Genomic DNA, 72089 nt, shown 5'->3' with positions numbered 1-72089 from the left:
ATAGCTTCATAGGATATGCATGATAGAAGGATGTGTGAACTTCCTCAAGGATATGCACCCAACATAGCTTTAGCTTCTGATCTTCTTGAGAGTTACATATTTTTCATCATGAGTTGGTAAGCATATCAAAAGGAGGTGTTGCAACCAATTTAAAATCATTGCCAATGCCGATCAGAAAAATATAGTCCATGGACCTTTATGGATTATGCATGGATGTTATAAATCATATTTGGATGCATTCAATGCCCCTACCACTCGTGCTGATAAGAAAATATTGATCTTGGACCCTATATTTAAAATATTGGGGTAAGACTTATAGTACATCAAGTCAGTGAAAGATTAAAGACAAGACATTCATTGAAAGGGTTCAAAGTCTTAGAAGGATATAATCAAATTCATGTCTTATCTCTAGCCCGAGGACATGGAGAGAAATGGCAGTTGTGAACTAAATGAGGTATGGGAGTTGTTCAAACTATTTGACATGATATTTTAACAAAGGAAAATGCAACTGGTAGATGTAAGACCCAAGCCATCAAGGGTGAGCAACAAAAGAAAATAGAAGGTGTAGGGTTCAAGTGATAATGGTTTTGTCAAACATAGGAAAGCACATGAATTGTTTGATGTAATGCCTTCCACGTTCTGAAATCCTCAAGCTAAGTTATGTTGACTTAAAAGTGTGCATCGAGATAAGAACATTGAAAAGCATGAAGGAAATTTTTGACATGATAGTTTAGGTGAATTTGTGTGCTTAGAAGCCAATAGTCTGAAAATACTAAGTCGAATGAACATTGATTAAGGAATTTGGTATGCAATACTATGAGGTAAAAATTCCAAGGCAAGGGGCCTCCTATTATATTAAGAAGCATGCTTCCTAAGATATCAGATACAAAGACAAGACATATGAAAATTGTGGACTTTTGGCAGATGATGAGCAGAGAAGGTAGATCACCTCTAGCACAATGAACATTGGAAAGTGGTCTAGCCCATGTAGGAGGAAATCTACTTGTATTTTAGTCTGTGGAACTAGTTTTGGAATATCTCAAGGTGTATGATTGGAATTCCAAGGACATCAAGACCTTAGGAGGTAATATCATGGTGAGGCTAGATCCAATTTCTATCTCCATCACATTCAGGTTGCCAGTAAGAGAAGAATTCACATAAATCTCTAAAGAAGGTGCTAAAGGATACTTCCATTAGAATAATAAAACATGTTTGAATACTATTGCTAAGAGTTGGCTGGATCAACCTAGAAGAGGAAAATCATAGTTACCAAGAGTTCTGCATAGAAATATCTTTAATGAAGACATTTATGATATGATAATTATCCTCAATAGGATAGTGGGAAATTAGATTGCTAAAGACTTTCATGATTGGATGTTTTTGAACATTAGTACCATCACAACTAGAAAAAAAATTATAGATTGGGGAGAAAAGATTAGTGATGTCCTTCATCATCAATTAACCAAATATAATGGGAATCAAGGGTTTTACATATCCTCGTACCTAATGTACTTCATTTCTAGTGTGAAGGTATCACTTAGTCTTAATCCTTATGGGGAGTATAACCTAACCACACAAATTTGTAATTATTACCCCCAATTGAAACTAAAACAAAGCAACACACACTTTTGTAGGGTGAATGATGCTTTTTCTATGCTCACAACTAGAGAACTATAGGGAGATATAAGACTCTAAATGTATCTTTAAGAAGCCGATCTCACCAATACTTATGGTAGCTTTTTCATACAATACCCCCTATTCACTTACATCTACATTGGAGGTTTTCAAGATTGTCTTCTTATGTTGCTTGTCTTCGTAGATGACAGGTTGCTTCTTTCATAAGTTTGCAAGCAAATTAGTCAAGTAAACAAAAAGTGAAGGAACAAAGGATCAATTCCTTTCCCAATCAATATTGGGCACTAGAATTGTCTTTCTTCTTTAGATTCTCAAAATATCAAGAGATCTATGGTGAACATGACTTTATACTCTTTCTGCAGCTGTTTCCCATTTGATGGAAGTAGGTATGTTAAAAAAAACTTTGGACTAAGACCTAGCTATCTTCATTTCCCTATGATGGAAGACTATTGGGCGAATTGTGAAAATAAATTTGAAGTGATAAGAAGGGATTGAATGATATTCATGGTACAAAAAATAATTGATTGAAAAATGGGATGGGATGTGATAGACATAAAAGAGGATGGATATAACTTAATTGATCTTTTCTTCTTTGAGTGAATACAGCTATTAGAATTTCCCTATATTAATTGGTCTTTGTTAGAATTGAAAGACCTCAACAAAAGAACCTTCTTTGTGATCAACAAGTCAAAGAATTGGTTAAAGAATAAAGAAAAAGAAGATACAACTACTAGATCAACAAGAGGAGATAGTGCAAAGAAAAGTAATAATCCCTAGGGAGGTACATCAGTTTTAGCCATTCCATATTCTATCCCTACTTCTTTTGGTTCTTTACATAGCATACAAGGTGGAGATGATGTTGAAGATCTAGATAAAGGAGTTGATCTAGCTTTAGCATGTGAGCTCAATGGATTCAATAGGAAGAGGAGATCAAAACCCAAGGAGATGAATTTAAAACCAATTAAAAAAATTATAGATGAAGCTCCTAAAATGAACACTTTACCATCATCACATGTAGATGAGATTATTCAATCCATAGCATCCCCTATATGCTCATTGTCTCCTAAAAGTATGGAAGCAACTCAAGAGTTGCTAGTTGTAGAGAATGTGCATAACTTAGATTTATTAGCTATAGTCCTACAAGTCCCTTGAGTAATTGAATCATCTACCCATATCTCGACATCTTGGTTACAACAATGTTTGGAGAGAATAAAGAAAAAGATGATCCAATTGGAAGCACTGTGTTAGGATAAACCACGGACAGAAATAAAAACTACATGCAAATATAACCAATAACAGAAAATAATAGAACACACAGAAATGTACACAAGGCACCAAGATTTAACGTGGTTCACCCAATCCCTGGGCTACGTCCACCAAACAGCAAGTCCGATCTTATTACAATCCAGTGATTACAACCTGATTACAATCCGTAATCCCTTACAGCTCAATACCGCCGCAAGAACCAATTTCGTATCACCACACCCAAAAATACCCAACCCTAAGCCCTTTTTATACAAGTATTAAACCGCTTTAGGGTTATAACATGTCGGCCATATGTCGGCCATAATATGTCGGCTACCATGTCGATGTCACTATTTATGAAGTATGTACAGTACTTTCCTGATCAGTCACCACAATCTAACAATCTCCCACTTGGGGACTGATCAGGCTCCACACTAAACAAAATAAACACAGTAATCTGAATGACACCTATTATATCCATGCTCATGCATAAAACTGTCAAATTTCAGATACCATTGCCGAGGTGCTTGTTTTAGGCCATATAAACTTTTCTTCAATTTGCACACTAAGTTCTCCTTACCTTTGACCTCAAAACCCTGTGGCTGAGCCATATATATTTCTTCATCCAAATCACCATGAAGAAAGGCTGTTTTAACATCCATCTGCTCTAAATGCAAATCTTCAGTAGCCACAAGACTTAAAACAGTACGAATAGAAGTCATTTTAACAACAGGAGAAAATATTTCATCAAAATCAATTCCTTTTTTCTGTGCAAATCCTTTTACAACTAACCTGGCCTTAAATCTTTTCTTACCTCCTTCCTCTTCTTTCAACCTGTAAACCCATTTATTCTGTAAAACCTTTTTACCTGCAGGCAACTTGCACAAATCCCATGTCTTATTTTTCAGCAAAGAGTCCATTTCATCTTTCATTGCAGACTCCCACTGAATCTTAGTATCCACCTGCACAGCTTCATCATAACTTTCAGGTTCACCAGCATCAGTAAGTAAAATAGAATACAAAGAGGGTGAAAACCTTTGTGGAGGTCTAATTGGCCTTGTTGACCGTCTAACATTCACTGGTGTATGTGGTATTTGTTGTTGCGGGTGTTGCACATCATGAGGAATGGCTGGAACATCAGCTTTTGGAGTATCATCCAGCACTACATAATCATCTTCTTTCTTCTCATGTTGCTGCAACAGATCTTTGTACAACACTTTTTCATTGAATATGACATCCCGGCTTCTTATAATTTTATGATTTTCAAAATCCCAAAGCCTATAACCAAATTCATTAATGCCATATCCAACAAAGACACATTTCTTTGATTTAGCTTCTAGCTTGGTTCTATTTTCAGAGTCTATATGAGCAAAAGCTTCACAACCGAAGGTCTTGAGAAAAGAATAACTCACCTTCTTGCCAGTCCATGCTTCCTCTGGAATACCACAGCCCAAAGGAGTAGAGGGACCTCTATTAATCAAATATACTGCAGTATTGACAGCCTCCGCCCACATGTGTAAGGGCAACCCAGCATGCAACCTCATGCTCCTTGCGCGCTCCATTATAGTCCTGTTCATGCGTTCAGCCACTCCATTTTCCTGTGGAGTCCTTGGAACAGTTTTTTGTCTACGAATACCATTAGTGGAGCAATAATCTTCAAATTCATGACTGCAATACTCACCACCATTATCAGATCTGAGACATTTTAATTTCTTACCAGTCTCATTTTCAACCAAGCATTTCCATTTCTTAAAAGTTTGAAATACATCAGATTTCTGTTTAAGGAAATAAACCCATACTTTTCTAGTTGCGTCATCAATAAATGTAACATAATAATGAGAGCCACCAAGGGAAGATACCTGAGCCGGTCCCCATACATCTGTATGCACAAGTTCTAATTTCTCCTTTTTGTTTTCCTTCCCTGTCTTTACAAAACTCACTCTCTTTTGTTTTCCATACACACAACTTTCACAGAAATCCATATTCACACATTTTAGACCTGGTAAAACTTTCCTTGAATGAAGTACTTTCATACCTTTCTCACTCATGTGCCCAAGTCTATTGTGCCACAGCGCTGTATCAAAATCCACAGCAGCTATTTGTTCTCCCTGCTCATCTGCAGTAATTGTTCCTGAATATTCATTTTTCTCTGAAACAATCAAAGTAGAAGGAACAATATGACCTGTACAAAGATATAAGGTGCCTACTTTCACACCTTTTGCTACTACAAGGGAGCCTTTTGAAACCTTCCAATTTTTATCATTAAAAGTAACTACACAACCCTCATCACCGAGTTGCCCTGCTGAAATTAAATTCCTACTCAGCTTTGGAACATGTCTTACCTCATGTAGTAGCCAATGATTCCCATTCTGCAACTTAATCTTAATTTTTCCCTTTCCAACAATCTGACAGGGTTCATTATCCCCCAAATAAACAAGCCCAAAATCCCCTTGGACATAATCAATGAAATAACCTCTATGAGGTGTAGCATGAAAAGAAGCACCAGAATCTAAAACCCATGAATCATCAACACTCTCTAAAGATAGAAGCAAAGCATCCTCTTCGGATTTGTTACTTACCACATTTGCCTCTTTGTCTCCATCTGATTTATCTCCTTCATTTTTCTTTCGAGTCCAGCAATCTTTCTTTTTGTGCCCTGGTTTCCCACAGTACCAGCAATCATTTGGTCCTCTCGATTGAGACCTCCTCCCCTTTGACTTTCCTCTTGATTTTCCACGATTTCCAGAGTTACTTCCTCTTTCAGTCGTTCTGCCCCTGCTTTGTGCATTTAAAGCACTTCCTGATGTAGATCCACCTGAGGATTTTCTACGAGTTTCCTCACTTAAAATAACACCGATCACATCATCATATTTTAGGGTACTAGATCCAGGAACAGAATTACTCACCGCCATTACCAAGCCATTCCAACTTTCAGGCAAAGAACACAAAATCAAGAGAGCCCTAATTTCTTCATCAAAATTGATACCCACAGAAGATAATTGACTAGTAATAGTATTAAACTCATTTAAATGATCTGCAACAGATCCACCTTCTGCCATTTTCATATTAAATAAACGCTTCATGAGAAATACCTTATTTGAAGCGGAGGGCTTTTCATACAGTGTCGCTAGGGTTTTCATCAAATCTTCTGTCGTCTTTGCTTTTGTAATATTAAATGCCACCGATGGTGCCAAGCATAACCGAATGCTTCCAAGTGCCTTTCTGTCCAAAAGATCCCATTCAGCCTCTGACATAGTTCCCTGATTCTTGGCTTTTCCTTCCAACGGCTTCCACAAATCCTTCTGATATAAATAGTCTTCCATTTGCATCTTCCATAACTGGAAGTTCTGCCCATTAAACCTATCAACCCTCAGCTTACCATCATCTGCCATTGCTCCCACTCAACCGTGAGACTCCCACTTAACCGTGAGACTTTCCTGCAGAGGATAACTGAAAAACAACTAGGCTCTGATACCACTTGTTAGGATAAACCACGGACAGAAATAAAAACTACATGCAAATATAACCAATAACAGAAAATAATAGAACACACAGAAATGTACACAAGGCACCAAGATTTAACGTGGTTCACCCAATCCCTGGGCTACGTCCACCAAACAGCAAGTCCGATCTTATTACAATCCAGTGATTACAACCTGATTACAATCCGTAATCCCTTACAGCTCAATACCGCCGCAAGAACCAATTTCGTATCACCACACCCAAAAATACCCAACCCTAAGCCCTTTTTATACAAGTATTAAACCGCTTTAGGGTTATAACATGTCGGCCATATGTCGGCCATAATATGTCGGCTACCATGTCGATGTCACTATTTATGAAGTATGTACAGTACTTTCCTGATCAGTCACCACAATCTAACACACTGAATCTTGATGTCATAGCTGATTTAATGCATAAAGGTATGAAGGTAAAGAAGACTAGAATAGATTCTAGACTAGTAATGAATCCTACCTCAAGAAACCTGTTTGTTGAAATTGCATAACCAATCACAGAGAAGGACATAAATGAGGCATAAAAAGCTGATTCTAACATAACTAAAGTGGATCAAGGTTAGAACACTCACAAAGGAAGAGAGCATAATTTTCAAGTGTCAGTTGTTGTCCTAATGAAAAAATCAAGAAGAGATAAAAAAGATAAGAATCAACTCAAGTGTCAAGTTTAGACCTTTCTTCATGCATCCAATTGATGGTCGGTGATTCCTTTTTGAACCCTAGTTCATCTACATAAATAATAGGAGATACCAAGAAGATGTTTGATGAAGAAACCATTCAAGACATAGGAGAATTCCAAACTTATGGTAAGATGGTGAAAGCATGGATAAAATGCATGAAAGAATGAGCATCAAGCCTATTTCAAAAAGTTAAGGTTACGTATGCTAAGGCATATCACATACAATGAAACATTTAAAAAGAGTTAACAACTCTTAGGGAATAACAAACATTCTAGAAAAAAAATGATGCTATTTTAGTAGAGATTAAAGGAATGAACACTGATACAGTCAAATCATTGAAGTTAGTCACCAATGGAGAAGAAGAGAAAATTGACATACATCAGATGGATGAATGATAGCATAAATCAACAATTAGATGAAGGAAAAAAATTCTTAAACTCTTGCAAGCTACTAAAAAGGAAGGCATAGAGATAAAGATTGACACTAAAATTAGTGGTAAACAAAGTTTATATGTTAACATTATGACAAGATTGACCAGTCTCTTAGTGGCATTAGACTCCTATATTCAAAACTTACCAGGTTATGTCCTAGAGTTGGATGAAGTTAGAAAGAGACATGATCTATGCAAGATGAAAATGTAGAGTTTAATCATCATAAAAAATAAGGCCTTGGCACAGGTCATCAAATTATTTAGATCACACAAGGAAAACTTGACTCAGCTAGTCACAGAACTTACAGATCAAAGAGCAAGCACAAAAAATATCAGTGTCCTAGGTGAAAGTTAGAAGTGGATATGTGTAAAGTTGTCTCATATTTTTGTTTATATATTTTGTAAGGAGTTCAACTTTAAAATCAATTTTGGTTCTAGTCAGTGTCTTAACTTTTTCTAACCATAGTTAAGCATTGAAAGTTAGAGTTGGTTATGAACTATCTTCAAAGTAGTCCAAACTCTAACTTTGTGAGTAGTTATAAACCCGAAAGGTTGGTTATTCTATAATAGCTATAAATTCATCTCTCAATGTAATATGGAACTTTTTGGATTTTGGAATAAGGGAACACTTATGTTAGAGTTTTGGTCATAAGATAATTTTTGGAAAGTGTGTACAAAGGTTGTCTTTGTAATCAAAGTTTTTGTTTTTATTCTTGGTGCAAGGAAATAAAAGAACATGCATTTGGGTTATTTTCCATTCTTCTAGATTGTAAAAGTGTTTTGATTCTCTATAATGAATATTTTCATAGTATCGTGCAAGTATTGATGAATTATTGAATTATCATTGTGTCAATGATAGCTCTCAAGTGTAGTTTTTGTTTGCCTTCATTACCAGTTTACATCAATTTTATGGAAACATTGAAGTCATGTGGTGCATTAATCATCAATAGTTTCCTTTCTATATTATAAATTGTAATTGTCTTTATTTAAAAATTAAAATTTTATCTTATGAGTGAGCTGCCCCTCTAAATGTAGGGGAAAATCAAATATCAAGGCCTAACCAACTAGTGGAGAAATTGATTTTCCATACACTTCATTTGTATAAATCACATATTTTCTAAGTGACAAATCTATTTACCAACAAAGCTAAATTTCAATATTAAAAAGTCATGAAGGATTATTTGTAATGGCCTCATGTTAATGAAAAAAGTCTATTGGTCCAATGACACAAGACAATAAGGATAAGGGCTAAACCCAAAAATTAAAAAAATTCAAGTCTAACAAATAGATTGCAGGGAAGTTAGAAAAGGGAGTTGAAAAATCTAAAAAATTAAAAATCACTAGAAAAATTTCTATCTAAACAACAACAACATGAAATAGGAAAAGAAATGAGAACTTAAATAATGGAAAACTAACAACTTCCTGGTTTTGCTTAAGCTGCTTTATACATCTAGAGAAAAAGTACTCTTAGGAGTATATACTACCACATTAGAAGAGGTACCTCCATTTTCTATGATACTCATCGATAATATTTTCTCCCTTTTCTTTTGATTCTCCCTTTCCTCCCCTAGGTTTACCTATATATTAGTGAAATAGTGGGTAGTGTTCTCCATAATTTTCTTGTTGAATGAAACAAAATGAAGTAATTTTTAATTCAACTAAGAATACTCAACTTTTGGAATTTCTAGAGAATAAATTATCTCACATTTTTCACCCCCTGGTCGAGTACAATATTTGATTTTGTATATCTGACGATTCCTCTATTTCCTAGTTGTCGAACTTTAGCACAAAATCCTCTTCCACTCCCCACATAATTTCAATTTATCGAGATAATAGGTGTCGCACACATTGCATAATATTGTTATATTTTATTATTTTATTTTATTATGTAATGTTGCACCTAGATGGATGTGCAATATGGAAATACTCCCATGGGGTATACTTGATGAGTTGTATTCTAACATTGTTATAATATTTCATATAATTATTTAATATTGGAGAAAAGAATTAAATTTCCAATATTAAATGTGGGGTCAATGGGTTAGGTAGCACATGGTTTATGCAATACCACTTACTAGTTTTTTAAGACTTGCTACTATATAAGCAACCACGAGGGTAGTTGTTGGTGTGTGAGGGAAAAAGAAGAAGAAAAAAAGGGAAAGAGTCAAGCAGGACAAGACTTGATAGGTTAGCCAAGAGAACATTTGTGAAGGTTGGAAGCATGGCATGAGATGTGTGGATTCATGCTTGTTCACATAGATTGCTCAGTGGTGGCTATGGCTTTGAAGGCTTCCATGGTTGTATTGCAATGGTATTTTTGCTAAATAATACATGATGATGGATGCTTTTGGAGGATGAGTTTTCCCTCAATGAGGGTTTCCTAGGGGATATCTTGTGTCACATTTTATTAGGGATATGTTTTCTATACTCTTGCATGTGGATTTCAATTACATGTTTATATCAGATCTATTATGGGTTATATGGAAATGGTTATATTATTTATTGCAAGTTTTCTAAGAAATTGTATCAAAGCTATGGTTTTATTATTGTAACCCTAGATTGAATCCATGGAAATGCATGAGAGGATAAAAGAAAGGGGAAGATATATGAGTTGTTTATTGGAGATTTGAGGGTTTTGAGCTTGCCATCATGATGGGATGTTGGTATATTTTGGGCATGTGAAATTGTTGGACAAAAGGATTTTTTGGATGTTTCATTAAAATGATGGTTTTAGGGGGTAGTTTTCAAAAATGATCTCCTCGGTAAAAATAGACCTCGCTATTAGATCCGAGTTGACATTTTCATAATTTTTGGTATATAATATGCCCTATTTTGGCTATGTTCAGAGAAAATGAAGAGTTTTTTAGTTTCAACCCATGATGGCCATCAAATTTAATACTGTCGAAAGTTTTCGTCACAAAAAAATTGTAGCAAAAATGGTAAAAATACTATCTTAGTAAAATGACCATAACTTTCTCTCAAGATATTGGATTTCAGACATCTTATAGCTGTTGGAAAGCTAATTCAGAGCACTACAAGTTGTTGTAAGTTTGGTTCTAATATTTTGATATTTTTTTAGGTTTTAAGAGCCCGATAGTTAGATGTTGTTTATTTTGAGCACAAACTAGGGAATAACTTGGTTATACAAAGTCATATTTTGGACTTCAAGTAGTCAACAAAAAGCTCCTGCAGAGCACTACACACTGGTTCAAATTTGGTGTAGGTTTGGCATGGTTTATTTGGTGATATATTGATATGAACAATGTATGATATATATTTACTATGGTAACATTGTGAGTTTATGACATTGCATATTTTGGAGATTTGGATTTGATGTCATTATATACTTAGTTCATATTTCAAATTGGTCACATGATGATATGGTTATCAATTTTTTCTTTGGATATGTATGATGACTTGTTGGGTCTACAAGTTGTAGTGTTGTATACATGATTGGGTATACTAGTACATCTTTGATGGTCATTGGTTTGGATTACTGATTTAGTTATGGTGGTATATCTTTTTGGTTCAATATCAAGGTTATTTGATTTCTCTTGAGGAGCTCATGATGTGCACTTTGTGTTCTTTGATGGTTAGATGATGGCTTTTCATTATCATTTCATGGATAGCTTGGATACACGATTTAGTGGGAGCTTGTGATAGTGATGGGGTGATAGTGTAGAATTAATTCCTAGTTTAGTTTATATCTTCTTGTGTTTGGAGATCTTTGTTTCACTTGGTATTGAGACTTTGGTTGTGTGAGTGTACACTCAGAGGTTCTCCACGTAGGAGATGGGTTTTATGATGTCATAGGTGACTTGGTACCATAGTTGGATGGGATTTTTTTGTCATTGATATATTTATTGAGTGTTTGTAGATGTTGGAGGTTTGTCTTAGATCCTATTGTTGCAGAAGCATCTTTGACATTTGCATGGTGCACTTGGTTATCTTGATGGTTTGTGAAGATGTTTAGATCTTGAAAAATCATTCGATTTATGGTTATCTTCATGGTGTGTGGAGATGGTTGCATTTTGAGGACTCACAGGGTTCGTGGTAAAGGTGTGGTTTATGCTTTCATTTGACATGTTATCCTTGGTGTGAGGATGGTTTCATTTTTATGTCATGGTATACTCTTGATACATGTTTAGATTTTTGACATGTTATAGTATGTTCATATGGAGAAAGTTATCTCTTTGTTTGAGATGGTTAGATCATGTTGTCTTTTTTATGTTTTCAAGGCCATGGTTGGAACTTTGATGTTGATCTTGGTTTAGTTTCTTGGTATTGAGTACATTGATCATAAGATGGATACTTCATGATATTGCTATGTTCCATTTGGAGTTGGCATAGATTGATTGGTTATAGGTGCTCATGGATACTTAGAGACTATGGTGATTCTGATTTATCTTGGACTAGAGAAGTATTTGTTGGGACAGTTGATGGTTTCAATAGGAAGTCTTAGGAACAGTCACCTAATGTAGACTTGAGAGCATATTGTTCTTAGATGATTCTTCATTGGAGACTTGGATATCTTGATGAGCATTCTTATTCCCCACTCTTGGTCTACTCAGTAGTTTGCTACTTGAGAGGTATAGCCCATAATTTTTCTCAAGTGCATTATATTTATGCTTCTCTTTCATGGATATGGATCTTGAGCTATGGTACATGAGTTAGTTCTAGAGGGTTAATTTGAGAGATGATTTAGCACTAGTTGTCTTCGCTTGTGGATGTTGTTATGCTTGTTGAGTTTAGAAGATGGTTTTATATTGGGCATATTCCTTGCTTTTGGAATGGTTTATGAGTTTGATCTTCTTGTGAAAGGCTTACATCCATGATTTTATATGGTGAGGTTTGGGTGTTTTTGAGGCTTCTTGTTGGGATTTTATGGAAGAGATCATACTTACATAGTTTACATCTAGAGGTGTGTGTAGAAGGACATGATACAAGTTATGATTTGCATGGTTTTTCTCTAGTCTTGGTTATCTTCATGGATGTTTGGTTTCACTTACATTAGATTTGAGATTGGTTAGAGATTGTGATAACTAGTTTGTGCTCATGTGGGTCATGTGAGAGATGACATGCTTATTCCTGTATCTCTTTCTTTTATTGGTTGTGGAGAACTCAAGAGAGTGTTGGAAACTTGTTATGAGAGTTGTTCTTGCAAGTTATTGGTTTATGTATAGTACTTGTCCTTGAGACTACATGAATTCACTTATTTGAGACGTTGTGAGTGAATTGGTTATATATTTGAAATTATCTTTTCTAATGGGAGCTTCTTGGTATATATGTGGCATATATTTCTCTTGAGGCTTGTGATTACAGGTTATAGATTGGATATTTTGATGATGTGAGATTCAATTGATATATCTTTGGAGGTATGAATAGTTTGATGGGCTCAAAATTTGTTGTGGGTGCTATTTTAATTATGGATATTTTGACAACTATAGATACATGTGATTACCTTTGGATCAGGTTTTTTGTGCTTGGCATTTTAGTTGGTATAGAATTTAATGATCTTCTAATATGATAAGTTTGGTGGCTTTCACTTTGGCTGGCTTCTATGTATGTTCAATGGTAGTGACATAATAGAAGGTGACTTCATTCGTGTTTGAGATGCTAGATACTTTGATTTTGTTGTTAGTACTAGGATGGAGTACATGGTGTACTTTGATCCATAATGGTAGATGTGTTGGGAGGGATTGTTCCCTTGTTCATTTATGTGGCTACAGATTGACCCTATGCAATGTATGCAACAAGCAGGAGATTGTTGAGATAATAGGTGTTGTACAAATTGCATAATATTGTTATATTTTATTATTTTATTTAATTATGTAATGTTGCACCTAGATGGATGTGCAACATGTAAAGATTCCTATGGGATATACTTGATGAATTGTATTCTAACATTGTGATAATATTTCATGTAATTATTTAATATTGGGAAAAAGAATTAAATTTCCAATATTAAATCTGGGGTCAATGGGTTAGGTAGCACGTGGTTTATGTAATATCACTTAGTGCTTTTATGGGACTTGCTACTATATAAGTAGCCATAAGGGTAGTTGTTGGTGTGTGAGAGAAAAAGAAGACAAAAAAAGGGAAAGAGTCAAGCAGGACAAGGGTTGACAGGTTAGCCAAGAGAGCATTTGTGAGGGTTAGAAGCATGGCATGGGATGAGTGGATTCATGTTTGCTCACATAGATTTCTTCATGGTTGCTATGGCTTTGAAGGCTTCCATGGTTGTATTGCAATGGTATTTTTTCTAAATAATACATGGTGATGGATGCTTTTGGAGGCTGGGTTTTTCTATCAATGAGGGTTTCCTAGGGTATATCTTTTGTCACATTTTTTTGTCGGTATGTTGTCTATTATCTTGCATGTGGATTTCAATTACATATTTATTTTAGATCTATTATGGGTTATGTGGAAATGGTTATATTCTTTATTGCAATTTTCCTTACATCATCCACCTTACCAAGGTTTTAGTCCCTTAAATTTTTACCCCTTAAATAGCTTCAATCGTATTGATCTTGATCATCATAGTGTATAGTTGTGGAATGAGCCATTTAGTATAAATATCATCTTGTCCTCTATAGAGGTTATGTATCCCATCTGCCTTGTTCCCAATTTGACCTAAATCCACATCCAATTTGACCTAAATCCACATACTCAATGGAAGGTTTGAGCTTCAAATAGGAAAAAGTAGAAATACTCTAAGAGATGACATGATCATCAAAGGGGATAAAAATAGGTGAAGAAGGGTTATATGATAGACTATGGGATTTAACAATAGTATTTTCTATGGTACAATACAGCTCCATTGGTATCAAGAATGAGTAATCTTATGACAAGTAAGTTATTTTCTCTTTGGGATTCTCAATATAAAGTAGCTTTTTTTAATATTTTATATGGGGGTAAAAGTACAAAGCTATGTCACCTTTTAGGATGACTTATCAGGATGACTGAATTTGTGTATTTCTATCTTAAAATCAATTTTACCCAAACATATGATCTAGATAAATTTACTCTAGCTAAGTTATATATGGTCTCACATTTTTCCAATTGGAAATGTCTATTAAATACATGTTTTATACTAGTTTCTATCCAAGTAATAAAGAAATACAATTATTTCAAAAAAGTGGCATTTCAATAACTCTTACTATTTTTTATGATATTTTTTTAATAACATATAAACACCACTTTATAGAGCTCAGAGTCAAGAATATTCTCATATAGAGTTTATAATGTTTTAATTAGATATAGCATATTGTAATTAAAAAATTCTACAAGCTAAGGGCTTAAATTCCCCTATCAAGAAAAGATTACTAAAACAAAATTGAAAATTATTCAAATATGAAATTATTCTAATATAGGAAACTATGTTAATAAAAGGAAGAGGGTACTAAGTTAGAAAAGAAACGAGGTAGTTGGAATACTATCTTCCATGAATCTAGAGGGGCTTATGGAGGTTTAGGATTCAAATGGAACCCCAAGAAAGTCACTTTAGAAATCTTAAACTCCAACAAAAATTGGTTAGGCTATATTGTCAAAAGTACCAAATCTAACCTTTAGTTTATTCTTGTGAATATATATGGTCCAACCTATAATATGGACAATAAATGCATATGGAAAGAACTCACCTTGTTTACTAATAATCACAAGAATGGTCTAATCCTTCTAGGAGGAGACTTTAATACTATATTAAACATCAACGATAAATTAGGAGGTAATCAGAGAGCCTCTCAAACTTCTAAATACTACAAACATTGGTGTGATACCAATAATCTGATTGATATCACACTCAATAATGTAAATTATACATGGAATAATAGAAGGAATGACTTTATGTATATTGTAGAGAAGCTAGATAGGTTTCTCCTCAAAGGTGAATTAAGTGAAATTAATGCTAACATCCAATGCTCAATCCTGCAAATAGCTAGATCTGATCACTTTCTGGTTAGACTTTTTCTTTTAGAACCTTCCAAACTAGCTAGAAACACATTCAAGTGTGAAAAAATGTAGATTTTAGACTCAAACTTTGAAGAACTCATTAAAGCTTGGTGGAATTTAGGCAACTTTAAAGGGTCTAAAATGTATATCTTTGTCTCTAAAATGAAAATGTTGAAATAATACATTCTTAAATGGAAAAAAGATAATTTCAATAATATTTTTAAATAAAAAATAGAAATTGAGGAAAGACTGAAAGATCTCAATACAAAAGTAATCAAGAAAGATATGAACAATGATAGTTATGTATTGGAAAAAGAATTACTCGCTAAACAAGAAAACATATTAGCTAAGGAGGAAGTTTCCTGGAGACAAAAGTCAAGTGAAATATGGCTAGATGAAGGTGATCAAAACACTAAATTCATCCATAACTCCACTCCCCTTAATAGAGCTAAAAGTAAAATAGTTAAAATTAACGATCATATCGGTAATACTTTTGAGGATTCAACCTAACTATAAAAAATCCTTGTTAGTCATTTCAAGAATATATTAAACAATTATGATTCCTCCAAAATAAAAACCCAATCAAAATTTTTGGAAGGCATTCCTAACATGTTATCTTCTAAGTTTAATAAAATTTTAAACAAACCTATCACCTTGGAAGAAGTCGGATTGGTAGTATTTGATATAAACCTTGACAAATCATTAGGTCCTAATGGTTTCCAGACATTCTTTTATTGGAAATACTAGAATATCTTGGGTGAAGACCTCTGGAAAGCTATTGAAGCCTCTAGAAATGATGGCTTGTTGCTGTCCAAGATGAACCACACCTTTCTTATGCTACTTGCCAACAAGGAGGGCCCCAAAAACCTAGGAGATTTCAAAAAAATGGCCTTATGTAATACTATATATAAAATACTAGCTAAAAATTTAGCAAACAAACTTAAACAATTTCTTTCAAAATTATTATTAAAGAACAAACCAGGTTTTTTCTAGGTAGGTTGATTCTAGATGGTATTCCTATTATACAAGAAAAAATCCATTCAACATACAAGAATAAATGGGCAAGCATGTTTATGAAGTTTGACATCCAAAAGGCATACGACATGGTGGATTGGAGATTCCTATGTAGAACCCTCAAAGCTTTTGGTTTTTCCCACCAATGGATTAATTTTATTTATCAATGTATGTCAACCACTAAGTTTTGTGTACTTGTATATGGCACCCTAGAGGGCTTCTTCGAAGCCCCTAGAGGGATAAGACAGGTAGACCCCCTCTCTCCACTCCTTTTTATCATTATGGTAGAAGCCTTTGGGAGAGTAATCACCAATGCCTACAATAGAGGGGATATTAAGGGAATATCTATAATAGATGACATTCCTAATATTACTCATCAAAAATTTTCATATGACACTATTCTGTAAAGTGAAAGCACTCCAAAGGAGGCTTTGAACATCAGGTCAAAAAGTAAATGCAAGAAAATCTGAAATTTTCTTTGTTAATACAAAACCAATAGTAGAAAAGTACATCTATCACATCGTGGGCTTCAAGAAGGGTGAATTTCCTTGTAAGTATTTGGGAATCAATCTAGAAAAAGAAAGCAAATCCAGTAAGGTATGGCAAAGCATTTTGGTCAAATTAGAGTCTAAGATAGGTGGGTGAAATGATAAATAAGAATATCAATAAGAAGCTAGAAACAATTCTTAGAAGCTTCCTATAGAATAATAGTGAGGATTCTAATAATCTTGTACTTATAAAGTGGGACAACATTTGTAAACCAAAGGAATCTAGAGGTCTAGGTATCAAAAACCTAATTTGGTAGAATGAAGCATTTGGGGCCAAACTAATATGGTGTCTCTTCACGGAAAGTAATAAAAAATGGGCTAAAATTATATACTATAAGTGTCTTAATGCGATGGACCCCTCATCTATTTTCAAGATGAAATCTATGCCCAAAGGATTAGAGAGCTGGAATTTAGACCTCTCATTAGTAAATATCTCATGTGCGATGCTGGTAAAGGAGACAAAGCCTTTTTCTAGGAGGACTCATGGGATGGACTTCCTCCCATAGATAGCTTGGAGATTCCTATAGAGCTTAAAGAGAATCCAACCTCCTTATTCAGTTGCAAGGTCAGTAATTATAAAGCCAAGATCTCAACAAATGGTACTTCTAGATGGGTGTGGAAATCTTTGGATAATATAGGTCTGGAAGCCTAAGTAAAAGAGAAATATGAAAAGATCATGAAAAGCAAAAAAATCAAACAAGTAGAGAGGAATGATAAACTAGTCTAGGCAGCATCTAAAGATTGAAAGTATAGTGTGAAAAATGGATATAAAGCTCTTATTAACTCCCAAAAGTGGGATGAAGTGGATCTCCCACTCAATTTGTGTTGGGACCCATCCTATCTACTGAAGGTTGGGTTCTTCTTATGGTTAGGATATCAAAATAGGATCCTCATGGTAGATAGATTCTGTAAACTTGGGTATGAAGGACCTTTTAAGTGTGTGTTCTATAGACAAAACAATGAAGATACAAACCATATCTTATTTAGTTGCCCTTATACCAAACATTGTTGGGATTGGCTCAGAAATATGCTGGGGTGGTATGCCCCTTTGCCAAATTCACTAGTGGATCTTCTTAAAGGATGGCCTACTAAAATTTGTAGTGGTGTTTACAGTAAAACTTGGAACATTTTACCATCTATCCTCATATAGGAGGTATGGAAAGACAGAAATAGAAGATTGTTTAGGGACTAGGTACTGTAACCAGAAGAGATTGTTAAGAAGATAGAAGCAATCATAGTAGAGACACTAAACTCATATCTCAAAAACTCCTAGATAGAAGAAAGATTATTCTCATGCTCGGATGGCTTCATTAAGAAGAATTGGTTTAATCTAATCAACCTCCCACTCATTTATAAAAAGAAGAACAAGGAAGCTAGGGAAAAGTATAGATGGACTCCCTCTCCTAATGAATGGTCCAAATTAAATTTTGATGGTGCATCCAGAGGTAACCCGGGTTCAACAGTTATCAGCTGCATTATTACTAATGATTTAGGGGAGTGGATAGCTAAAAGGCCAAATCTATTAATCCTACTACAAATAATTTAGCTGATTCGGAAGCTCTGCAAGAAGGGCTACAACTCTTCCAAGAACTAAAACTATCTAATATTATTATTGAAGGAGGCTCCCAGATCCTATTAAATTTCCTAAGAAGGAGAGCTATGCCCAACTAGGTTTTGAACTCAAATATAGAAGAGGTTTTTAATATTCTAGATAGGTTTGAAGACTCTAAGATTCAACACATCTTTTAGCAAGGAAAAAAGAAGGCTAACCTATTTCCAAATGAGGGGGCTAATTGTAATACATACTTGTTAATTAGAGATGTGTAACATTAGTCAAAAAATTCAAGATCATTGTCTCTCAATTTTATTCCCTCTCAACCTCTTTTGATGGTGAAGTTCTATTTTTTCCTTCAGTATTAAGAAGGCTAAGATGTTTGTTTCTTTTAGTATAATGATGGTAATTTGATTAGCTTCAAGTAATTACTAAATGAATCAAAATATCTAAATCTTCATTATTTGTTTTTTATTGAAGTATAACCGATCTCAGTATTATAGATGGAGTAGTAGTTCTATCTATTTCTCTCCTACCATTAAAGAAGGCTATAACACCACTAGATGGGAAAGTGGTGTTTGAGGTTGCAGTTAGGATAATGATTATACTAATTTATCAATTTTTTGGATAAGTTCTTCCCAAATTAAGACTAGTTCTATATTTCTTTCTTTAGGGAGTTTAAATCTTTTCCAATAAGATCTGTGTTCATTGGGCTTTGACCAAGACATTCTACTTGACAATGCCTTAGTTTATCTGCTATGTGGTCTCCATAGTTAAATTAAACTTTTCCTCAGAATGGTTCAGTCTTTCTCGAACTTATCAATGACAGGACTAATGTTTTCTAAATTTTGTCAAGTTTTAATCTAGCATGAATGATTTCTTAGTTTAATTGGGTTGTAAAGCTCTATATTATCTACCAAGAATGTCAATCTTTTTCTTTAGTTCCATTGTAACCATACTAACTATATCTTCTTAGTAATATTTTGATTAAACAAATCAATAAGGCATGTGTGATACAGATAATTTAGGAAAGCAGTGATGCCCATCGATCTAGTACTATGGCTAGAGAGGTTCTTTTGGATCAGGAATTCATTAGAAGTGGTTTAATTAGAATAGATCATAGGTAGAATATGACTGATGTTGGCTATTTTGTAATAAATTTTGATTTTTAAATGGGGGTTTGCCTGTTTTATTTTGTAATAATAAAAGAATTAGATCTTGGGCAAGACTGGAGGTTTTCTTCTTCATTCTTTCCTACTAGTGCCAATTTGAACAGAGATGCTCCTTTTTATTTTTTTATTTAATTAATATAATCAAAGGCTTTGGCTGTTTACTGATCAAAAAAATAATAAATAATAAAATTCTACAAGAACATATTTTAACACTTGAAAAGATATCAATTTTGAAAAAGAAAAAAATAAATGATATCAAAAAAAATTAAAAATAATATGATGTTCTAGAAGAGAGAGTCCTCTTTTAGAACGTATAATTTTTCTCCTGGTTAAAATATATTTGTTTTGCAAAATGTGGTGGGAGATGAAAACTATCAATTTTAGGTGACTTAAAATTTGAATGATTACAAAAGAGAAAATATAGGTCTAAAGCTTATTTTTATTTTTGAATGTTCTAGCTATATATGTTATCTATAACATAGTCTGAGTTCAAAGGGAAATAAGTTTATTTCCATTTATTTTTGTGGTGGGAACTAGAGCCCTAATTTTCAGTGTTTTTCGGGAGCTAAAAATTTATCTATAAAAATTAGGAAAATATATCAATTCTTATTCCAAATAATTATTAAAAGTTACAATCCTAAACTTCATCCATTTCTACACATTTCATTATTTTACTTCATTTTCAAATTCAAAATAATAATACCAATTTTATTTTATTGAAGGTGAACAATTATACATTTGTTATCTTTTTTCTTTACAAAAGGGTGACACAGGTTTGTGCTTTTCCCCATGGGATTCAATGCTAGTTAACCAACCATGTAGGGACATTTTTATAAGTGTCTAGACAAGAGTATTCTTAGGATCTAATCAATATCCTCTATTAGATTACTACTAGAGATACCATGAGTGGTCACTACAATATGCTTATTGTGAAGGTATTGAATAATCCCTTAATGTAGGAGAGAACCCCATTATTTTTCAGTTTTTACATCGATTGAGATATGAATGAAAAATTAAAAGAGGAAAATTAAAATTAATACAATATAAATTAATTAAAATAAAGAAAATGTGAGAATATAGCCAAGTGAACCTTCCCTCAAGGGTGATTAAATTTATCATTAGACCATCAAAACTATTGGAAAAATTGTTGTTTTATCATTCATGTCAAATCAATTGATGAGACATATTGCTACCTAATCTAAGTGTCATATCAATTTGATTGATGAAGAGAATTTGAGAAGTTGCTCATGACAATAGCACCAAAAAGAAAGGTTGAGTTATGAAGAGGAATTTACAATGGACATTTGATTGGATAGACTTTGATAAAGAAAAGTGATTGTTTATATCAAGAAGGCTATGCAAATTTGAGCAGAAGTATAAAATATAGTTGGAGCTGAGTGACAATAGTGTCAACCAACCTATAGTTAGCACCTAGAAAATCTAGTGTTGATTGAGCATCAACATTGACTAAGAAAGAAAGTTGATGCTGAGCTAGAAAACTTTACAACAACTAAGTATTTTAGTGATGATCAAGTGCTAGAATTTAGAGATTTCTGAGTGATAGTATAAGAATGAATACAAGAAAATTGTGAGATCAAGTTGACTCAGTTGATTTATTGGAAGATGTAAACCATGTTGAAGATAAGATTGATGAGTTGGATCATTAGATTCAAGAAAAGGATTAGGTAAATACCTAATAGATGAATTCTAGAGAAGTTTCTAGAAGAAGATCAAGAAGGTGACATATACAGTGAATTGAGTTGAATTTGATCGTAAACCCTAAGATCTATGATGGATGTAGAAAATGGTAAAGAACAAATTCTCTAATTAAATAGATATAGAGCTGAACAATTAGTGCTAGGGGATGAGTGCAAATATGTGTATGTGCAAAGCTTGTATGTAAAGAGTGGCATATAGAGCAAGGTTGATCAAAAACACATGAGTGTGAGTGAATGCAAAGCTAATAAAGAAATATTGCAAATATGTTTTTGTTATTGATAAGTATATTAGAGAAGAAGGCTTAAGTGTTGATGAGAAGAGTGGACTAGTTGCTTGAAGGGTGTCCAAGAAAATTATGATTAGAGATGTTAGTGGAAGGCTTATCAGTAAACCAACATAAGGACCAAACAAAGATTTGAACCTAAAAAAGTGAGTTGTAATTACATAGATCAAAACCTACTATTTTCTTTCTAGTCATTGTAAACAATTTGTATTGAAATATTTTTAATAGAGGTTGACCTAATAGTCATTTGAAGATTCAAAAGTCTATGTAAATTCTTTAACTAGGTGACATTCTAAATGGAATGATCAAAGTCCTCTTACAAGGCCACTCCTAATAGGGTGATTAAATCCTCTAACCAAGTCACATTTAATAGTGTGTTTTATTACCTTTGATGGTGTTGGCTCCTAAGATGGCTCACTTCAAAAGAGTGACATGTTGCTAGTGGGCTTTTTGAAATTAGGTTTCCAAATAAAATCCTAGTGTCAAAATTTTGATGAATGCTTTATGTGTTTACATTTGATAATATTTTCATTATGCAATGCAAGTTATGTTTATGACAATTTTATAGTATAGATCAAGCAACAACAAGATAACCAAAATAGTGAAGTGTTTATTGTTTATTTGTTCAAGTGGTACATATGATACCTTGAGTAATTGATTCAATCCCCCCCAATTATTCTATACATTTCTAACAATTGGTATAAGAGCTCAATACTTACATATAAAATTTTGAAGCTACTTAAAGTTTAGGTTAATGACTAATAAGAGAGATGTACCCAAGATGAAAAAAGAGAACTTTCCTACATGGAAGACCTTGATGAAATTGAAAATATCCAATATCAGTGATGTTATCAATTTTCTACAAAATGAATATGTAAATGTAACAACTACTTCTCTAACTATTGAACAACTGAAACAAAAGCTAGAACACAACCAAGAAATGTTGGAGATTGCCTTAGTTATAAGCCATGCCAAGTTTGATGACCTAAGAGATTGTGACAATGCAAAGAAGATGTGGGATAGATTGAAGACCATGTATGGAGGTGATGGAAATGTTGTAAGAGAAAAATCAAAAAGTGTGAGAGGTAAATTTGATGCCATGAGAATGATGGAAGGTGAGAGTGTAGTAAAATACTACACAAGAGTTAAAGAGGTTGTTAATGTTATTTGAGATACAAATACAAAAATCAAAGATGAAATAGTGATAAGTAAGGTATTGAGGACTCTACTCCCTATTTATGCCATTAGAGTTTCTGCAATCCAAGAATTGAGATGCACACTAGGTTAGAATTTAGCCTTAAAAGGTGTAATTGGTAGAGTTCTTTTGAGATGTCTAACTTTAATAACTATACAGCTGCTACTATTGAATCTTTTTTCAAGTCACAACTAGTTCTTAGCAAGAAGAAAGGAAAACATGTGAAGAGTGAAAGTGATAATTAGATAATGATGAGATTAATGAACTTGAAGCCCTCATTGTACAAAGTTTTAGAAGAGGAAGAGGAAAATAAAAGGTGAATTACCTATCACTTTCTTTTCATGCAGCAAAGTTGGTCATATTACTGCTAGATGTCCTAACATAAATGATATAGATGAAAGGATGGAAAGCAACTACAAAGGAAGAAGAGATGAGAAAGAATAAAAGAGAAGAAAGGATGAAAAAGCTAAGAAATATTGTTATCATTTTTAAGAAAAGACTGATAATTAATTTGAGAGTAATGATGATGAAGTTTTCTAAGTTGTTATGAAATTTTCTTTTGAGGAAGATGAGAAAACTACATTAATTTCTTATCTGAACAAAAGTGATAGATAGATAATTGAAAGGGGATGTTCTAATCATATGAATGGTGATAAAGATAAATTTGAAGATATTGGTCCATAAAATGGTGGACACATTAAATTTGGTAATGATATCTCATGTGTTATAAAAGGTAAAGGTACTATTCAACTAATTGACAAGATAACATGTGATAGTGTTTATTTGGTTGAAGGACTTAACTACAATTTTTTGAGTGTTTTAAAGCTGAACAAATCAGGTTATAGAGTTGAATGTCACAATAGAAAGGACAAGGTACATGATGGTGATGGTAAGATAATTGGAACTAGTGAGTAGACAAGAGGTAACTTATTCTATCTAGACCTATCAAATGTGAAATGTTTTTTTTCACAGCAAGAACATGTTTGGTTATGGCATAAAATATTATGTTGTGTGAACTTTGACAATTTGGTGAATATCAATAAGATGAAGAATGTAAGAGGGTTTCCTAAACTAAAGAAGCCTAATAATACTATGTGTAAACAATGTCATTTGGGAAAGATGAAAAAGTCTAGTTTTAAGAGCAAGACACATACTGCTAATGATATTTTGGAATTGGTCCATACAGATCTATGTGGACCCACTGGTTTTCAAAGTTACTGTGAAGATCAAATTTTCATTCTTTTTGTGGATGAATATTCAAGAAATATGACTGTGATGTTTGTTAAAGCTAAATTTGATGCTTTTTAGTTATTTAAGTGGTATTTAGCTAGAGTTAAAAAGAAAAAGGGAAGATTCTGAAGTGTTTGAGATTTGATAGAGATGGTGAGATCATTTCACATGAGTTCAATATATTTTGCAATGATAGAGGAATCAAAAGATAGATGTTAGCACCAAGGAACCCTCCTCAAAATAGAGATGGAGAAGAATGTATCACATAAATATTGGAGAGAAGCAGTTAGTACTATTGTTTAGACCCTAAATAGAGTACAAGTCAAGAAAGGTACAAATGCTACACCTTTTGAAATATTGTATGGTTATGCTCCCAATGTTAAGTATTACGAAATGTTTGATAATAGATGTTATGTACTGAAAGGTAACAAAAATGGAAAGCTTGATGCAAAAAGTGATGAAGGCATATTTCTAGGTTATTCTACTAAAAGAAAAGCTTATAAGCGTTTAAATTCTCACACTAATGGAGCTGTGGAACATGCAAATGTGAGAGTTGATGAGTTTACTGAAAGGGGTGGCACTTCATGTCATGAAGAACCTAAATACTTGTAGTGCCTACCCCTAGTTTGCATTTTTGCTGTCATTATCGATCTCTTTTATAGCTAGTTTTATGTTGATGGTTAGCAACATTGTTTTGAGACAATCAGATATTGTGCTATGGATTCAGTTGATATGTGATGAGATTACTAAAACTCTACATTTCATACATGCATGCCGATTATTACCTTGCTTTCAATTATTGATGATGATTAGTAAGATGATTTATTATCATATGTATTTTCTTATGGATACTTACCCCGTACTTACATGTGTATGGTGTGTGTGTTTGCTTTTCTTGTTTGCTTTTGTATGGCATGTCTGATGTGGTTTAGGAAGGGAGTCGTAGTCACCTGCTAGTCGGGATCTACACAATGCACCACTTCCTGCTGTTGCCTATTTAGTTTAGTATATATTGTGTTTGTACATGCATAGTTTTTTATGCAGGTTGCAAGTATTAGGTATCGACTTCCCTGAATTCCCAGGATGAGCGTACCCTATAACATTATCTCAATGATAAGAGAGGGGAGATAAATTCTCAAGTCCAAATCCCAACCCTTTAAGCCATTTGTCCTAATTGAAAATTAGGACAAGTATCTGAGTTGAGTACCCTTCGAATATGGCAGATGACATAATTCGTGATATAAACCCTTGGTTTGATTTTGTATGTATTTTGGCTATGATGGATTTTCATTTTTTTACCTTGTGATTCTCTGATGTATTTTCTATTAATTAAGCCTAATTAAAAGATTTAATCAATGGTTTAGTTTAATGAAAAATTAATATGATATTTTAATATCTATCTTGTTTAATTAATTGGGAAATTAATTAAATAAAATAATTAAATGTGAAGATAAAGGTTATAATTTAAAATGTGACAATATTTATTTTAATAATAATATATTTAGAGTTCATTTTTAAATAAATGACTAAATAATATTATTATTAAAGCTAATAAATATTTTAGCAATTAAGTTTTGGAAAATGAAATTTAAAAGTGAAAAATATATTTAAATTATTAAAAGATTCTAGATTTCATGTGATTAAAATATAAATATATTAAGATTCAAAAGTGGAGATATTAAAGTTTGTGCATCATATTTAATAAATAAATAAAATAAATTGGAAAGAGTAAATTAAATATTATATTAATTAATGTGCATTATTTTAATATTTTCTCACATAGGAGTTGGCAAATTCTCGGGAGTTGTCATGTAGATAACAAAGGGGTTTGCACTCTAAGAATGCACTAAGTTGTCTACACTTAGGAGTTAGCATTTTATTTGAGTACATGGTGTCTACAACCTTAAGACTCATCTAGAAGGTTGGAGAAGACCCATGCTTGGTTGTCATGCTTATCTTCTAGTTGTTTCTAGAGACACTCTAGATGCATCTTAGAGGCCTTTAAATAGAGTCTCTCCTACTGTGTTTGGACAAGCTTAATGGAAGCTACAAGCTACAAGCTTCAAGCTAAAATGGAAGCTTCAAAGCTTATATGCATTGGAGAAGCTCATATGCTAATATGTTTCTACATGCTTCTATGCTTCTTCTAGCACTTCTAGTCGCTTGGAGGATTCGATTGGCTTGGCTCTTGGAGGAATTGTGAATGATGGAGAAGGAACGGATTTTATATGGACTTCTGAGGTATGGCGGATTAGCATCAGTGTCTAGGTGCACTCGTGATATTCAGATATTCTCTTTGCACTATTTCTCTTCCTCTCTTCATCATGTCTGTTATATGTGTCTGAATACTCTTGTGATTGAATCTACAATTAAATTGGAATCTAGATATTTTATTGGTTGAGTAGAAAACAATAGAAAAACCTAGATCCAATTAAGAAGAAATTAGGGGTTTGGGTTCGAATTGGAATCAAATTGAGAATGATGATTTCAAATTTATAGTTAAACCTATTGGATGGATTAATTAATATGTTTAGAAAACAATTATTTAAAAAGGAAAATTCTTGTTTAGAAAAGCCCTTTAAATCTAAGTATATATTCTCTTTTGTAAATCTGCATATATATATATATATATATATATATATATATATATATATATATATATATAAATATAATGTAGTGATGATAATTGATAAAAAATTTTGTATATATATACATATACATACATATATGTAAATACATATATATACATATATACATATATGTATATATTTTTGTATATTGAAGTGAGAAACTTATTTATTAAATTCGAATCATATATGGTAAAAGTGTTAAATCGTATTAAGAAGAGGGAAAATGTTTATTTAAAAACATTATATATATTAATACTGGGGGGGATGGACCTACGCCCCGTACTCCCCTCTGTCCCCTTGGCGATAGTAGTCGTAGGGTACCTGTGATAGAACTTTTTCTGCCGCATGGTCCTTTTCAAAAGTGCCCCTAAGTGACTATCGTCACTTAAAACTTTTAAAACATTTTTTTACCTATATCGCAGGTACAGACTATGATCATCATAGTCGATGGTACATGCAAGGGGTGGCCGATTAGTATAAACTTGTAATAAGTGGTATGTGTTATTTTATTGTGTTAAAAAGTTTGAATTTTTGTTTAAGTATGATCGAAGTTATTAAATATAATTATTATATATATATATCTGTGTGTATATATATATATATATGTATGTATATATATATATACATATATATGTATCTATATATATATATGTATATATATACATATATATATATATACATATACATATGTATATATATACATATACATATGTATATATATACATATATATATGTATATATATACATATATATATGTACATGTATAATATTATATTGTAGTTCGGCTTTTTAGATATAATGAAGTATTGAGTATTAATATATATATATATATATAATATTAATAAAATTTTATTTAAGTTCTTAATCAACTTATTGGAAAAGATAAATGATAAATGACTAATAATAATTTGTGAATTATTATTAAGAGATTTTAATATAGTTTTTATAGTGGACTTTTTATATTTATTTAATGTATATTAAATAATATTTAATATATATTAAATAATTTAGAGATGGTAATTTTATATTACGAGATGATTTTAAATTAAGTGACTCAAATTTTTTTGTTATTGGACAATGGGTCATTGTTACATCTTGACCTTGTTATAACATAACTACGACTTGAATTATTGTTATGATTAATACATTATGTATTAATAAATAACTTAATGGTGTTTAGGTTAGTTAAATATCAACTAATGAGATTTATGAAAATAATAGTTTGATGATTTTATTATTTATTAATGTTTGTTGGGTCTAACAAACTATTAATAAATAATGGTTTAAATAGTTATCAATAAATTCGATTAGAGTTCATCTAGTGGAGATTATTTAATGATTAAGTTTTGTAGAGATATTAGTTTTTGGTTTGAAGTATGACTGATTTTTAATCAATTGATAATCATTGGTTTGCCAATATAATTAAGATATGCGATAGAGTTTTTAACTTGAAACAATTATCATTAATATGAAATTGTTAAGAAAATATTAGTATGACGAATGTGGTCATTATGGATAAGATTTCCAAAATAACTTATTATTATTTTCAAAATATTAATATTAAGATGACCTTTTTTCATACAAACTATTGTTAGTCAACTGATATTTATTGGGTTGATGGTATGGATATGCAATTATTAATTAAATCAATCAACTAGAGTTAATTGGATTTAATTAGTAATTATGTTATGTAATAGAGATTTAATTGATATAATTCTTAAACAAGATTGTAAAAATATTGGTATCAAAAGTTGCTAAGTTTTATTACTTGAATAAAGATTTTAGATATTATATGGTTATTAGTTGTAATAATTAAATTAAAAGGCTGAAGACTTAATTGAGAGTTATTAGAATGATAAAAGGTCATGGATTGCGTACCTATGTTAATTGATCAATTTAATTGAACATTCTAATAAAGTTATAATCTTCTTATTCAAAGATTGATAATTGGTTCTTTTATAAATGAATAATGATCCTTTGATTATGTTGAAATGTAGAAATAACATTAAGGAGGAGTTATTCAATTAGTAATATGGATCTTAGCAAATAAAGCAAATGATTTAATGAACAAATATTTATCCTTAAGTTATTCTTAGGATAATGCTTTCGGGGAACAAATGGGTTGACTTGTAGGTCAAATGATGAAATTTAGACACTTGAGACATACTTGCAAATGGAAAAATGAAACTCCACACATTATTCAGCTATGAGATTCTAGTAAACCAAAATATGTGTTTGCATCGTGTATTCTCTATGCTTCTTGTTTTGGGTTTTTGGGTTGACTAGTGTTGACCAGTCTTAGGTTGTTACCAGAGGCTCGGGGGTTATGAGATGTGATGGCATGTTGATCTTATGTCTCGATCTTTATAAACCCAACCATGGTAATGTGATTGTATGCTCTATGAAATGTTTGTATTCACTGATTGTTATTATTCATCAGTCTACATGTGTGAAGCTGAGATGTATGTGTCGAAGACACTTGAGCTAATCATTTTTGAGTCATCGATCAATTATTCTTGGATTATTTTCTAGTCACCATGATGGGACTAAAATGATGATTTATTTTTTGATGATGTCATGTTGTGAGATGTCTGATTCAACCATTTTGGAGTCTTCGATCAGTATGATTTTTGAGATATTTTGGTCATTGAAAACAAATGGATATTTATGATTATCAGTGATGCCTTCAGTTGGTAATAGAGAACTATTGTGGTCATGATTTTCTATGGATGCTTTTCAAATGCTCATGGAGATTTGATGATTCTTATCTTGGAGATTTTGATGAGTCTTATTATGGATATTTGTTGCTTTTATCATGGATATTTGATGATTCTTTTTATGGATTATCTTTTGGATTTTCTATCTAGTCCCTTGTATAGGACTGGGGTGATTTTATGATTCCATGAGCTTAGGGTAGGTAATCTACTTGTAGTTTTGGGAAGTGGCTTGCAATGGGGGCCGGGGCCCTAAGTGGCTGTCAGGGTAACTCATTGTAAATTTGGTTAATAAGTGATAACATTTACACACTAAATGGGGATTAAATGAACCTAAAAAGATAATTGTTTTGGTTCTCACCCATGCCTTGAGTGCTTATATAGACTAGGATGGGAGTAGAGAGAATGCATGGTTGCGACTGTGCATTCCATATTATGCCTCATCAGTATGAGAGGATACTAGTGGCTGCATGAGATTAGTATGGACACATGGAGTTTAGCTAACTGCCAGGGTAACTTGTACGTGATAAATGCAATGACACTTTCCCACTTGCATAGTAGGTTTCCTACATGTCATTGTGTGCCTTTGGGAATTAGATGTCGTTTTTGTGTGATGGAACCTTTGAGTTAGTATACTTTTAGGATTCTTGAACTTAGAGAGTATTTGTGCTATGTGATTTGATAGCTTGTTTAGGACTTGAGATTGTCTCCTTAGCATGGTGGCAGTGGACCACTTAGGTTCCACTTGGTCGGGTGGTAGTGTTTTTCCACTCTTATCATTTGAGATCCGTCTGAGACACTGTGGCTAGAGTATTGTTGGTTGGTATTTATCTTCATTTTTTTCTTGGATCACTATGATAGATGATATACCTTATGATGGATATATTTACTGGTATGTTTCTTATATTGATGATTTGCATATGTTAGATGATATTATCTTATGCTTTACTTTGTTAGTAGGAAGTTTTAGGAGTGACATTCCTACTATGTTAATACCGATGATATCTTTGGTGCTTTGGAATGTTACGCACGGAGGGATGGCTAGGATCCATGATGGTCTAATGATGCTATTTACGGTTGGGAGGAACCGTGCACTTAGTTATTTATGTTTGTGATATATGGTTATCTTTTATGATGGATGTTATATCTTTTGTGATGATGTATCATGTATGATATGAGGTTTCATTTACTTTAATTGCATCATGGATTAATATTGGATGATGATGTACTTTATTTACATTGATATTTATTCTTTTAAGCTTTTCATACCTTGTAACATGGACAGTGGATGATTGAGCAATCTAAAATGTAATTCTAAAAGGACACTTGTATATGGTTTAAGAATGTTGGATGTATTATTGTTATTTCATAAGGATGTGATGTTAGATGAATAAGTTATGATTAGATGTGATACAATGTTAAGGGATCTTTTAAGAATGTAATCTGTTATGTATGTATGTTTTCAGTTGGATGTTACTATTGCTTCTGCAAGTGTTGTCAGTGGTTTATCTTTCATGTTTTAAAAAAAAAATTGTTGGGTAAACTTAGTGAAATTCTTAGGATCCCTTGGCGAGGCATTACATTTGGTATCAGAGCACGAGTTTCAACATTGGGAGCTCTGGGTATATTTGAATGTCACTAGTTGTTAACTAGTTGAAGAAAATGAAAACTTTGGACTATCATGTGTATCTATTTCAAACTAAAAAATTGAAACTAGGTGAACTGAAACAAAACTTAAAACTGTTACTTACATATTTTTCATACTTCAACACTTAGTTTTCAAAACTGAAGATTTTACTTAAACCTAAACCTAAAGCAAAACTGAAAACTGAAACTCATTCTAGTTGCAAAACATGTATCTCTTATCTATGTAGTATGCCATTGATTATAATTTCAAGCATTAAGTTTCTCTTGTTTAGAATGTATTAGGGGATCTATTTCAGTAGATGTTAAAGGAATGAATGTTGGATCGATATGGTTTTTGGTTTACCATTAAACCAAAATCATATTGCTCTATGTGTGTTGTAATATCCTTAGTGGAATCATATTTTCCTACTAGGGGAAAAGGATTCAATGAGAACCGCATAGAGAGTATCTTGATTTTTTCATTCTTGTAGGCTTCCAGGAGTAAGCCTAATCCTAGGGGGGTTGGATGTAGTGCCTGCTCCTAGTTCACATTTTTGCTGTCATTGTCGAGCTCTTTCAGAGCTAGTTTTATGTTGATGGTTAGCAACATTGTTTTGAGACTATCAGATATTGTGCTATGGATTCAGTTGATATGCGACGAGATTACTAAGACTCTACATTTCATACATGCAAGATGATTATTACCTTGCTTTCAGTTATTGATGATGATTAGTAAGATGATTTATTATCATATGTGTTTTCTTATGGATACTTACCCCATACTTGCATGTGTATGTTGTGCGTGTTTACTTTACGTGTTTTCTTTTCTATGGCATGTCTGATGTGGTTAAGGAAGGGAGTCGTAGTCACCTGCTAGTAGGGATCTACACGATGTACCACTTCCTGCCATTGCTTGTTTAGTTTAATATATATTGTGTTTGTACATGCATGGTTTTTAATGCAGGTTGCATGTACCAGGTGTCGACTTCCCTGAATTGCCAAGATGAGCATACCCTATAACATTATCTCAATAAGAGAGGGGAGATAAATTCTCAAGTCCAAATCCCAACCCTTTAAGCCATTTATCCTAATTGAAAATTAGGACAAGTATTTGAGTTGAGTACCCTTCGAATATGTCAGATGACATAATTCATGATATAAACCCTTGGTTTGATTTTGTATGTATTTTGGCTATGATGATTTTTTGTATTTTTACCTTGTGAGTCTTTGATGTATTTTCTATTAGTTAAGCCTAATTAGAATATTTAATTAATAGTTTAATTTAATGAAAAATTAATATTATATTTTAATATTTATCTTATTTAATTAATTGGGAAATTAATTAAATAAAATAATTAAATGTGAAGATAAAAGTTATAATTTGAAATGTGACAATGTTTATTTTAATAATAATATCTTTAGAGTCCATTTTTAAATAAATGATTAAATAATATATTATTAAAGCTAATAAATATTTTAGCATTTAAGTTTTGGAAAATGAAATTTAGAAGTTGAAAATATATTTAAATTATTAAAAGATTCTAGATTTCATGTGATTAAAATATAAATATATTAAGATTGAAAAGTGGAGATGTTAAAGTTTGTGCATGAGATTTAATAAATAGATTAATTAAATTGGAAAGAGTAAATTAAATATTATATTAATTAATGTGCATTATTTTAATGCTTGCTAACATAGGAGTTGGAAAATTCTCGGGGGTTGTCATGTAGACAACAGAAGGGTTTTCACTCTAAGAATGCACAAAGTTGTCTACACTTATGAGTTAGCATTTTATTTGAGCACATGGTGTCTACAACCTTAAGACTCGTCTAGAAGGTTGGAGAAGACCCATGCTTGGTTGTCATGCTTATCTTCTAGTTGTTTCTAGACACACTCTAGATGCATCTTAGAGGCCTTTAAATAGAGGCTCTCCTACTATGTTTGGACAAGCTTAATGGAAGCTACAAGCTACAAGCTTCAAGCTAAAATGGAAGCTTCAAAGCTTACATGCATTGGAGAAGTTCATGTGCTCATATGTTTCTACATGCTTCTATGCTTCTTCTAGCACTTCTAGTTGCTTGGAGGATTCGATTGGCTTGGATCTTGGAGGAATTGCAAATGATGGAGAAGGAAGGGATTTTATATGGACTTCTGAGGCATGGCGGATTAGCATCAGTGTCTAGCTGCACTCGTGATATTCGCATACTCTCTTTGCACTATTTCTCTTCCTGTCTTCATCATGTCTGCTATATGTGTCTGAATACTCTTGTAATTGAATCTACAATTAAATTAGAATCTAGATATTTTATTGGTTGAGTAGAAAACAATAGAAAACCCAAAATCCAATTAAGAAGAAATTAGGGGTTTGGGTTCGAATTAGAATCAAATTGAGAATGATGATTTCAAATTTATAGTTAAACCTTTTGGATGGATTAATGGATATGTTTAGAAAACAATTATTTAAGAAGGAAAATTCTTGTTTAGAAAAGCCCTTTAAATCTAAGTATATATTCTCTTTTGTAAATCTGCATATATATATATAATTTAGTGATAATTGATAACAAATTTTGTATATATATACATATATATATATAAATATACATACATATACGTATATACATATATATACATATATACATATATGTATATAAATTTTTATATTGAAGTGAGAAACTTATTTGTTAAATCCGAATCATATATGGTAAAAGTGTTAAATCGTATTAAGAAGAGGGAAAACATTTATTTAAAAATGTTATATATATTAATACTTGGGGGGATGGACCCACGCCCCATACTCCCCTCTATCCCCTTGGCGATAACGGTTGCAGGGTACCTACATATAGCAGGGTATCCGCGACAGACCTTTTTCTGCCGCATGGTCCTTTTCAAAAGTGTCGCTAAGTGATTATCATCACTTAAAACTTTTACATCATTTTTTTTATATATATCGCAAGTACAGACTGTGATCATCACTGTCGACGGTACATGCAAGGGGTGGCCGGTTAGTATAAATTTGTAATAAGTGGTATGTATTATTTGATTGTGTTAAAAAGTTTGAATTTTGGTTTAAGTATGATCAAAGTTATTAAATAATATATATATATATATATATACATATATATATACATGTATATACATGTACATATATATATATATACATGTACATATATATATATACATGTACATATATATACATATATATATACATATATATATATATATATATATACATGTATATATATATATATATACATATATACATATATATATGTATATATATGTACATGTATATATATATATATATATATATATTAATAAAATTTTATTTAAGTAATTAATCAAGTTAATTAAATAGTGATAATAGATGAGTTTAAATATTTAAGTTCTTAATCGACTTATTGGAAAAGATAAATGCTAAATGACTAATAATAATTTTTGAATTATTATTAAGAGATTTTAATATAGTTTTTATAGTGCACCTTTTATATTTATTTAATGTATATTAAATAATTTAGAGATGGTAATTTTATATTACGAGATGATTTTAAATTAAGTGACTCAAATTTTATTGTTATTGGACAATGGATTGTTATTACATCTTGACCTTGTTATAACATAACTACGACTTGAATTATTGTTATGATTAATACGTTATGTATTAATAAATAACTTAATGGCATTTAGGATAGTTAAATATTAACTAATGGGATTTATGAAAATAATAGTTTGATGAGTTTATTATTTATTAATGTTTGTTGGGTCTAACAAACTATTAATAAATAATGGTTTAAATAGTTATCAATAAATTCGATTAGAGCTAATCTAGTGGAGATTATTTAATGATTAAGTTTTGTAGAGATATTAGTTTTTGGTTTGAAGTATGACTGATTTTTAATCAATTGATAATCATTGGGTTGTCAATATAGTTATGTTATGCGATAGAGATTTTAAGTTGAAATGATTATCATTAATATGAAATTGTTAAGAAAATATTAGTATGATGAATGTGGTCATTATGGATAAGATTTCCAAAATAACTTATTATTATTATCAAAATATTAATATTAAGATGACCTTTTTTCGTACAAACTATTGTTAGTCAATTGATATTTATTGGGTTGATGGTATGGATATGCAATTATTAATTAAATCAATCAACTAGAGTTAATTGGATTTAATTAATAATTATGTTATGTAATAGAGATTTAATTGATATAATTCTTAAACAAGATTGTAAAAATATTGGTATCAAAAGTTGGTAAGTTTTATGACTTGAATAAAGAGTTTAGATATTATATCATTATTAGTTGTAACGATTAAATTAAAAGGCTAAAGACTTAATTGAGAATTATTAGAATGATAAAAGGTCATGGATTGCGTACCTATGTTAATTGATTAATTTAATTAATCATTCTAATAAAGTTATAATCTTCTTATTCAAAGATTGATAATTGGTTCTTTTATAAATGAATAATGATCCTTTGATTATGTTGAAATGTAGAAATAACATTAAGGAGGAGTTATTCAATTAGTAATATGGATCTTAGCAAATAAAGAAAATGATTTAATGAATAAATATTTATCCTTAAGTTATTCTTAGGATAATGCTTTCGGGGAACAAATATGTTGACTTGTAGGCCAAATGATGAAATTTAGACACTTGAGATATACTTGCAAATGAAAAAATGAAACTCCACACATTATTCAGCTATGAGATTCTAGTAAACCAAAACATGTGTTTGCATCGTGTATTCTCTATGCTTCTTGTTTTGGGTTTTTTGGTTGACTAGTGTTGACCAATCTTAGGTTGTTACCAAAGGCTCAGGGGTTATGAGATGTGATGGTATGTTGATCTTATTTGGTCTCAATCTTTATAAACTTAACCATGGTAATGTGATCATATGCTCTATGAAATGTTTGTATTCACTGATTGTTATTATTCATCAATCTTCATGTGTGAAGCTGAGATGTATGTGTCTAAGATACTTGAGCTAATCATTTTTGAGTCATCGATCAGTTATCCTTGGATTATTTTATAGTCAGCATGATGGGACTGAAATGTTGATTTATTTCTTGATGATGTTATGTTGTGACATGTTTGACTCAACCATTTTGGAGTCTTCGATCAGTATGATTTTGAGATATTTTGGTTATTGAGAACCAATGGATATTTATGATTATTAGTGATGCCTTCAGTTGCCAATAAAGAACTGTTGTGGTCATAATTTTCTATGGATGTTTTTCAGATGCTCATGGAGATTTGATGATTCTTATCTTGGAGATTTGATGATTCTTATTATGGATATTTGATGCTTTTATCATGGATATTTGATGATTCTTTTTAGGGATTATCTTTTGGATTTTCTATCCAGTCGCTTGTATAGGACTAGGGTGATTTTATGATTCCATGAGCTTAGGGTAGCTAATCTACATGTAGTGTTAGGAAGTAGCTTACAATGGGGGCCGAGGCCATAAGTGGCTACCAGGATAACTCATTGTAAGTTTGGTTAATAAGTGATAACATTTACACACTAAATGGGGCTTAAATGAACCTAAAAAGATAATTTTTTTGGTTCTCGCCCATGCCTTGAGTGCTTGTATAGACTAGGATGGCACTAGAGAGAATCCATGGTTGCGACTGTGCATTCCGTATTATGCCTCGTCAGTATGAGAGGATACTAGTGGCTGCATGAGATCAGTATGGCCCCGTGGAGTTTAGCTAATTGCTAGGGTAACTTGTATGTGATAAATGCAATGACACTTTCCCGCTTGCATAGTAGGTTTCCTACATGTCATTGTGTGCCTCTGGTTATTAGATGTCATTTTTTTGTGATAGAACCTTTGAGTTAGTATACTTTTAGGATTGTTGAACTTAGAGAGTATTTGTGCTATGTGATTTGATAGCCTATTTGGGACTTGAGATTATCTCCTTAGCATGGTGTGAGTGGACCACTTAGGTTTCACGTGGTCGGGTGGTAGTGTTTTTCCACTCTTATCATTTGAGATCCGTCCGAGACATCATGGCTGGAGTATTCTTGGTTTTTATTTATCTTCATTTTGTTCTTGGATCACTATGATAGATGATATACCTTATGATTGATATATTTACTAGTATGTTTCTTATATTGATGATTTGCATATGTTAGATGATGTTATCTTATGCTTTACTTTGTTAGTAGGATGTTTTAGGAGTGACATTCCTACTATGTTCATACCGATGATCTCTTCGATGTCTTGGAATGTTACACACAGAGGGATGGCTAGGATACATGATGGTCTAATGATGCTATTTACGATTGGGAGGAATCGTGCACTTAGTTATTTATGTTTGTGATATATGGTTATCTTTTATAATGGATGTTATATATTTTGTGATGATGTATCATGTATGATATGAGGTTTCATTTAATTTAATTGCATCGTGGATTAATATTGGATGATGATGTACTTTATTTACATAGATGTTTATTCTTTTAAGCTTTTCATACCTTGTAACATGTACAGTGGATGATTGAGAAATCTAAAATGTAATTCTAAAAGGACACTTGTATATGGTTTAAGAATGTTGGATGTATCATTGTTATTTCATAAGGATGTGATGTTAAGTGAATAAGTTATGATTAGATGTGATTCAAAATTAAGGGATCTTTAAAGAATGTAATATGTTATGTATGTATGTTTTTAGTTGGATGTTACTATTGCTTCCGCAAGTGTTGTGAATGGTTTATCTTTCATGTTAAAAAAAAAAAATTGTTGGGTAAACTTAGTAAAATTCTTAGGATCCCTTGGCGGGGCATTACAATACTACACTACACCGTCTATGTGAATGATGATTCTCCCAACACTCCAAGTGAATAGACAACTCAAGTTGCAAGTTTTGATTAGACATAAAATGATGGAATAGAAATAAAAATTATTGAGTAGTAGAGAGTGGCTGTTGAGCAATAGACTAAAGATGTTGAGTCTCAGATAGGCAATATCAACCACTAGATAGAAAATGTCGATCATGCAAAACCTAAATTAGAACTAGAGAAAGGAAGAGAAAATGAAGTTGAGATTAATTTTCAAGATGAACCTATAGAAGTTCAGAGAAGGAAACTACCAATGCTAGAAAAATATGTGAGAAGACATCATAAACCTGAATAAATCATTGGTAATGCTAAATCAAGTGTTATGACATGAAGAAGACTCAAAGATAATACATGATTACTTTGTGAGTTTGAACCCAAATCAATAAAGCATACTTTAGAAAATGAAGATTGGATCAAGGAAATGATCAAAGAAATTGACCAAATTGAGAAGAACAATACTTGGACATTAGTGCAAAGATATAAAGAGAAAAATGTCATTGGGAAAAAATGGGTTTTTAGGAACAAGCTCAATGAGAATAGAGAAGTAACAAGAAACAAGGCAAGACTGACATGCAAGGGTTAGGGTTAAGAAGGAGTTGATTATGGAGAAAATTTTTCTCTAGTGGAAATAATTGAAGAGGTCAAAAATCTATTTGCATACTCAACCTACAAAAATTTCAAGCTATATCAAATGGATGTTAAAGATCTACATTTTTAAATGGTATACTAGAGGAAGAAGTATACATTGAACAACCTGAAGGATTTTTAGATCCAAACAAGAAGAACATAGTATATAAACTAAAGAAATCACTCTATTGATTGAAGTAAGCCCCAGGAGTATGGTATGAAAGATTACACAACTATTTGGCGAAGATTGGTTTTTAAAGGAAAAATGATCATAGTAACCTATATTTGAAGAATGGTAAGAACAATAAAATATTGTTATCTAAAATATTTATAGATGATATTATATTTGGAGGAAGAGAATCTTCATGCAAATCATTTGCTGATAAAATAAAGAAGGAATCTAAAATGTCCATGTTTGGTGAGATCAAATTCTTTATTGGACTACAAATGTGTCAAATAAAGTTTGGTATATTCATTACACAATCCAAATATATCAAAGAGATACTAAAGACTCTTGGCATGTAATATTTAAGGCCAGTGAGTACACCTATGTCAACTAGACATAATCTATCTACGATTGATGATTCAATTGATGTGAACTAGACCATATATAGATCCATGATTGGAAAATTGCAATATATTGTACACAATAGGCTAGATATTGCTTTGGTAGTTGGGATAGTTGCTAGATTTTCAAAAAATCCTAAAGAGGATCACATGATGGTAGTTAAAAGGATAATGTGATATCTAAAAGGTACCTAAGACTATGGATTGTATTACGAGAGAAATGATAATTTTGAACTAAGGATGTTTATTGAATTAGATTGGGTAGGAAATATTGTTGATAGAAAAGGCACTATTAGAGTTGAATTCTTTCTAAGAAAGAGATAGGTGTCTTGGACAAGCAAGAAGTAAAATTTTGTATTTCCCAATCTATAGCTGAAGCCAAGTATGTGATAGCTACAATGAGCTATTCAAACATTATGTGGATCAAACAATTATTGAAAGGTATGAAAGAAGAAATCATAGATCTAGTGGTTATCTATTGTGATAACACAAGTGCTATCAACATTTCAAAGAATCCAATGATGCACATTAATACAAAGCACATTGCTATCAAGTATCACTACTTCAGGGAATTAGTTCAAGAAAAGGAAGTGAAGCTAGAATATGTGAATACCAAGGAATAGATTGTTGCCATATTCACAAAACCCTTAACTAAAGATGCTCATGAATATCTTAGAGGTAAACTAGGGGTGACTCCCCTAATCATAGCTACTACTCAGGAAACATGCATTGCATCACATTTACTAATTAGAATATCCTACATAATGATGCAATATAACTCTACTTTGGGAAGTGCCTAAGGTAGATAATTTAGTACATCATAATAGATCAGTCATAGATAGATGAAAAATATCAACCAAACATGCTAAATCTACATAATTCAAATGTATGAAAACTTTGAAGATAAGACATTATTTTCAAAGAGGGAGAGATTATGTAAGAGGGAGAAATTTTACAAAGAAAAATTTAGACAATTTATAGAAGGAGAGATTACAAAATGAGGGAGCAAGTAGTCCAAGAGAAATTTCAAAGAGAGAAATTTAGAAAAGAAGAATCAAATTTTCTATAACAAAATCTTTTGGATTTTATGGTAACTAAGCTACAATTAGTATTAAGATGTTTGAGATGTTTCCATCAATGCCAAAGAGGGAGATTGTTGGAAACATATATTTGGAAGAACTATTATTTTTTAATTGATGTCAAATCTGTTGATAAGACATATTTCTACCTAATCTAAATGTTGAATATCTATTTTATTGATAAACATGATTTAAGAAGTGGCTCATAACAATAGCACCTAGACAAAAGGTTGATTTATGAAAAGTAAGTTAAAATGACATTTGATTAGATAGACTTTGATAAAGAAAAGTGTTTGTTTATGTTAAGAAAGTTAAGCAAAGCCAAGTAGAAGTATAAAATATAATAAGAGTCAAGTAATGATAGTGTAAATTGAGCTATAGTTAGTGCCAAAAAAATCTAGTGTTGACCAAGCATTAGCATTGACTGAGCAAGATAGTTGATGCTGAGCTAGAAATATTTATAGGGACTGAGTATTTTAGTGATGAATGAGAGCTAGAATTTAGAGTTTGTCTAGTGACAATATAAGAATGAATTCAAGGAATTTGTGAGATCAAGCCAACTTAGTTAATTTCTTGGAAGGTGTAAACCACATTGAAGATAAGATTGATGAGTTCGATCTTTAAAGTCAAGGAAAGGATTAGGTAAAGACCTAATAGACAAATTCTAGAGAAGTTTCTAGAACACAATCAGGAAAATGGATAAATATAGTGAATTGAGTTGAATCTAATCATAAATCCTAAGATCTATGGTGGATGTAGCAAATGGTAAAGCACAAATTTTCTATTTGAAGGAACTAGCACATCACCTAAATGAAGCTCAATATCAAGAAGGAACTATCAGAGGGTATTATATCTGATGAATCTAAAGCTAGTATATTAGATTTGATGGAAAAAAATACAACCCTAAGTAAGTAGGTAAAATCAATAAAGAAAGAAAAGAAGTGCAACCAGTGAGAAAAAACAATTGGTGCTAGGGGATGAGTGCAACTATGTTTATGTGCAAAGCTATTATGTGAAAAGAGGCACATAGAGCAAGGTTGATCATAAGTGCATGAGTATGAGTGAATGCAAAGCTAACAAAGAAATATTGCATATATGATGTTGTTATTGATTAGTATATTAGACAAAAAGGCCTTAAATGTTGATGACAAGAGTGGACTTATTTTTTGAAGGGTGTCCAAGAAAATCAAATTCAAAGATGTTAATGGAAGGTTTAATAGTAAACCAACATTAGGACCAATCAGAGATCTGAACCTACAAAAATGAGTTTTAATTACATAGATCAAAATGCATTATTTTATTTCTAGTCATTGTAAATAATTTTTATTGAAATCCTTTTAACAAAGGTTGACCTAATAGTCATTTGAAGACTTAATAGTCTATTTAAATCCTTTAACTAGGTGATATTATAAATGGAATGATCAAAGTCCTCTTACAAGGCCACTCCTAATAGGGTGATTAAATCCTTTAACCAAGTCACATTTAGCAATGTTTTTTATAACATTTAATAGGGTTGGCTCCTATCAGAGCTCACTTCGAAAGAGTGAGAATAAGTAGGGTGTTTTTTAGTGGTGAATATTCATAATTGTGTAAATTTAAGAAAATTTTCAGTAGTAATTTGGCTAATAATTTATGATTTAATACAACCTAAATCGATTCATTTTTATTAAGTTTAGTTCTAAAATATTTAAAATCGCTCAATAATTTATTTTATTAAAAAAATTAAAATCAAAGATTTGACAAAATATTCGATATATGATTAGGTTTAATTCACCTAAATATTATATATTATTGAATAAATTAAAATTAATTCACCAATAATTATCATAATTATTAGTTACTTTAGGGATATAGTGCCAATATTTAGTTTTCACTATTCATTTAAAATATAATGTAACTATCCTCATAATTTCTATGAGATAAAACATGTTCAATTTTCATTAGTAATATTCCATGATGGCTAGAAAACTTCTTATTATTATTGAGATTTTCCAATATTCTCTACTAAAAAATTATGATTCCAAAATAATCGCCAATGTAAATAATATTTAAAATTTAAAATTGAGAGATTCACTAACAAAAATAATTTGGTTTTTCAGAACAATGATATATTCACTAATAATTTATATATTTTTCTAGAGGGGGGTTCTTAAAGTTTACCCTAAAAAAAAGTGACATGTTGGTGGTGGTTTTCCCAAGTTTGATTTCCATATAAAATACTAGTGTCAAAACTATGATGAATGTTTTACATGTTTACAATGGATAATATTTTCATTATGAAATGCAAGTTATGTTTATGAAACTTTTATAGTATAGACCAAGCAACAATAGGATAAGAAAAATAGTGAAGTTTTGATTGTTTAATTATTCAAGTTGTACATATTGACCTTGAGTAACTGATTCACCCCTCCTCTCAGTTATTCTAAACATTTCTAACACAAAGCATCATTCTAATTTCTTAGAAGCTCCTCTTTGTTATACCCTTTCTACAATTGGAATATACTTCCACTAGGACCAAGAAACCTCTTAATGTCATGCTTGTAGTGGTTATTATAGTTCAGGACATAGATTCACCTTCGACAATTAAGCTTGTTGTCCACACACTCCACTTTGCCAAAAAAATGAATCAAAACCTTCTAATAACTTGTTTTCTATTTCTTCAAGAATATATATATTTCATTAACAAATGTGGCTTTAATTATTCCATGCCCTTGACATACTATTCAAAATTCCCTACTTCTATTATAAACCAAATCGTGGAATTATTTTTAAATTCCTTAATGATCTTACGGTCAACTTGATTGATCTCACCACCAATAATATATCAGACAATATAATCAATAATAATTCTGAGTGAGGATGAAAATATAATGCCATGAAAAATCTAAAGTTTATCTCAAAACTTGTAGCACAAGTATAATGAATATTCTTTCTCATTATAATGATTATTTAGGGGGTAATATGTGAGGCACAATGCCCCTTTCAATATCCATAATATTTAATATGGTAAATATTGGGTGCAAAATCATGTTTTGATAGATAGCATTAATGTACCCATTATATCTAACCTATTAGCTTCTCCACTACCTTCCCAAAAAGTGCGTTGGTATCTAAAACTAAATACCTTGTCCAATAACCCTTTAGTTTGCATTATGACATCCATAATTTCCTATCTTGGAGTAGTAGCACTTGTTAGCATCATAATTACTTTGAGGATTTCATCAATAATTATAATATATTTGATTGCCAATTCACTCTACTAGGTTTTCATGAAAACTTGTAGTTTTCTTGCATACAACTCTCTGTGTGAGCTTTCCTTCTATTGTCTCCACTTGTCACACTGCATTTACGCCGAGAGCTTTTAGGATAGTTATAATGACCCCAACTAGTGGTGACCCATTTGTTACTGGTGTTCACATTGCTACTTCAGATTACCATGGCACCTCTACAAAACAAATGCCCTCACAATATCATCCCAAAGGTTTTTCATGAGGTAATCCTAATGTTATCCTTCCTTTACAAGAATTTGATGTTGCATGTGATTGGTTAGAACAACATAGCTTCATTGGGTATTTTGTGGTTAGGACTCCTCTTGAAGCTATGCTCCATGTGTGGGTTAACAAGAGCTTGACTCCTCATGGAGTCCACCTTGACACTATAAAAAATGTTACAAAAGGTTTTTTTATTATTTCACTTCGCTAACCCATAGCAAGCAGATGTGGTTTTTAACAATGGCCCTTGGTCTATGCATTCCTCTCTATTTTTTTTTCAAAAATGGTCACAAGAATTCACAATCTCTAATGAGAAAAAGCTTAGGGTTCCTATGTGGGTCTAGTTCCCAGGTTTACCCTTGCCATGTTGGCCTTTCATTGTTTCCATTACCAAAACCCTTGGAAAAGTTATCACAAAGCAGCTTGAGAATTTTTTAATGCACACCCATAGAGAAAGGTTTGCATCAAGGTTGATCTTTCCAAGGATCTTAAGGATTCTATGGAAATCTAGATTGGGGCTCAAACCTTCTCTTAGAAGGTGATCTATTTGAACCTCCCCAAAACCTGTTATAGGTGCTAGTTCGTAGAACACAAGATCAGGGATTTCCCTTTGGCTACACCTAGGGTTAAGCCCACACCCCAAGAAGCTCTTGCCAAGCCAGCCAGAGGGAAAAAAGAAGAATGGGTTACTATTGGGCTCAAGGGCAAGGGTCCCTTCAATACCTTGGCCCATAAACAATCCTATGCAGAAGTCACTATAGCCCCTCCTATCCCAATAGAAGCGAAAATTCCAGCCAGCATAGGGATGCAAGTGATTTCCACAACACCTATTCTAGATGTCTAACAGGTTTTAGACACCGCTAGTTTGTAGGGGATTAAGGCAGCCACTAGGGCTTCCACCTTAGCTATGGTTCATACCCCTCTTGCTACTTCTTCCATAGCACCATAAGTGATGTGGTGTTCTTACAGTACTCCTAGACATGCAGAGATGCTAGAGGTGAAATAGTAGGCTATAGGTTCAGAAAATTTTCCTTCTAATTTCAACTAGGTTTCTTCCTTCTTGCAGAATAGCTACTCCTCTCTTGAGGACAAGGATGATATGGAAGAATTTTCATGAATTTTTTATCATGGAATTTTTGAGGTCTTCTAGACCTCTCCAAAAAGTACTATGTCCGAGACACCCATCATAGACTTGCTAATTCAAATTTTCTCTATCTACAAGAAGTTAAGATTTTTGATTTCATGCTCTCTTCTGCATGTTGCATCATTTGGTAGGATGGCATTACGTTTTCCTCTCAACATGAAGCTAGTAGAGGTGGTGTAGTTACACTCTTTTCACCTTGTCTTCATTTTGCTATTATTTTGCATGGTTCTGACCCCATGCATAGAATTATTTGGCTCTTGATTTCAATCAAAAATCATTCTTTTCAAGTCATTAAAGTTTGTGCTTCAAAGGATGATGTGGAAAAAGATTAGGTGTGGGGTTGGCTGAATGACAACTTGCCTCCATCTCCTTGGGTTATTTGTTGTGACTTCAATATGGTTGAAGTGGCCCCTGAAAAAAAACATTATTCCCTTTTGCTAGATAGCTAGGGAAAGGGAAGCCTAGTACTACATGTGCAATAAATTGGGCCTTTATGATCCAAATATCAACTTTCATCAGGATAGTGGGGTTTGGCACACTTGGTCCAACTTTTAAGCTGGCTTTGACTACATTTTAAAATGCCTTGATCATGCCATGATTACTGAACAATTTTTTTTTTCCTTTTTTGAGGATTGTGATTTACCTATCATTCCCCTACTAGATTTGATGTTATCTAACTACTATCCCATTTATTTTGTCATTTCATGGCAAACAACTACCCCAAAAGTTGTGAAGTCACAGTTCTTCCTCAACACGTCTGTGTTGATGCATACTTCCACCATCACACATATCCTATGTGTCTGGAATCTAGTGCCAAGTTCACATTCTTAGAATGCATGGATTCAATGGTGGAATGATGTCATTACTAGAACTACTCATTTTTTGAGCATCTATGGGTGTTTGTTGGTAGTTTTTAGAAAATGGTCTTTTGATGCCAACACTTTTGTGCTCAAAAAAGCCTTTAAGGCTCTCACCCTTAATCCATTTGATGTGGATTTGAAAATTCAGCTTGCCATGCTTCACCATGAAAAACAAGTTGTTGATAACTATGCCGCTCGAGGAGCCCAAATCAAAGCCCATCTCCATTGGATGGAGGTTGGTGATAGAGCTTTGAAGGAGTTGCTCTAGGCTCTTCAAGCTTGTCATGCCAATGTTGGGATTAAAAAAATCAAACAAGGAACTCCTTTTCTTGCTAGTCTCCTTAACATCTTGTAAGAATTTTTTCATCACTATGAGAACATTTTTGCTTCCTAGGGAAATTTGGTTGCTCAGGAGGAAGCCCTCAGAAAGTTTATCTTTGTTACTCCAAACCACCTAGTAGTTGAGCAACATGCTTTCTATGAGCAACTTCTTCCCCTCTGAGACCTTAAAGAGGTAGTCTACTCCATGGTTGATGATAAATCCCTTCAGTGCAATGAAGAGCATATAGGTCCTAATCTTTACAAAGTTTATCTTGAAGCCTATCACACTAAAAGTTTAGGAGCCATTATAAATAAAGGAAATATCAAATTCATACCTTAAGCCGATGATCCATAGGAAATCTAAAATTGGAGGCTGATTATCCTTCTAAATGTGTCTTATAAGATTATTACCAAGGCAATTTCTCTCAAAATCTAACACCTATTGCCTTTAATTGTTCGCCCTGAGAAAACTGGCTTTATTAAGTCCAGATATATTCTTAACAACATTATTGCTATTTTAAAAGGAATGGAGTGGGTTTGCAAGTTCAATCAGAAGGCAATTTTTCTAAAGATTCATTTTGCTAAAGCCTATGATGGCATTGCATGACCCTTTATCTTGGCTATGCTTCAGGCTCTAGGTTTTGGTCCCAAATTTTTGCAGTTCGTGGAAATGCTCTTTGGTGATGCTAATGCTTGCATTACCATCAATTAGTCACAATCTAAGGCTTTTGGTTTTTTTTGTTAAATTAGGCAAGGTTACCCCTTGGCACCAGTGCTTTATGTCCTTGTTCCTAAAGGATTTGGCTATTTGCTAGCTCATTCTATGTATTCTAGGCTAGTTTGTGGCATTTCCTTGCCTGAATCATCTTCACAACTAGTTAATGGTCACTTTGTGGATGATTCCTTTCTCACTCTTTTGGAGGATGAAGAAAACATCAACAATGTCGTAAGTTGCCTGTACACCTTTTGTTAAGCCTCTAGATCTACTATTTAGTGGCATAGAATGCTCTGCTTTTGACAGTAATTCTTTCCAACTCCTCCTTGGCTCAGCTAGTTTGAATGGAAATGGGTTACTCATAAGGATATTTTCTACTTTCTTGGCATTACCTTTACTTTTCGAGCTCCACTTGTTGAGCTTTAGAATACTATGCTTGCCAAGATCACCAAGAAGCTTGACTATTGGCTTAGGAAACCACTCTCCCTTGCTAGAAAATTCAAAATTTTCTTGAAGGTTCTTGTGGATACTCATGTCTATTATTCTTCTTGTTGGGCTCCCTCCGAAGCCTCCTACCATAAATTTGAAAGATTTCTCAGGGATTTTCTTCGGGCTTCTAATTCTAATCATCATGGCTTTCACAGAGTTTCCTAGAATTTTTTTTGTCTCTCAAAAGAATCTAGTGGTCTTGGCCTACTTTCCAAATAGAAACAAGGCCTTTCTCTTTGTGCTAAATGGATTATTCATGCCATCATTAGAGATAAAGCTTGGAAGATTTTGGTTTGACATTGCATATCTGTTGGCTTTCCCATCAATAAACTTGGTTGGAAAGGGATTGGTTTCCACACCCTGCTCATCATGCATGAGTCAATGAGCATATAGGGTTCATTTGTTATCAAGAGAATATGGAAGGCTTGAGAATAATCAACCCTTAGCTTCAATGGGTTGGGGATGAGTTCTGCAATGGTCTCTCCTTGAATCAATAGAACATTTGGTGGTGTCCCCTATTTTCCATTCAAGGTTCTCCCTTTGCCAAGAATTAAGGTGTTAGTGCTCTACATTTTTTCAAACGAGGTATTAGAACTCCCAAGGATCTCTTATTGAGGATTACCATGTGTTTTAGCTCCTGGGAAGACATGCAAGTCTAGTACCGCCTTATCTATTTAGATTGTCAGACTTTTGACCTATTACTCTCTTCAATTCTAGTTTATTTAATTCATAAAGTGGATATTTAGTATATTTGACCTTGGAGGCATGATTGGAAGTGGTTTCCTACCACTCCTTTTCCCAATTATAGGCCAAGTTTGGGATATAGATGGCTTTCGCTCCATCTTCCGATGGTGGATAAGCTCAATCAGAGATGGAATTTTCAATCTTCTCTTTCTCAATGGAGAAAACACTTTGATACCATTTGGAGTGCTATTATAGAACCCAAGATTTCCCATTTTGCTTGGTGTCTTGCCTTCCAATTTCTTCCCTTGGGGCCTCAACTCAAGCATATTAGGGTTCCTGATCCTAGATGCCCTTTTTGTTGGTAACCAGAGTCTTTCAATCATATCTTCTAGTTTTTTAGGGCGCCCAAAATTATTGACACTGGATTCATGATTTTTTCAAGCCATTCAAGCCTGAATCCTTTTCTTGGCACATGGTTATTCTGGGGGATTCCCCTAGAATCCCTTGAAAATTCACCTAGATTTGGCATACCTTTAGGATGGAATTTTTTTTAACTCTATGGAAAGATAGGAATGCTATTCTTTTCACAAGGATTTTTCTAGATATTAATATTGCCATGTACACTAAGGCATGGATATGTAATAATGTAATTATGCAAATTCAAGTGCAAGAAAAGAAAGTTTCCTTTGAGGTGGCTAACCTGTAGGAGCTTCTAAATCACTAGGATAATACCCCCTACACTATTTCCAGAGTTCCTCTAGATGCCTTGATAGATACTTCGGCACCCAATGGCCATCATTAGCGGCACCATTCCTCAACTTGCCACTCGCACACCTAGTGCTCTACGCTTCCTACCATCGCTCTCCTAGTGGTGTTGATAGTAGATAGAGGCATTGCTAAGCTTCTCCACCCCATGGTGGCTCTAGCTGTTCCCTAGATCCTCCTCCTAGTGATTGATAGGCACTTTTTGGGAAATGGCCTCGCCTGGATCTAATGATTTCTTCTCTAGAACCAAAGATAAAAGATGTGGAGGTTGCCACTGACCCTCTTGTTGCTATTTTTGATGATGGTTGGATTGTTCCCAGCCTACCCCCCAATCCCAAACATGATTGGGGCTTTCATGATCATGATGAACCACCACCCTTGGCTGGCACTACTTTGGCCGCTTGATGTTGCTTTATCTTTTTTTTTTTTAATGAATAGTGTATGATTCCGACTGTAGCCATGTGAACTTATTCACGGGGCGATCTTGTATCCCCTGACCCTTTTTGTGAATTTTAATCTTAGTATCTTATTTATTAATAGAAAAGGACTATTCATTAAAAAAACTTATAATATTTTTGAAAGCATGCTTGGTACTAGTTCAATGCTAGGGTAAGTATTCTTACATATGTCATGTAGCCTCCTACATCTCCAAATTTGTTAGAAGTTTTAATCTTTCCTTGGTGTGTTTATAAACCAAGGTTAGAGCTCCTTTATTCATTTTTATAATATATATTAGGATATAAGCCAAGGTATCCTAATATATTTCTTTTTTGTCCTTTTTCCACTACATCTTATTTTGTCCTCTAGTGGAATATGTGAGGACAAATATTTATTGTAATTTGTAATTTAGATTATTCCTCCTTAAGAGGAATATCACACTTGGCCTCACACACTTATGAATGGTGGCATTCATAGACATGGGAGTTACATTCTAACTCCTCTCTCTCATCTCTATTTAAGAGATGACCCTCCTCTCTCATTTCTGATGAGGTTTCTTCCTCTTCTCAATTATTGTATGAGTGATTGCTCTCTCTCTCTCTCTCTCTCTCTCTCTCTCTCTCTCTCTCTCTCTCTCTTCTTAGGCTTTTCGTGCCTCATTCATAATGTCACAAGTGTTTTTCTTTGCTTTCCCCTTTTCAAATATCTTGTCTTATAGTGTTGGATCTTGAAGCTTTATCTCTCCTAACTTATGGTAATATTTTTTCATCCATTAAATCGCTTAGATTCTTTCCTGGTATTGCTTATTACATATATTTTTTCCATTTCTAACATGGTATCAGAGCATTTTAATCTTTTTTCTTGAGTGTTTTCATGAAGGTACAATTTGAAGGAAACTCTTGTGAGAGATTTCACTAATTTCTTTTTCCATTTCTAATTTATTTTTTAATCTTCTTAAGTTGGAAGAAATTGATTTTTTTTGGGTTTGGCTAGTTTACCACCAAACTCGATTAACTCTTGTTTTGCTCTAATTTGTGTAGGTTTTCATATATTGTTGATAAAGAAAATAATGTAAATTTAAAGATATCACACTCCTAGTTTAATAATATATTCTAGTACAATCTAGTATATTGTTCAGAGAGTTTATTCTAATATATTTCATTTTTTTCAACTAATTTAATTTAGTAAAAAAATTAGTACCTCTGCTTACTTTGTTAGTTAAGTTCATTCTAAATCTTTTTTATCAAAATTTGTTCTAAATTATTATTATTATCTTTTATCATTTCATATAAATCAATATTTCCAATATTATCCTTTTCATTTTGATAATAATATTAATTCTTTTCTAATATTATAATTTAAAAAATTTAATATCACTTTTTATCTAATCATTTTTTTTTGAAACTACACTCTCTAAGTTTCTAATTTTGTCTCTTGCAGGTTTAGAATATTCTCTTTGCAATTATTATTTCTAACTTCTTATCTCTGCATGTCGTAATATGAATGATAGTTCATTCTCTTTGTGCATTTTGAATTTTTTTAATTGCTTAATCATTACTTTTATTTCTGCATGCCTTACATGCACTGTGTTTTGTATCATTACTCTATTGCTCTTGGAATCATTGCACTATTCTTAACAGAACTACAAAGGAGGCTCAAGCGATTTTCGATGAAGGTCGACAAGCTGGAGCTTCTTTATACCAAGTTTGTTTCATTGATAAAATCGGATCCTTTTATTCACACGCTCTTGCCCCTTTCCCCTATGGGCGAGGTCTCTGACATTAATCGTGTTTGTGTGGATATGGCAGAGGATGAGATGTTTAGGCTTACTACCAAAGAGGGTAAATTGATGATGGAGAGAAAAGTCATGAGGAATCCCACCCTGGACTTTTCATCCATGGTACAATTTGAGCAGGATCTGGTTCAAATCTTGGATGCCATGTTGTCACTTTATCTGAACAGCCAGATCCTCCATGCCCTTTAGGAGTCCCTTGCCAGTGAGCTTGCTTCTCATATGAATGCCATGACTAGCATGAGTGGCAATGCTGAAGATCTCACCAAGTCGGTCTCTATTACTTCAATAGGGCTTGGTAGGCCAAGATTATGAGAGAAATCTTAGAGATTGTTGCCAGCGCCAATGCACTCAATTAATTTGGGCTTTCTTTGTTTCTTCTATATTAGGGACTCAATTCCATGTTTTTGATCTTTAATATAATCGAAGAATCGATAACCTCTTCTCATCCGCTACATCCAAGCCCTCCGAGTCCTAGATTACAATGTCATACCAACAGGGGGATCCTCGTCAGAGAGGCAAAGGTCAAAGAGAAGTCTGAAGATCATTGCATGCATCTAGTAACTAAAGTTATCACCATTCCTAGCAAGTGCAGGCAATAGATATGGGATAGAGTTTAAGGGCAAGGCCAAGCGCGGCGGGTGCATGGTGTTGAGAGGTCCCCTGTTGATCTATGATTTTCAGACACTGAGATAGCACATAGACTCCATTAAGAACACCAAGAAGATCACAGATGCCTAGTGATAAGATTGTTGGAGGCAGGGACGATGCTTTCAATATGTTTTTCAGCGAGACTTTGAGTGATTTGATGGTAGGTTGAGGCAAATGATGGAAATTTTTGACGGCTTGGTATGGCATTCCGGAAAGGCCATAAAGTGTGATGATTCACACCATGAAACCCTCGTTAGAGCTCAATTGAATTTTGTTGTTCTCGTGCTCAACGATATCTTCGATGGAATCATGGCACCCCCCCACCGTGATTGTCTCTGTGCTAGAGCTATCTACTGTAAATGGAAAGGCTTTTAGTTTACTTTTTCTTATTATTACTTTTAAATATTTGTAATTATCATTAATTTAGAAATTTAATAGTATTTTTTTAATTTAAATTAGAAGGGTGTTTTATTACAATTTTTTTTTTTTTTTGATAATTCTTTTAAACAAAGGGAGTATTTTTTTTGTCAAAGATTGATCAAAAGAAATCAAAGTCATTTTTTTCACTAAATTATAATTGTTCAAACAAAATTTTCTTTATGAGTATTATGGAAAGTTTAGGTGACTCCTTGGTATAAGTTCAATATAGCTAGATCATAGCTTTGTCTTATAAATTTACAAGTGTATTTAAATGTGGTTTAAACCACATATAAGTTACAAATGAATAGTGTTTATTGATTCAAAACTCAATATGATTCCACGTATATGTATCTCTGAACCACCTATCCTTCAATTATGGTGGTTGAAACCTTAAATAAGCTTCTTGCTTAATCATTATTTAACATTCTGTTAAACTAACTTGCTTGTTAAATTGATTTGCACTTTAAACTAACTTCACTATTTCTAATTGATTTCTCAATCCTTTCTTTGTTCATATCTTTCTAACCATTTTCTTCATTTATTCAATTTCTTTTTTGGATACTTGTTTTTATTCTTTCATATATTTTCCTCGGTGGGCCCATCCTTTCTATATCCACACTTTTGTTCACCTTCCATGGAGATTTTAACTGATATCTAATAATTTATGCTTATTTCTCTTCCAAATACTTCTTATTTATCTCAAATTATTCAGGTTTATGAGTTATCTTACACTATTGCCTTCATTATTTAATGATTTGATTTAATTTTACTATGTTCTATTGATCTATCTACACATAGTTGCAGTTTTATGCTTTTATAGCATCTCTTTATGCTCATGGTAGTACTTTATGGTTTTATACCATTGGTTTATATGATTTTTATTTGATTTTCCGTAAGTTGCATCAGGAGCCAAATTTTTCAAGGTTAACTATGGTGGACCCGATAGTTTTAAACTAACTCATAGTTGCCTTATCTGGCCCATGGAGTATCCCTCCAACCTATAATTGGTGTGCACTTACTTCAATGGATTTTCTCTCCATTTGTACCACTTTGTTCCTCAATGCGACGATGATATTTTATGGGGATTTCCCATTCCAAACTCCTTATCTCCTTGGTGTATGGTCCTAGTTGTGATTTATTCATGGTATGGCTTCCTACACCTTGCTGATTTTTTAGTGTATAGGTGATGAGTCTACAATATCTTGGAGCACTCCAATATTGGAGACTCTATTTGAGAAATTTTTTTTGACCCATGTTGATTTTTTTCCTCATGCCAATGATGTTGCATGTCCATGATGGATTTCTTATTTGAAGGCAATATGTAATTACTCCTCATAAACCCTTCCTTTGGTCCACATCGGCAATCATTCTTGGAAAAAATGTAACTTGAATTATTTGGTGCTTGAGGCACATGTTCTACTTATTTATTATTGTCTCTCTTATATTTCTTTGATAAATATACAATGTGATAATGTTCTGCATACTTTATTGCCTAGATCATGGGTCATGTAGGTGATGGAGTCCTCACCCATTCACTTGTAGTGGGATGACTCATTAGTGGACTATCTATATCCATGTGATTGGCACAATGTTGATGTAGGTGTCATTAGTTGGCCTTGTCTATGGTCATTTTTGCATTAGTATGTTCCTTTCATGAGAGATTTATTGCATCTATTATGATCATTTTGAGCTTATGACTTATTTTAGATATCATGTTAACTCCATTGCATGTTGGTGAACATATTCATTTTTACTCATCTCTCTTAGTTCCTCCTTGATTAAATTATTATAACTTCATTTTTTTTTACTAACTTCTCCATTCAATGTAATTCTACTTGTGGATAGTTGTCTTGTTTTTTGTTCTCTACTATTTTCCAGGTGATCCATCGAGGAACCTTCTCGATTTTTGATATATGAAGATGTGTCTAAGCATCCACTTGATCGCATTCAAAGGACTCATGTAATTCTCTTGGATCTGAAAATATACCATATGTCTTGAAGACAATCAAATTATTTCATATTGAAGATTAAGTTGTAGATTGTTGTAAATTATGGGTTTAATACCCTTTGATGTAATTTCCCCAAGTAAAGATTAAAGGGAGGTGTTAGAAGTTGTAATCTTTCCTTGGTGTGTTTACAAACCAAGGTTAGACCTCCTTTCTTTATTGTTATAATATATATTAGGATATAAGCCAAGGTATCCTAATCTATTTCTTTTTTGTCCTTTTTCCACTACATCTTATTTTGTCCTCTAGTGGAATATGTGAGGAAAAATATTTATTGTTATTTGTAATTTAGATTACTCCTCCTTAAGAGGAATCTCACACTTGGCCTCACACACTTGTGAATGGTGGCATTCATAGACATGGGAGTTACATTCTAACTCCTCTCTCTAATCTCTATTTAAGAGATGACCCTCCTCTCTCATTACTGATGAGGTTTCTTCCTCCTCTCAAGTATTGTATGAGAGATTGCTCTCTCTCTCTCTCTCTCTCTCTCTCTCTCTCTCTCTCTCTCTCTCTCTCTCTCTCTCTCTCTCTCTGTCTCTCTCTCTCTCTCTCTCTCCTTAGGCTTTTCATGCCTCATTCGTAATGTCATAGGGGGTTTTCTTTGCTTTCCCCTTTTCAAATATCTTGTCTCATGGTGTTGGGTCTTGAAGCTTTCTCTCTCCTATCTTATGTTAATATCTTTTCATGCATTAACTCGCTTAGATTCTTTCTTGGTATTTCTTATTTACATATTTCTTTGTCCATTTCTAACAAAATTGACCGCGAAGGCTAAAAGTGGTTTTCCTACCACATCTCTAATGAGATCACACACTATTTCCCATCTAAGGTTACCAAATGATGACTTCTCAAGATGTATCTTGATGCATAAAGGATTGACAGGGAGTGTAATATAATATATCATAAATATATGGACAATGAATGTTACTTTTGAAGTTTATATGTGCAAACATAATAAAAGTGAAATAAATTTTCCCTTTTTTTGTTGGATGCAGTATATTAAAAAACATCAATTTTTTAGTTATATCCCCCTTTAAAAAATTAAAATTTCATCAACATAGAGAGCATAAAACTTGAATAATAAAGGGAAAGTTTTCATTTTTGTAACTCATAACTTGTTTTTAGTGTTTCTAGTTTCAACTGCACATGTCAAAAATTCTAATAATACTTTGGATCGCACTTTTCCATCAATTGTCTGGAAAATTGTAATAAGAGAGAGTTTGAATTGAATAAAAAAAATTAGTGTATCAATGAAATACATACACAAAATATCCTCTTATTTTAGAATATATATTCTCTTATTAATATAGACTGTATTGTGTATATGTAAATATATATCGAATTAGTATATACAAACATATCTACTAATTATATTAAGTTGTAAATATAAAAAGAAAATTTTAAAAATAGGGATTTTGAGAACTTATAATGTCATATTTCCTATAGGTAATATTAAGTTGTCAAATGGATTGTGAATTGTTTGACATGTCTACCCTAGCATTTCTCATTTTCATTTTCTATGTATTACATTGTCTTTACAAATTATTTAGATTTTTAAGGATATGCATTTAACTAGAAAGAAACAAAGACAACCTAACACCTATGCATAAAAATTAATAATTTACTTATCACTTAAAATAGACAAATAATGGAGAGATCCAATTATCTTAAATTCCAAACATATGAGTAGCTCAAAGATTTTGCATGAAAAATTTATATAAAATCTAAGATGAAAGAAAACACAAAAAGCATAACTCAACACATAAGTATAAATACTTGACACCTGCGGTGCCTAAGGATAATGAAATTATTCTAGATGACTTGGTTAAGGATGTGCTAGCATTTGGTAAGGGTAACGGGTCTACTCTCCCTTTGAGGTTGATGCATAGACTCTTTACGTGGGTTTTCTTTAGTCCTCCTCTAAGGAGTGGCTGCAAAACTGACCAAGAAAAGATTAAATTCACAAGAGATATATTGATAGAATCTAAGTCTGTGAAACCATTGGATGTTCATTTTCCTCATTCTACTCAATGATGATTATTCTGTCATGGAATAGTAGGGCATATGCACCGAGTTGTGGTGCCAAAAAGGTGACAAGTTTATTTTTTTCTATTTCCAATAGCACTTACACACTATTAGAAAAATAAAAAAACTATATATGATGAGCTACACACTCCCAACCCATCATTTTCATCAGCATTTTTGCTATTCCTATAGAGAACAGTGTGTACGTGAGTTAAAAATCCAACATTTTCACCATCCTTTGCCAAAATGCCTCCTCGCCGATGAAATCCAAGACCACAAGTGCACCCACGACAATGCCATAAGTGATATAAACTTAACTTTTCATTGTTTGATATGTTTTTCATATTGTTTTGTAGGTTTTTTATATTGTTTTGTAATGTTTTTACAAATTTCATTTAGATTTGTTTATTTATTTGGATTTCAATTGATTTTTTATCAGGAAATGTCCATAATCAACTGGAAAATCCATAAGAACCTCAAAACCCTCAAGAACCTCAAAACCAAAACCCTCCTCAAGAAGAACAACAAATTTGACAACCCAAACCAATTGCAAGACCTTTTCTAGTCACACAAGAAAATATAATAAATGAAATGGAGAGAGGCAAAATTGAACTAGAAAGACTCATTGCTCGGTTGAAAGAATCCAAACAAACCAATCCAATGAGGGCTCAATTGGCATCATCCCTCGAATCCATTAACACCTAGATAGCCTCAATTAGTGGTAAGTTAGATATTTGGCAGGTCAAGAGGGATGAACAGAAAATATTTTACACAAACAAATTTTCATATGAAGATGTTAAGAAAAAAGAAATGCCAAAAGGTAGTATATGTGCATTATTTAGAAAACCCAATGAGCAAAATACTATTAGAGAGTGTACTAAATGATTCCCCATCCATTGGTGCATACACGATGCTATTAGAAATAATTTTTGGGATAGATGGTGGATGGTTTTTGATGCCCCTCCTTGCAACAATCATGAGGTCCCCATGTACTTTTTGAAGAAATTATATTGTGAGTTTTTCCTTGGGGAGATCCCCAATTATTTTGATATATTAGAATCCCAGGGTAGAGGTGAGGGGTCATCATTTGAGAGGCTAGGAGAACATCATGACCCTAATGTAATTAGGGCACCTATGCTCAAGCCACAATATAAGCATGTGACTATTCCTTAAGTTGTGAAGGAACATGTAGAGGCCAGCGCTTTAGGGACCATTAATGCTTTGATGCAGACCCTAGTCCATTCCACTAGACCATTAGTTGAGGGGGAGACTTATGTGCGTCATGGTCACATGTACACTTCATGCGGATCCCCATACACATTTAGCACTCATGCTGGAGATGGTGTAGATGATGGGCTTGTCACCGATCAGTTCCTGAATGACACATTTGGCATTGACACACATGTAAATTACACTTATAATTTAATAATTTCATGACATTTCATATGTATAGTGAATGATTAATTAATTAGCATCTATTGACATTCTTCAAAATTCAAGGTTAGAGTGTTGCTAGGCCTAGCAGCGATCCTCCAAGCCCATTTTTTGTCCCTTCAACGAGAGGTATGTATCTATTTAATCATTTTAATTAATACATATATTTATTATGTAATCATATTAAGGATTGAAAAAAAAAATTATGCATGTGCATCAATTCTTTATAGGACCCTCAACCTTTACTACGGACTCAGAACATAGACATCGTACGAGCTTCACACAGGTACAGTTGTTTCAAGTTAATTAATTCATTTGATTATATTTATTTCATGTTTCATGTTAGATGTAACATGTATCATATGACATGTAGCTCATGATGTCAAACACACCTCCTCATCTATGGCAGTTTGTTGATAGTAGAGTGGCTGCAACTATGGTTAGCTCACAGCCATTGATGGAGGTATGAAAGAATTTTCTTCATTTTAGTTGTTATTTATAATAGTTAGTCTCAAAATTTCTAATGTTATTTATAAGTGATTATATTTATTGAATTTTTGTAGGGTCTCATCATGCCTGATCATCCACAAGCATTCGAGGTGGACTTACAGAGTGACTATTTGATGGCTATAAGAAAAAAATTGATTTTGTGTGTGCATATATTTGATTTCAATGTATAATAAATATTGATTCATATCTAATTTCTTTATATCAATTGCAGTTGGAGAAGAGCCTTAACAAGAGATCGAGTGAGCATGTCAGGAGGACCCTGTCATCTCCACCGTCTCCCTCCACACGACAGCAGAGGACATCGAGAGACTTGTTTCGAAAAGATATTATTGATCTAGACATGTATATATATAGAAATCAATGGACATATTCGATACACATTTCATGTATATGACATTCTATATTTGATGTATGACATTTATTTGATGTATGACATTATTTAACTGATGACATTATTGGTTAATATATGATATGCTTGTTCATATATGACATTATTGGTTATCATAATATATTATGTCTTTTTTAATGTACATGACATTATTGGTTATCATTTTATATTATATGTTTGTTCATGTATGACATTAAATTAGATATGTTCATGTATGACATTAAATTAGATATGTGCATGTATGACATTAAATTAGATATGTTTATGTATGACATTAAATTCAATACCTAATCTATTCAAAACTTTGATAGAATATTGATCAACAATAAACTTTATCATTGTTTAAGCATAAGTTAATCATTTGTAATATGTCGTCATCATATGATTTATGATCTTGTTCATGTTTAAATTAGATATGTTTGTTTATGACATTAAATTAGATATGTGCAGGTATGACATTAAATTAGATATGTTTATGTATGACATTAAATTCAATACCTAATCTATTCAAAACATTGATAGAATATTTATTAACAATAAACTTTATCATTGTTTAAGCATAAGTTAATCATTTGCAATATGTCATCGTCATATGATTTATGATCTTGTTCATGTTTAAAGTTTTCCTTCTCTCTCATTTGTTTATCAAGTTTAATTCAATACCTAATTAGTTTGATTTTTTGATACAATATTGATTGGCAATAAACTTTATTAGTCAAGATCAATTAGGACCTCCTGGCAATAAACTTTATTAGGCAATATTCGTGGACCTCCTAGCAATTGGTCTCCTAAATGAGAACCTTGATATTTATTAGGAGCTCCATTAAAGAAATCAGTAGTTTGAAATTACTCTATCCAACAAAATTAGATTTAAAGTTCTCTAAACATTTATGTTAAAAATAAGATAAAAATTTGATCACAAGTAGTCACAAAGTTTTTGTAGAAGAAAAAATCATTGTTTCAAAAATAATATAGACAAGAAGAGAAAACACAATTAGCTTGTCGAACTTCAATACATAACCACCATTCTTTATCATCAATTGAAAAATGTCAGAGATAGTAGAGAAAAGATGGATTATTTGCAAAAAAGGTCATTTTAAAAATCATAAATGTAACATAATCATTGATAGTTTTATGTGTTTTCATACATTAATGATTGTAACATAATCACCAGTTGATTGGAATGTGTTTTCATTATTCTATAGTAAATGGATTAAATTAAAAATAAAAGTTTAATAAATAGTTGTGATGTATAAGAAAGAGAGATATTTCACATGAGAGGGGGATGATTCTAAGATGACACATAAGATACTTGTAAGAGGGAGCTATACTTGTTAACGAATTTACATTGCATGTTATGGAAAATCATACAACATCTTTAAAAGGAAACAAAAGAGTATGACAAGTGGAAGGAACATGTTGTTTTGTAGACTCGTATTCAAATTTGGGTGTCAATTTTCTAATGAAGGATTCAAGCACTGCAATTTGGTAGTTTTGGCTCATGTTATCCTTGTATCTCACTCTATCTTGTATCTCACTTTGTCTTATTCCCCACCACCCACCCCCCCCCCCTTTTATATTTCTATTTTTTCCATATCTATGTAGCTATTTATTCTCTTCATCTCCCCCTCACTAATACATATATGTTGAGCAAGAAGTGAGGTTTAAGCACTTTCTTCTTCCTAGTCTACCAAACTAAACTTGTGGCCTTCCTAATATCTTACTCCTTTAGGATATCATTTTTGTGGCCTATCCAAAGTGATAGTGTCATTTGTGAACTCCTCCAAGGTGAGTACTTCTCCAATCAAGATCTTGCACCTTTTTGTTTTAGGGATACTAGCCCTATTCCAAGCCAATAACTATAACTCTTCACCAATGACTTCACCAACCCCAAGTTTCTATTGGGACACCTTCCTTATGTTGAACTGATTGAGAATCAACTCTTGGTTTAACCCTCCAATTGTCATACAGTACAAAATGTTGACTATCATAGAATTCCTTGTAGGTCTCCTACTCTGATTTTTTGGACTTAAATTCCTCTTAGGTTGAAATCTAACTATTCTATGGGTAGATTTAGACACCCTTTTGAAATTTATTTAAGATTCCAAAGCCTAGATTCCCAATTCCATTCCTGTGGCACCTAACCCATGTAAAGTACATAGACCTAATAAGGTCACACTAGGTTTGGTTTTCAAAGTAATTACTAGACAATTGGTGCATGGCCTCAAACCTCCTCTACTCACCAATATTTATCATCTTCAAATTATGATGAAACACAATAATGTTTCCACTTTTTTCTATTATATATTCCCCCTTATGAAAATACTCATAGAATTAATAAACCCTTCATCTCCTCCTTGCAACAATTCTCTACTTCATGTCTCTACTTGACTCATATCTTAACTATAACACTTCTCTCCCTAAGTAGCATTCGCCAATAGTTCATTTCTCCCCCTTTGACTCATATCTTCTATTTTTACATCTCTACCTTTGATATAAGTCCATTCAATATTTTATCTTCATTAACAATTTATCAATGTTTTTAACTAAATTTCTTTTTTTCCTAACATCTTTAAAGTTAGTCAATATTGATTATCCATTGTCACATAGGAATATATTTATATTTTGTATAAAATATTTTATATCTACTCATACTCTTATCATCCCTAGTCATGACAAACAACACAAAACAATGAGTTACCTCTACCAATTTGATGTTTTTAGTGGAGGATAGAGAGTTACAAAGTTGGTGACAATTTGGATGTGTAATGAATAAAAAATAAATGAGTAAACAAGAAGCCATTAGACACATGACCTACAATGTGGTATTTTCATGCATTCATTAGGTTTCAATATTATGGCTTTTGTGAGAGCAATGTTATCATTACAAAGAGATTCACACGTTGAAGGTGAGTGCAATGTACCCTTCTCAAACATAATCAATTTGAGAATGATTAGGATTTTTTGAGTTTTTTTGTAGATTAATTCGGTAGACAAGGGAGAACTCCAAATCAGAGAGGACAAGGTTGATTGAGCAATGTTTTGTTCATGGACAATGTCAACCTTGAATTTGCATAAGGTTACTATTTAAATTAAGTTTACATTTCAGCACAAATTATTCCTAGACCTTTCTCGAAACTTTGGATGGGGATGAATAAGAATGCTAATAACTCTTTTTTGAAAGATAATGCCTAGATTTAATGTAATAAAATTTCTTTTTTTTGAAGTTGGCATAAAAAGTTACAAGTCAATTTTGAATGTCTTACAGACTCCTAAACAACTTGAAAGTGTTTGTAATTAGTGTAGTGGAGAATGTTCGAGAATGCCAGAGAATTTATGAGCACTGAAGGGGATAGGACAAGTTTGGAGATAGGGTTTACTCGGCCACCTAGAGCTAATGGAGTAGATAGTTCAATCCCATGATGAATGGTGAGAGAGATTTTCCAGTTGGGAACTTTGTACTAGCCAATACTACAAGTTTCAACATCATCCGAGATGGTATCATAAAATGAAAAAAGAGTGTGATCTCAATAAAGTGAGAGAGGTTATTGTAGGTCTCTGCAACACCATCCTCTAGGAACTAGACTTGCATCCATACCTCAGACGAGCTTTGAGATATGCCCCATCAAAGATCATAGCCCTATGGCATTTAGTGCCCTTAGGGACATTCCGGTTCGGTGTGCTCGAGAATGTTCCAGCACTAAAGAGGATAGAATGAGGTTAGGGATAGGGTTTACCTAGCCATTCAGAGCTAACAGAGTAGATAGTTCGATCCCACGATGAAAGGTGAGAGATTTGGCAGTTGAAAACATTGTACTAGCCAATACTGCAAGTTTTAGCATCACCTGAGATGGCATTGTAAAATAAAAATAGAGTGTGATCTCTTAAAAAGTGAGAGAGGTTATTGTAGGTCTCTACAACACAGTTGTGTAGGAATTGGAATTGCATCTATACCTCACATGAGCTTCGAGATATTTCCCATCAAAGATTATAGCCCTATAGCATTTAGTGACCCTTAGGGACATTCCAATTTGACATGCCCAAGAATGTTCTAGCACTGAAGGGGATATAATGAGGTTAGGGATAAGGTTCATTCAGCTACTCAGAGCTAATGGAGTAGATGGTTTGATCCCATGATGAAAGGTGAGAGAGATTTGACAATTGGCAACTTTGTACTGGCCAATACTGCAAGTTTCAACATCACCCAAGATGGCATCAAAAAATGAAAATAGAGTGTGATCTCAAAAAATTTAGAGAGGTTATTGTAGGTATTCGCAACATGGTCTTGTAGGAACTAGAATAACATCTATACATCACGCAAGCTCTGAAATATGCCCTGTCAAAGATCACAACCCTATGGCATTTAGTGACCCTTAGGGACATTTGTGTTCAGCATGCCTGAGAATGTTTGAGCACTGAAAGGGATAGGACAAGTTTTGGGATAGGGTTTACCCAGCCACCCAGAGCTAATTGAGTAGACAGTTCAATCCCACGATGAAAGGTGAGAGAGATTTGGTAGTTGGCAACTTTATATTGGCCAATACTGCAAGTTTCAATATCATCCGAGATGGCATCGGAAAATGAAAATAGAGTATGATCTCAATAAAGTGAGAGATGTTATTATAGGTCTCTGCAACACCATCTTGTAGGAACTAGAATTGGATCCATACCTCACATGAGCTCTGAGATATGCCCCATCAAAGATCATAACCCTATGGCATTTAGTGACCCCTAGGGACATTTCGGTTTGGTATGCCCAAGAACATTCCAGCACTAAAGGGGATAGAATGAGGTTAGGGACAAAGTTTACTTGGCCACTCAGAGCTAACAGAGTAGACAGTTTGATCCCATGATTAAAGGTGAGAGAAATTTGGTAGGTGGCAACTTTGTACTGGCCTATACTATAAGTTTTAGCATCACCTGAGATGGTATTCTAAAATAAAAATAGAGTGTGATCTCTAAAAGAATGACAGAGGTTATTGTAGGTATCTACAACACGGTCATGTAGGAATTGGAATTGTATCCATACCTCACATGAGCTCTGAGATATGCCCCATCAAAGATCGCAGCCCTATGGCATTTAGTAACCCTTAGGGACATTCTAGTTCGACATGCCTGAGAGCATTCTAGTACTGAAGGGGATAGAATAAGGTTAGGGATAGGGTTTACCTAGCCACTCAAAGCTAATGGAGTAGATAGTTCGATCCCATGATGAAAGGTGAGAGAGATTTGGCAGTTGGCAACTTTGTACTAGCTAATACTGCAAGTTTCAGAATCACCTGAGATGGCATTGTAAAATAAATACGGAGTGTGATATCCAAAAAGTGAGAGAGGTTGTTGTAGGTCTCTACAACACAGTCCTGTAGGCACTAGAATTGCATCCATACCTTACATGAGCTACGAGATATGCCCTGTCAAAGATCACAGCCCTGTGGCATTTAGCGACCCTTAGGGACATTTCATTTGGGATGCTTGAGAATGTTTGAGCACTAAAGGTGATAGGAAAAGGTCAGTGATAGGGTTTACCCAGCCACCTGGAGCTAATGGAGCAGACAGTTTGATCCCACAACCCTTTTTGCTCTAAGTTGCAAATTTGAGCAACTTGTATAACTTTCAACAATGCAACTTTGCACAAAAAGTGTAATTTTTACATTTTTCAATTGATTCCAATTCTATGACTTAGAAAAGTTTTGGAAATAGTAAAACCTCAAAGGAATATAGGAATATAGATAGTTCTATGGTTATTTCCTAAAAGTTGCTAAATTATTGCAAAAATTGCCAATGCAACTTTGCAATTTTTGCACTTTTTGGAATTTCAACTAACCACCAACCTAAATGAATCCTAATCATTCCAAATGATTATTTTAGACTCAAAACCACTAAAACAACCTAAAAAAGTGTAAAAAATTTCAAAAAAGTGTAAAAAATTACAAAATGCAAAAAGTTGCTAAGAGCAATTTTTGCAAATAATAGTTGCCAAACTGAACATGAGGTTGTATGGTGCTCCAACCATCCAAATGGAAGTTATAACTACTCAAACCCATGTAATTAAGACCCCCACATGTGGAAAAGGTCATTATACAGATGGTTGACAGCATTGGTCAATAAAAAACTCAGATTTTATGCTTTTTTTTACCATTTTTTCAATTATGTATGGCTTGAATGGATTGCTGGTGGTACAAGTTTTATATTATTAGATAGAGGTCTGAGTTAGGATTGCATTTCAATTGGTTTGAGGTCTTGATCTTGTAAAAAAAAGGGTTATATCAGTTTTAGTGTAGGTAGGTCAGATTTACTCCAAATTTGAGAGATTTAGCAAGATGGAATCCTAACTTGCAAACCCACTGTGGGATTTCAATGTCACTTTGTGGAATAAAAGTTAGGAGAGGGTTCTTTGAGATGGAAGAGATTCAGAGCTGTAGGAGAGTGGCATCTATTTTTACCAGCAAGCCCTAGACTGAACATAATGTTATGTCTTATCTAGATTTGAAGGAAAAAGAAGGATCAGGCTCCTAAACTAATTAATCTAACTCAAGTGAAGGGTGTAGAAGTCTACGAACCCATTTGTTTATGTTTTCATTTTAACCTAGCCTAAACTGGCCATTTAGGACTGTGACACAAAGTGGGTATAACTTGATGCTGGAGCCGAGTTGTTGGTTAATCTTTTGGAATCTCTTAGGGGAATTTGAAAAGTATTTAAAAATGTGAAAATAGTAGGGGGTCCTTTTTATGGTTTGGGAGTTTGACCATTAAAACTAGAAATTTTCCTAGTAGGAAGTGTTGGTAACAATTTTGAAATTTGATTGTTGAGTGTTGAGAAACCTCAAGTTTGAGATTTTTCTTGTTGGTTTGAGTCTATAATAATCATTTACATCTAAAAAGTTGAGTGTTGAAACCATTTAAGAATTATTTTCCTTTTTAGGCCTATTGGTGGAATGGAGTTCCTAAGTGTTGGTCCAAGTTGTTTGAGTACCCTAAGTTTGAGTGTTGGGCTTGTGAAGTGGAGTCCACTTGTAGGGTAGAGTCTCCCTATATTAGAAGTCCATTGGATCCTTAGTCTTTGGTGTCTTCAATGAATGTATCTTCATAGAATGACCTTGGTTCCCCTACACCATTAAGCGATGATGATGAACATGAGTAAAATTATGAGATTTGTGCCTACATGTTAGAATGAAAAAGATGTATCTATTTTGAAATTAAGAACTATAAAACAAGTTTCAAGAGAAGCTTAGGCTATGATGTAGGAGCATCATATGTTTATCAAAGGCACATTGGAGGTCCAAGTCATCACAGAGGTCATGGAGAATCTCCTACAGTCAATTGGGCAATCCTTCAACCAATCATGGCATTTGAAAGCATAAAAAAGTCATAATTTTGTATGATGTCTTGATGGATTTCAATGTTGGAAAAGTTTTAGTTGATCCATTGAATAGGATCTAGGGATTTCATAGGGTAGGAGAGTTCTTTGATAGGGTCCTATAGGTTATCATAACCTTAGCATGTCATTTGCTAAGTTAAAAGATTCAGAAAGGTCTTTAAAAACATGTTTTAATAGTTAAAAAATTTAAATCTTGAATGTAACAGCTACATGAGCATTTTGGATGGAAACTCCATAGTTTAAATTTTATGAAGAAATAGGAAGTGAAACTAGTTGGAGTTGGTTAAGGGGGTTAGTTTCTATCGCCCAAGTCTATAAATATTTGTTTTGTATGGACTGTAAACATAGATTGTATGGACTGTCTCAGAAAAATAGAAGGAAAGTGCTTGGTTTCAAGAGTAATTTGAAGATCTCTTTTCTTTGTGAGTGCTTCCACATGTTGGAATGATTGATAACATCTTAGCAGACATGTTTTGAGATTCTTTACTCAGTTTAGCTTACAAACTTGAAGTTTTGTTGATCAAATTTCTATACCGTTGGCTGTAGCAGTCTTATTTCTAAGCATTTTGACAATTTTTTGCATCTAATCATGGTCGTTCAATGAAATGCTCACTATTTATTCATGGAATTCAATTTATCTAACTTCTAAAAATATTTCTAACCATGAAATGAAAATCTAACTTGAGATTGGTGGCCACCAAATCAAATAAAGTTGTGAAAACAAGGGTTATTTGGAGGGGATAGTCAATTAGGAAGAGATTTTCCATAAGGAGGGCAGTGTTTGTGAGTTGATTCATTTTTATGGTGATAAAACATAGATGTATGAATTTTGAATTAGTCAAAGAAGGCTTGGCAAGTGTGAGATTGGTGATGCCCTAAGAACAAGGGTTTCAAGAAAGTGAATTGGGGCTTTTGGGGTTAGGGAACCCATAGACTAAAATTGAGAGTGGATTTTTCTAATTGAAGTCAATTTAGGAGCCTATACAAAGTTTTAAGTCCATATATTGAGTATTTCTATATGTTGCTTTGTAAATGCACTATTGCTTCATTGATGAAAACAAGGGCAATGTGTAGAATCTCAGATATTTTCTAAAGGAGTTGCATCTAAGTCCTACATATGTTTTAGACAAGGATAAAGGGTATCTGGAAAGATCATTTGTTCAAGGAGTCATTTGAAAAAATCAAAGGTTATCCATCATTTTGTCTTCCTGCTATCACAAACTTGTGAAAATGCATTGACAACATTTGGGTGAATTATGCATTTTGACTTGCATGATATGGAAACTGAAAGGTGTTGATGGGAACATGCTAGATAGGCTAGAAAAAACCTATTAAAGTCTAAAAACATCCTAAAGTTGACTATTTGTGGGATTTTCCCATCAAGACCTAGAAGGGTCACTTGGCACATTGTTACAAATTTTCTCATTTTGGGTTGTTACTTGGGTCCATCACCCTATCCTCTACATTAGGCTGGAAGACTTTTTTTCTATGAGATGACTACTCTTGGTAATAAGCTACCAATTATTGAAACTACACTCAAATCCAATATTTATAAGGATAAGGAAGAACTTTTGAAAGATACGAGCTATGCTAGTTGTACGAATTTGCTCAAGGAAAAAAATAAAAATGACAAGATCTAGTAGCTCAATCGATAACACAAATTTTTCAATTGTTGGCCAACACTAGTGCATGAGCACCAAGGTCACAAGCAGGAGGCAAGATGAGCAATCCTTAGGTGGATTTGAAGACAAATAGCCTTCTAAGGTCATTAAAACTTGTAATGATTTTAATCATAGACATGTGATCTTGTTTTGACCATAGATTGATCATATTATAATCAAAGCATTAATGTAAGCCTTAATGGCATTATTGAGCCTACAAGGTACCTAGGGGTCACTAGGAATGGATTTCGATTGATCCTAGGTTAGGGGTGGATAGAAAAGACCTATAAAGGTATTGAATAATGTAATAAGGCTATCGAAGCCTCTAAAAGATGTAAAAGGCACTAAAACTGCAATATTTTGTAATATAAGCCAAAATGGGCTTAATTGAGTCATGTAAGGGGTCCAAAGGGAGGTTTTTATTTGGTTTTGATAGTCTAAATGAGTTTAAAACCTCATTCCCACATGTGGGAGACAAGTTTGGATGGTTGAAATTGATTGATAATGTAAGAGTTTTGAAGTTTGAGCAATGAGTGTATAGGTTTCCCTACAATTTGGGTGCATAAAAAGGGGTATGTGATTGCTCCAAAGGTGGATTTCATGTTTTCTCCGAATAAGAGTTTCATTTTATTTTTGAAGTCATCTAATATAACCAAAGTGAACGTGTTTGAACCATTTTGGGATTCTAGAGATGTTGCAAAGTAAGATTTCTAGAAAGCCCTAGGGTAAAGGGGCTAGAAACGAGGGTTTTGTAAAAACCGTTGTAAAGTTGATCATGAGATGAAAAAAATAGAAGAATCCTTGCATTTTAATTGTCTCTTAAGATTTTTTTGGGTCATGGGAGTTCCAAAATTCAACGGAGTGTGAGTTGCTTTGTAAATGGCCTTAAACTAGGCCTGTTGGCAAATTGAAATAGCCAATTTTGAGTGATATTTTAGAAAAAAAAGTGTAGTTGGTTTTGGAGTATATTTTAGAGTGAGGAAAAGTGCATTTTAATCATCCAGTAGTCTGGGAAGTTCTATGGGAAATTTTGGAAAAAACAACAAATTAGTGATTGGCAAGGGCTAGTTGGAACAAGCTTAGAAGAGGCAAAATTGAGAAAGTGTAAAAGATGAGTTGTTGAGAGTGTGCAAGGAGTTGGAAAATGTTATATGGGATTTTTTTAGACAATCAAAGATATTGGGGTCATGGTATGAAGCCAAGGATGAGTTTTGGTATGTTGGAGGCACCAGGGTACACTAGGTGCATTGTGAACAATGTGAGTGTTTAGAAGAAAAACTGAAGATTTGGGTTATAACCTCTTAGACATAGTTATAGGAATATTTTACCAAGTGAGAGACCTCCTCTTGAACCCTAGTAGAGTCTAATTCCTTTGGTAGATTCCAATAATACAAGAGAATCTCAGAGTTGAGTTGTGGTTCCTAGGGCAATATAGGAGGGCTTTACATCAAACATACAATAGTATTAACGTCATGGAACACACATGGGATGAATATACATAATCAAGTATTAACCCTTTCCAATATTCTAACTTTATGATAATAATGAATCAAAGTCCAACAAATTGGAATGCAGTGATTGCAAGTATTCTTGGCAATCAATTACAAGCAACCATGGTTTGGAAGAAAATTAAGAGTAAATTAACTTTGTAGCAAGGAAAATGAGCTTAATAAAAACTTTTGAGATGGTCATCTCATGATGATCATGGATAAATCATTCAAATCATACGCCAAACCTACCCAATATATACTTGCATCACTTAAATCACATTAAATGCTGGAACAAAATCAATAAATACAGTAAAACTTGTTAATATAAGAACCATTTTATGGAAGACTAAATTGATTGTCTGTATACTTTTAATTCTTGTCAAATCAATCAATATACATTTTGTATCCTAAAATATCAAAAGTTTGATTTCTTTTCAGTAGATCTAAATAGTATTTTTGGTTTTGTCAACCTATACATCGGCTGATCAACATTATCCTTAGAGAGAACTATATCTATCATTGCCCTATTATCATTAGGTTGAGAGCTATTTTCCTTCTTACTCTTTGATGATTGTGATCCACTGCAATTCAAAGCATAAGATGATTAACATACAATGGTACTTGAACAAAGAAAACTAATAAATATTGAGGATGTGAATTGATAATACCCTTTCGCAGATGATTTTGGCATCTCACCCTTTATCACTTGTGCGTCAACTTTATTAGCCCTCTTCTTTGGTGACTTGCAAATGAAGAATTAGCACAGTAAAATATCTAAGATAAGATTAATCCACTAAATTTAGAGAATGACAAAAATTGAATTTGGCTTGTCATTAAGAATTATCCATTTGTAGAAATCCTTGCTTTCTGAGTTATATGATAACCCTTGTTTGAGGAGTATTGAAAACTTCTCCCATTGTATCCTTGCTTTTGTCAGTTTGAAGTTTCTCGTTACATGCACACAATCATGACTTTACATCACAAAGCATTCACATTCTAACAATATTCATGTTCTTTTATTATATTTTGATCTAAACAACAAATTCTAAACTTTAACTTATTCAAATGACTAATCTAAAAATGGGTCCTATTAAAGAATCTAATATAAATTAAAATAATGTATATAGATTCTAAACAAATCAAAACTAAATCTCATCACTTACACATCATAACAATATGGTCCACATTAGTCATGTGGATAGTCTTGGAGAAGAGGTTGTAACATTTTATTTGGATCCAACTGATCACTCTTCCTCTCTCTCCCTCTCTCCCTATTCAATCTAATGAGCCAACTGGATTTGCTCAACATTTTAATGTGTCAAGTATTGCCTCATGGTTTGACTTGCGAACTTTCCAAAGAATCTTATTATGTGGTTTTCCACTGTATTTTATCAAGTGGACATTTGATGCAACAATAATTTTTGAATAATGAAGAATCTTCCTTGTTGTTTGCTAATCCTCGAATAACCACAAGTTAGGGTTCTTCATAGAATATCTTCTAAGCAATGTGCCTATTACAACCACCACACCGACATGGTACTCTAAACCTTCACCATCTATGACTGAGTGATCAAATTTTTGTTTGGCTTCAACAGAATGAAGCAAATAATAATATGTCCCTTCTTCATTGTCTTCAGGTGCAATAACAACAAAAACATGGCCTACAGTGAAAAATGTACAGAATGCGATTATTAATTTAGAAAATACTTGGGTAAAAGATATAAAGTTACATATTAAAATTAAAAAGATATATAAATATATATATTACCAGGTTGCACTAGATCTAAAAAGCAATCAAATTCAATGGAAAAATCCATCTCTACCATTTCCAATGTTTGTGGGGGATGATAGGTGTCAATTGGGTCCAAAACCTATATATCCCATTTGTCCACCCATTCAGTTGACTCACAATCATCCAAATTTTCCTTTGTACATGATGGTCAATAGCATAACATTTTTTGTGTGTGGATATTCCATGAACCTACATCATAGCTTATAAAAGAGTGTAACTCACTAGATCCTGTTAGTGTGCAACAATCCTAATATGGTGCAATGTTAGTATTATCTATCAACCAAAAAAATTTATGAACCGTAGACTCACCTTCCTTACCTGGGCCCATTCTAGCATTACACCATTGGACGATGGATTTTGCATCTATCAATATTGCTCCATCTTTGTACTTTAGTTCTTTACAAGCCAACACTCTTTTAATGCATGCGCCTACACCATCATGCTCTTTCTTACCATGACCAACCTCTTTGAAATTCCACATATATTGAATTCTACACAACCTGTGCATCCTACTCAACCAATAGAACATATGTGCATTCTTGAATTGAGATGCACAATTGTGTGACCAAATAATGTATTGACGATATGTTATGCCCCTGTTAGCCAAATCTTCATAAAATAGTTGAAAAAAACCATGTACAAACTTTGTAGAATGTGATCGATCATCGCTGATGTAAAAATGGTACTCCCTCAAAATCTCCCTGTGATCCTCTATACTTGTAGGTGAATGCATGAATGTTATGTGAAAAAATATGGAAACTTTTTGAGAATTATAATACTTTTCTTGCACCTCATTTTGTGGTTTTAGTGTGTAGTTCTCTAGGAAATCTACAACTGAAACAATCGTATCCAGTGGAAATGTATCCTTGCACAACTTGAATTGCAAATCTAGCCATTGAGTTGTATGGGTATGCTTTGCATACTTGTAAATAATCTTTTCACGAAAAATCTTCATGAACTCATACATTCGAATCTTTTCAATGTCTAAATCACATCTTTTACCATATTTCCCATCTTTTAGAGCATATGTCACTATCTTAAATTTTTTGTAATCTACTATTTCTTTTCCATTTGCATGTGTACTATCTATATGTTGACAAGTTGATAAAAGTTGCAAAGAACCAAAAAAATAAGCACGTACCATCCAAGCATGATGTCTTGTAAAATTTTTGCCCATCCCATATTTCACATAAAATGTTGGATATGAATTCCCTTGAAGATCTTGGTGACTCATTTATGTCGCAATCCTGCTAAACAAACTGAGAATGCAAAACTACGAATATATGCCTAGAAACATCAAAATGGTTAGAAAATTCAATATGTATCCTACAACAACAAGTTGTGCATGTGTGATTTATCTTCACATAAAAAG

The 72089-nt window shown here is 33.0% G+C and overlaps 1 pseudogene; it reads left to right on the top strand.

The window, feature by feature from the left end:
* The first annotated feature begins 50740 nt into the window (after window positions 1-50740).
* LOC149558030 (ATP synthase subunit gamma, chloroplastic pseudogene) lies at window positions 50741-51321 on the top strand (annotated as a pseudogene).
* The last annotated feature ends 20768 nt before the right edge of the window (window positions 51322-72089 follow it).

Source organism: Cupressus sempervirens, chromosome 5 (genome assembly GCF_028749045.1).
Source record: "Cupressus sempervirens isolate cs-2001-9-10 chromosome 5, ASM2874904v1, whole genome shotgun sequence".
Lineage (NCBI taxonomy): Eukaryota > Viridiplantae > Streptophyta > Pinopsida > Cupressales > Cupressaceae > Cupressus > Cupressus sempervirens.
The sequence above is the reverse complement of the archived record's forward strand: the minus strand, read 5'-3'. Positions and strand labels throughout refer to the sequence as shown.